The sequence below is a fragment of the Anomaloglossus baeobatrachus genome, chromosome 2, assembly GCF_048569485.1.
Source record: "Anomaloglossus baeobatrachus isolate aAnoBae1 chromosome 2, aAnoBae1.hap1, whole genome shotgun sequence".
NCBI lineage: Eukaryota > Metazoa > Chordata > Amphibia > Anura > Aromobatidae > Anomaloglossus > Anomaloglossus baeobatrachus.
Window position 1 is genome coordinate 713,968,542 of NC_134354.1, and position 72,089 is coordinate 714,040,630.

At 47.2% G+C, this 72,089-nt stretch overlaps 1 protein-coding gene across 1 annotated transcript; it reads left to right on the top strand.

The window, feature by feature from the left end:
• Positions 1–3,446: 3,446 nt before the first annotated feature.
• On the top strand, positions 3,447–58,411 carry SMAD9 (SMAD family member 9). The gene is made up of 7 exons (XM_075337320.1): positions 3,447–3,622; positions 43,742–44,301; positions 48,056–48,313; positions 48,398–48,502; positions 49,695–49,916; positions 52,360–52,616; positions 56,145–58,411. The coding sequence occupies exons 2-7, from the start codon at positions 43,890–43,892 to the stop codon at positions 56,286–56,288; spliced, it is 1,398 nt and encodes a 465-aa protein (XP_075193435.1). The 5' UTR covers positions 3,447–3,622; positions 43,742–43,889; the 3' UTR covers positions 56,289–58,411.
• The last annotated feature ends 13,678 nt before the right edge of the window (positions 58,412–72,089 follow it).

A 72,089-nucleotide genomic window follows, 5' to 3' on the forward strand; every position in this document is an offset into this window, starting at 1 on the left:
GTGCAGTTTTTAGAATGGTGTCACTTTTGGGTATTTTCTGTCATCTAGGCCTATTGAAGTCACTTCAAATGTGATGTGGTCCCTAAAAAACTGGTTTTGTAAATTTTGATGTAAAAATGAGAAATTGCTGATAAACTTTGAACCCCTCTAACTTCCTAACAAAAAAAAATTTTGTTTCCAAAATTGTGCTGATGTAAAGTAGACATGTGGGAAATGTTATTTATTAACTATTTTGTGTCACAGAAATCTCTGGTTTAACGGTATAAAAATTCAAAAGTTGAAAATTGCTAAATTTTCAAAATTTTTGCCAATATTCAATTTTTTTCATAAATAAACACAAAAAATATTGTCCTAAATTTGGTACTAACATGAAGTCCAATATGTGACGAAAAAACAATCTCAGAATCACCGGGATCTGTTGAAGCGTTCCAGAGTTATAACCTCATGAAGTGACACTGGTCAGAATTGCAAAATTTGGTCTGGTCATTAAGGTGAAAATTAGCTCCGTCACTAAGGGGTTAAGCACCTAAACGTTATTAGGTAGAATAAATCCTACTGCCAGTTCACCAGATAGACAAAAAACAACAACAACAACAACATGCTTATGCGTCCTGAAGTCAGAACCAAACAATGTGGTTTCTCAGGACTTATCTGATGAGAATCCTGGCTTAAGGGCACTTTACACGCAGTGATATCGCTATCGATATCGCTAGCGTGTGTACCCGCCCCCATCAGCAAATCGCTGCCCGTGGGGCACAACATCGCTTACACCCGCCACACATACTTACCTGCCTAGCGACGTCGCTGTGGCTGCCGAACCCCCTCCTTTCTAAGGGGGCGGTTCGTGCGGCGTCACAGCGGTGTCATTATACAACCGCCCAATAGAAGCGGAGGGGCGGAGATGAGCAGGACGAACATCCCGCCCACTTCCTTCCTTCCTCAATGCGGGCGGCCGCAGGTACGGTGATGTTCCTCGTTCCCGGGGTGTCACACGTAGCGATGTGTGCTGCCACAGGAACGACGAACAATCTGCGTCCTGCAACAGCAATGATATTTGGGAAATGGACTGCGTGTCAACGATCAACGATAAGGTAAGTAATTTTGATCGTTAACGGTCGTTCGTGCGTTTCACACGCAACGACGTTGCTAACGAGGCCGGATGTGCGTCACGAATTCCGTGACCCCAACGACTTCTCGTTAGCAATGTCGTTGCGTGTAAAGCGGCATTTAGGCTATGTGCGCACTAGAAAGTGCCTTTTTCTTAAGAAGAAAAAAGGACCCTCTGAAAGAATCCCGCGCCCGCGGTAAAGCCGCACCCGCAATTGTGCCGCAATTTGCTGCGGTTTACCGCGGATTTTCCGCAAGATGGTCCCCGCAGATTTTTACCATTATCTATGGCAAAAACGCAGGTACCTGCGGAAAATAAGTGACATGCACATTAATTCCGCAGCGGAAAATCCGCAGGTAAATCCGTGGGTATTAAAAAGCACAGTGTGCGCACAGCAGTTTTTAAAACCCAGAGATTTTGCTGGGGAATTGACTGCAGCAATGTTAGACACATTTTCTGCAGCAAATCCGCTGCAAAATCCACGGTAAAGCCGCAGCGTGCGCACAGGGCCTTAAAGGGAACCTGTCAGGTCCAATATGAACCCAGAAGCACCAGCAGTTCTGGGTGTACGGTATATTGCTAATCCCTGCCTAATCGTCCATGGATCTAGTAGCATAGATAAAGAGATTTTTAGAAAAAGTAATAGGTGTTTTGGGGGTTAATAAATTAGAGAAAGGGTTTTTTTTTGTAGTTTATTTCAAATAAAGGATTTTTCAGTGTTTGTGTTTATTTCTTTTCACTTACAGTGTCAGTAATTGGGGGGGAGGTCTCAGACACCTCCCAAATCTAATCTAGGACTTAGTGGCAGCTGTGAGGTGTCATTAACCCCTTATATACTCCGATTGCCACCGCACCAGGGCAATCAGGATAAGCTGGGTAAAGTGCTGGGATTGTTGCATCTGATGGAAGCAACAATTCTGAGAGGCTGCTATTTTTAGACTGGGAGGGGAGGGGGGGGGGCAATAATCATGGGCCTCCCCAGCCTGGGAATACCAGCCTCCAGCTGTCAAGCTTTATCATGTCTGGGTATCAAAATTGATAGAAACCTTTTTTTCAAATTATTTATTTAAATATTTTTTTAAAAAGTCGCATGCGGTTCCTCCTATTTTGATACATGGCCAAGATAAGCACACGGCTGGGGGCCGCAGCCTTTAGCTATATGCTTTATCTCTGCTGGGTATCACAATATGGGGGGACGCTACTACTATAGAGATGCATGTGTGATGCCAAGCAATCACAGACGCTGTCACATAGGGTGGGGGTGCGGTTCGACTACAACCAATCACAGACGCCGGGACTGCCGGTGGGTTGGGGAAGCAGTGAATATGTATGAGAGTTAATGAGCGGCCCTGGAAGTAGCATTACAGCCGTGCGGGAGACTGGTAAATATAACGCGCATGCTCTAATCCCCCTAGCCGTTTCTACTACCTTTTAAAGCACAATATTCGGGTCCCCATAAACTTAGATCGGGACCAGTGTCCGGGCAGATATTTGGGATTAATTCCAATCCCGAACTGTTTGTTTTTTTTTTTAAAAAAGAAAACAAATCTGGTTGGACCCACCAATCCCGAATATTTGCAGACTTTACCATCTCTAGTTGCAAATACCGAGGTAAAAAAGGCACCAAATACTCAGCGTATGCCCGCGGCAATGAAGGATGGTGCAGATCCTGGTGGTCCTCATACGGATTTTGACTGAAAATTCTGTGGTGGGAATATTTTTATTTCTAAAGGCATTTTGTGCGGACAGTGCCCTCCCCACATCAGGCTGCACAGGAGCAGTGTACACAGCCAGGGGCATGACCCATTCACATACATGAGCCTGCCCTGCAGACAGTGTGCCCTCCATCACCTCAGACAGTGCCCTCACATCAGGCTCTATAGGAGCAGTGTACACAGCCAGGGGCATGACCCATTCACATACATGAGCCTGCCCTGCAGACAGTGTGCCCTCCATCACCTCAGACAGTGCCCAGGAGCAGTGTAGACAGCCAGGGTCATGACCCGTTCACATACATGAGCCCTGTCCTGCAGACAGTGTGCCCTCCATCACCTCAGACAGTGCCCTCACATCAGGCTCTATAGGAGCAGTGTACACTGCCAGGGTCATGACCCATTCACATACATGAGCCCTGCCCTGCAGACAGTGTGCCCTCCATCACCTCAGACAGTGCCCTCACATCAGGCTGCACAGGAGCAGTGTACACTGCCAGGGCCATGACCTGTTCACATACATGAGCCTGCCCTGCAGACAGTGTGCCCTCCATCACCTCAGCAGTTGCCCAGTGGCCGGCTGGCAGGCTGTGGTGGCAGCAGTGTGTGGGACGTGTCCTGGGCCGGTGCCAGCTGTGCGCATACACTCCTGACAGCAGCCGGCTCCAGCCTGACTGCCGCCTCGCCCTGTGCTCTGTTCTTCCCGCTCCTCCTCCTCCTCCTCCTGCTGCTTCCTTCGTTGTTTCACAGGCACAGGCGACCAAGGGACCACGAGTGACCGGCCGGGGCCACAGCCGCACAGGTAGGACATGGCAGCTCCTGCCCCAGCCCCGGGCCGCACTGTGCGGGCTCACACCTGGAGGTGCCGGGCAGGATGGGGTTACAGCTGGATCGCTATCACCGCATTATTAGCTGCTTTAACCCTCTCCTCTCCGGACCCCTCAGTAGACACGGGCTCCCTGCCCCTCAGTATGGATGTGTGCAGATCGGGCAGATCACCCCACATCGCCCCCCCCCCCTCCCCCCAGCACAGGGGTACAGTGATACAATGTATACAGCCCGTAGTGGAAAGTTTACTACTCCGCAGCACATGCTGAACAACTACCCGGCTGCGGGATGCTGGGACTTGTAGTACCACAGTGATCAGTTTTTCAACCATATCTGCTGCAATGTCTCCTGACGATCGGTGATGCCGTTTCTCTGCGGCTGATCGCTTATCATGACCAATGTGTTATTATTATCCGGCCGCTATTTGGTATATTGCAGGGGTCAGATGTAAATTGCTGGGACTTGTAGTACCACCAGCAGTCAGAGCTAGAGGCTTAGAAAGTTGGTGAGAGAGAAGTGACAGCCCGGGCTGTGCAGGCTGCAGATGGATGTCCTGACATATCGGCGATGTGTGATAGATCGGGGGAGGGGGAGGGGGAGAGGAGAGAGGAGACAGCCTGACGCCAGCATTGTGATCAGGAGAGGAGGAGAAGCCGCACTGTAGTGTACACACAGGGCAGAGACTGAGGAGGGAGGAGAAGCCGCACTGCACTGTACACACAGGGCAGAGACTGAGGAAGAGAAGCCGCACTGCACTGTACACACAGGGCAGAGACTGAAGAGAAGCCGCACCACACTGTACACACGGCAGAGACTGAGGAGGGAGGAGAAGCCGCACTGTACTGTACACACAGCAGAGACTGAGGAGGAGAAGCCGCACCGGACTGTACACACAGGGCAGAGACTGAGGAGGAGAAGCCGCACTGCACTATACACACAGGGCAGAGACTGAAGAGGAAAAGCCGCACCACACTGTACACACACAGGGCAGAGACTGAGGAGGAGAAGCCGCACCACACTGTACACACAGGGCAGAGACTGAAGAGGAGAAGCCGCACTGCACTATACACACACAGGGCAGAGACTGAGGAGGAGAAGCCGCACCACACTGTACACACGGCAGAGACTGAGGAGGAGAAGCCGCACCACACTGTACACACAGGGCAGAGACTGAGGAGGAGAAGCCGCACCACACTGTACACACAGGGCAGAGACTGAGGAGGAGAAGCCGCACTGCACTGTACACACAGGGCAGAGACTGAGGAGGGAGGAGAAGCCGCACTGTACTGTACACACAGGGCAGAGACTGAGGAGGGAGGAGAAGCCGCACCACACTGTACACACAGGGCAGAGACTGAGGAGGAGAAGCCGCACCACACTGTACACACAGCAGAGACTGAGGAGGAGAAGCCGCACTGCACTATACACACACAGGGCAGAGACTGAGGAGGAGAAGCCGCACCACACTGTACACACAGGGCAGAGACTGAAGAGGAGAAGCCGCACTGCACTATACACACACAGGGCAGAGACTGAGGAGGAGAAGCCGCACTGTACTGTACACACGGCAGAGACTGAGGAGGAGAAGCCGCACCACACTGTACACACAGGGCAGAGACTGAGGAGGAGAAGCCGCACCACACTGTACACACACAGGGCAGAGACTGAGGAGGAGAAGCCGCACCACACTGTACACACAGGGCAGAGACTGAGGAGGAGAAGCCGCACCACACTGTACACACAGGGCAGAGACTGAGGAGGAGAAGCCGCACCACACTGTACACACAGGGCAGAGACTGAGGAGGAGAAGCCGCACTGCACTGTACACACAGGGCAGAGACTGAGGAGGGAGGAGAAGCCGCACTGTACTGTACACACAGGGCAGAGACTGAGGAGGGAGGAGAAGCCGCACCACACTGTACACACAGGGCAGAGACTGAGGAGGAGAAGCCGCACCACACTGTACACACAGCAGAGACTGAGGAGGAGAAGCCGCACTGCACTATACACACACAGGGCAGAGACTGAGGAGGAGAAGCCGCACCACACTGTACACACAGGGCAGAGACTGAAGAGGAGAAGCCGCACTGCACTATACACACACAGGGCAGAGACTGAGGAGGAGAAGCCGCACTGTACTGTACACACGGCAGAGACTGAGGAGGAGAAGCCGCACCACACTGTACACACAGGGCAGAGACTGAGGAGGAGAAGCCGCACCACACTGTACACACACAGGGCAGAGACTGAGGAGGAGAAGCCGCACCACACTGTACACACAGGGCAGAGACTGAGGAGGAGAAGCCGCACCACACTGTACACACAGGGCAGAGACTGAGGAGGAGAAGCCGCACCACACTGTACACACAGGGCAGAGACTGAGGAGGAGAAGCCGCACCACACTGTACACACACAGGGCAGAGACTGAGGAGGAGAAGCCGCACCACACTGTACACACGGCAGAGACTGAGGAGGAGAAGCCGCACTGCACTGTACACACAGGGCAGAGACTGAGGAGGAGAAGCCGCACCACACTGTACACACAGGGCAGAGACTGAGGAGGAGAAGCCGCACCACACTGTACACACGGCAGAGACTGAGGAGGAGAAGCCGCACTGCACTGTACACACACAGGGCAGAGACTGAAGAGGAGAAGCCGCACCACACTGTACACACACAGGGCAGAGACTGAGGAGGAGAAGCCGCACCACACTGTACACACGGCAGAGACTGAGGAGGGAGAAGCCGCACTGCACTGTACACACAGGGCAGAGACTGAGGAGGAGAAGCCGCACCACACTGTACACACAGCGCAGAGACTGAAGAGGAGAAGCCGCACCACACTGTACACACACACGGCAGAGACTGAGGAGGAGAAGCCGCACTGCACTGTACACACAGGGCAGAGACTGAGGAGGGAGGAGAAGCCGCACCACACTGTACACACACAGGGCAGAGACTGAGGAGGAGAAGCCGCACCACACTGTACACACGGCAGAGACTGAGGAGGGAGGAGAAGCCGCACTGCACTGTACACACAGGGCAGAGACTGAGGAGGAGAAGCCGCACCACACTGTACACACAGGGCAGAGACTGAGGAGGAGAAGCCGCACCACACTGTACACACAGGGCAGAGACTGAGGAGGAGAAGCCGCACTGCACTGTACACACGGCAGAGACTGAGGAGGAGAAGCCGCACTGCACTGTACACACGGCAGAGACTGAGGAGGGAGGAGAAGCCGCACTGCACTGTACACATAGGGCAGAGACTGAAGAGGAGAAGCCGCACCACACTGTACACACAGGGCAGAGACTGAGGAGGAGAAGCCGCACTGCATTGTACACACACAGGGCAGAGACTGAGGAGGAGAAGCCGCACTACACTGTACACACAGGGCAGAGACTGAGGAGGAGAAGCCGCACTACACTGTACACACAGGGCAGAGACTGAGGTGGGATGAGAAGCCGCACTGCACTGTACACACAGGGCAGAGACTGAGGAGAAGCCGCACTACACTGTACACACAGGGCAGAGACTGAGGAGGAGAAGCCGCACTACACTGTACACACAGGGCAGAGACTGAGGAGGAGAAGCCGCACCACACTGTACACACGGCAGAGACTGAGGAGGGAGGAGAAGCCGCACCACACTGTACACACAGCAGAGACTGAGGAGGGAGGAGAAGCCGCACTGCACTGTACACACAGGGCAGAGACTGAGGAGGAAGAAGCCGCACTACACTGTACACACAGGGCAGAGACTGAGGAGGAGAAGCCGCACTGCACTGTACACACACAGGGCAGAGACTGAGGAGGAGAAGCCGCACCGCACTGTACACACAGGGCAGAGACTGAGGAGGGAGGAGAAGCCGCACCACACTGTACACACAGCAGAGACTGAGGAGGGAGGAGAAGCCGCACTGCACTGTACACACAGGGCAGAGACTGAGGAGGAAGAAGCCGCACTACACTGTACACACACAGGGCAGAGACTGAGGAGGAGAAGCCGCACTGCACTGTACACACAGGGCAGAGACTGAGGAGGGAGAAGCCGCACTGCACTGTACACACAGGGCAGAGACTGAGGAGGAAGAAGCCGCACCACACTGTACACACAGGGCAGAGACTGAGGCGGGAGAAGCTGCACCACACTGTACACACAGGGCAGAGACTGAGGAGGGAGAAGCCGCACCACACTGTACACACAGGGCAGAGACTGAGGAGGAGAAGCCGCACTGTACTGTACACACAGGGCAGAGACTGAGGAGGAGAAGCCGCACTGCACTGTACACACAGGGCAGAGACTGAGGAGGGAGAAGCCGCACTGCACTGTACACACAGGGCAGAGATTGAGGAGGGAGAAGCTGCACCACACTGTACACACAGGGCAGAGACTTAGGAGGAGAAGCCGCACTACACTGTACACACAGGGCAGAGACTGAGGAGGAGAAGCCGCACCACACTGTACACACGGCAGAGACTGAGGAGGGAGGAGAAGCCGCACTGCACTGTACACACAGGGCAGAGACTGAGGAGGAGAAGCCGCACCACACTGTACACACAGGGCAGAGACTGAGGAGGAGAAGCCGCACTGCACTGTACACACGGCAGAGACTGAGGAGGAGAAGCCGCACTGCACTGTACACACGGCAGAGACTGAGGAGGGAGGAGAAGCCGCACTGCACTGTACACATAGGGCAGAGACTGAAGAGGAGAAGCCGCACCACACTGTACACACAGGGCAGAGACTGAGGAGGAGAAGCCGCACTGCATTGTACACACACAGGGCAGAGACTGAGGAGGAGAAGCCGCACTACACTGTACACACAGGGCAGAGACTGAGGAGGAGAAGCCGCACTACACTGTACACACAGGGCAGAGACTGAGGTGGGATGAGAAGCCGCACTGCACTGTACACACAGGGCAGAGACTGAGGAGAAGCCGCACTACACTGTACACACAGGGCAGAGACTGAGGAGGAGAAGCCGCACTACACTGTACACACAGGGCAGAGACTGAGGAGGAGAAGCCGCACCACACTGTACACACGGCAGAGACTGAGGAGGGAGGAGAAGCCGCACCGCACTGTACACACAGCAGAGACTGAGGAGGGAGGAGAAGCCGCACTGCACTGTACACACAGGGCAGAGACTGAGGAGGAAGAAGCCGCACTACACTGTACACACAGGGCAGAGACTGAGGAGGAGAAGCCGCACTGCACTGTACACACACAGGGCAGAGACTGAGGAGGAGAAGCCGCACCGCACTGTACACACAGGGCAGAGACTGAGGAGGGAGGAGAAGCCGCACCACACTGTACACACAGCAGAGACTGAGGAGGGAGGAGAAGCCGCACTGCACTGTACACACAGGGCAGAGACTGAGGAGGAAGAAGCCGCACTACACTGTACACACACAGGGCAGAGACTGAGGAGGAGAAGCCGCACTGCACTGTACACACAGGGCAGAGACTGAGGAGGGAGAAGCCGCACTGCACTGTACACACAGGGCAGAGACTGAGGAGGAAGAAGCCGCACCACACTGTACACACAGGGCAGAGACTGAGGCGGGAGAAGCTGCACCACACTGTACACACAGGGCAGAGACTGAGGAGGGAGAAGCCGCACCACACTGTACACACAGGGCAGAGACTGAGGAGGAGAAGCCGCACTGTACTGTACACACAGGGCAGAGACTGAGGAGGAGAAGCCGCACTGCACTGTACACACAGGGCAGAGACTGAGGAGGGAGAAGCCGCACTGCACTGTACACACAGGGCAGAGATTGAGGAGGGAGAAGCTACACCACACTGTACACACAGGGCAGAGACTTAGGAGGAGAAGCCGCACTACACTGTACACACAGGGCAGAGACTGAGGAGGAGAAGCCGCACCACACTGTACACACGGCAGAGACTGAGGAGGGAGGAGAAGCCGCACTGCACTGTACACACAGGGCAGAGACTGAGGAGGAGAAGCCGCACCACACTGTACACACAGGGCAGAGACTGAGGAGGAGAAGCCGCACTGCACTGTACACACGGCAGAGACTGAGGAGGAGAAGCCGCACTGCACTGTACACACGGCAGAGACTGAGGAGGGAGGAGAAGCCGCACTGCACTGTACACATAGGGCAGAGACTGAAGAGGAGAAGCCGCACCACACTGTACACACAGGGCAGAGACTGAGGAGGAGAAGCCGCACTGCATTGTACACACACAGGGCAGAGACTGAGGAGGAGAAGCCGCACTACACTGTACACACAGGGCAGAGACTGAGGAGGAGAAGCCGCACTACACTGTACACACAGGGCAGAGACTGAGGTGGGATGAGAAGCCGCACTGCACTGTACACACAGGGCAGAGACTGAGGAGAAGCCGCACTACACTGTACACACAGGGCAGAGACTGAGGAGGAGAAGCCGCACTACACTGTACACACAGGGCAGAGACTGAGGAGGAGAAGCCGCACCACACTGTACACACGGCAGAGACTGAGGAGGGAGGAGAAGCCGCACCACACTGTACACACAGCAGAGACTGAGGAGGGAGGAGAAGCCGCACTGCACTGTACACACAGGGCAGAGACTGAGGAGGAAGAAGCCGCACTACACTGTACACACAGGGCAGAGACTGAGGAGGAGAAGCCGCACTGCACTGTACACACACAGGGCAGAGACTGAGGAGGAGAAGCCGCACCGCACTGTACACACAGGGCAGAGACTGAGGAGGGAGGAGAAGCCGCACCACACTGTACACACAGCAGAGAATGAGGAGGGAGGAGAAGCCGCACTGCACTGTACACACAGGGCAGAGACTGAGGAGGAAGAAGCCGCACTACACTGTACACACAGGGCAGAGACTGAGGAGGAGAAGCCGCACTGCACTGTACACACACAGGGCAGAGACTGAGGAGGAGAAGCCGCACTGCACTGTACACACAGGGCAGAGACTGAGGAGGGAGAAGCCGCACTGCACTGTACACACAGGGCAGAGACTGAGGAGGAAGAAGCCGCACCACACTGTACACACAGGGCAGAGACTGAGGAGGGAGAAGCTGCACCACACTGTACACACAGGGCAGAGACTGAGGAGGGAGAAGCCGCACCACACTGTACACACAGGGCAGAGACTGAGGAGGAGAAGCCGCACTGTACTGTACACACAGGGCAGAGACTGAGGAGGGAGAAGCCGCACTGTACTGTACACACAGGGCAGAGACTGAGGAGGGAGAAGCCATACTGCACTGTACACACAGGGCAGAGACTGAGGAGGGAGAAGCCGCACCACACTGTACACACAGGGCAGAGACTGAGGAGGGAGAAGCCGCACTGTACTGTACACACAGGGCTGAGATTGAGGAGGGAGAAGCCGCACTGCACTGTACACACAGGGCAGAGACTGAGGAGGGAGAAGCTGCACCACACTGTACACACAGGGCAGAGACTGAGGAGGGATGAGAAGCCGCACTGCACTGTACACACAGGGCATAGACTGAGGAGGGATGAGAAGCCGCACTGCACTGTACACACAGGGCAGAGACTGAGGAGGGAGAAGCCGCACTACACTGTACACACAGGGCAGAGACTGGGGAGGGATGAGAAGCCGCACTGCACTGTACACACAGGGCAGAGACTGAGGAGGGAGGAGAAGCCGCACTGCACTGTACACACAGGGCTGAGACTGAAGAGGGAGAAGCCGCACTGCATTGTACACACAGGGCAGAGACTGAGGAGGGAGAAGCCGCACCACACTGTACACACAGGGCAGAGACTGAAGAGGGAGAAGCCGCACCACACTGTACACACAGGGCAGAGACTGAGGAGGGAGAAGCCGCACCACACTGTACACACAGGGCAGAGACTGAGGAGGGAGAAGCCGCACCACACTGTACACACAGGGCAGAGACTGAGGAGGAGAAGCCGCACCACACTGTACACACAGGGCAGAGACTGAGGAGGGAGAAGCCGCACCACACTGTACACACAGGGCAGAGACTGAGGAGCGAGAAGCCGCACTGCACTGTACACACAGGGCAGAGACTGAGGAGGGAGAAGCCGCACCACACTGTACACACAGGGCATAGACTGAGGAGGGATGAGAAGCCGCACCACACTGTACACACAGGGCAGAGACTGAGGAGGGATGAGAAGCCGCACCACACTGTACACACAGGGCATAGACTGAGGAGGGATGAGAAGCCGCACTGCACTGTACACACAGGGCAGAGACTGAGGAGGGAGAAGCCGCACTACACTGTACACACAGGGCAGAGATTGGGGAGGGATGAGAAGCCGCACTGCACTGTACACACAGGGCAGAGACTGAGGAGGGAGAAGCCGCACCACACTGTACACACAGGGCAGAGACTGAGGAGGGAGAAGCTGCACCACACTGTACACATAGGGCAGAGACTGAGGAGGGAGAAGCCGCACCACACTGTACACACAGGGCAGAGACCGAGGAGGGAGAAGCCGCACTGCACTGTACACACAGGGCAGAGACTGAGGAGGGAGAAGCCGCACCACACTGTACACACAGGGCAGAGACTGAGGAGGGAGGAGAAGCCGCACTGCACTGTACACACAGGGCAGAGACTGAAGAGGGAGAAGCCGCACTGCACTGTACACACAGGGCTGAGACTGAAGAGGGAGAAGCCGCACTGCATTGTACACACAGGGCAGAGACTGAGGAGGGAGAAGCCGCACCACACTGTACACACAGGGCAGAGACTGAAGAGGGAGAAGCCGCACCACACTGTACACACAGGGCAGAGACTGAGGAGGGAGAAGCCGCACCACACTGTACACACAGGTCAGAGACTGAGGAGGGAGAAGCCGCACCACACTGTACACACAGGGCAGAGACTGAGGAGGAGAAGCCGCACCACACTGTACACACAGGGCAGAGACTGAGGAGGGAGAAGCCGCACCACACTGTACACACAGGGCAGAGACTGAGGCAGGTTCGCTTAGGCTAGGTTTTCATTTTCGTTAAATTGTATCAGTCACAATCCGCGGCTCTGGTAAACAACGCAATCCGTTTAGCGGATTCCGTTGTGTCCCATAGACTTGTATTAGTAGCGGATTGCGTCTGATGACCTTGCGTTGCATCCGCTGCGTCGCGGTCAGTCTTTTTTTGACTGACCGCCGGGCAGGAGCAATCGCAGAATGTAATGTTTTTCTGTCTGTCAAAATTAACGCGCCGCACAGGAATACGTCGCCATCCGTCAAGCTTGTAATGGATGTCTATGGTGCTGGATTCCGTCGTAACCCGTCTTACAGCGGAATCCAGTGCTGCATTCCATCATGCTCTACTGAGCATGCCCAGCATGTTTGGCACACCCACTGGGCTGTCCCAAACACAAATGGATCATGACTGATCCGTCAAAAAACGGACGCACAGCGGATGTAATGGACGCAACGGATCAGTTTTTTCACAGGATTCCTGTGAAAGGAATACTGTGAAAAACACATCCGTTGCGTCAGTTGACATCTAAAAAACAACTGATCCGTTGCTGACGGACCTGACGGATTTAAAACAACGGAAATGTGAACCTAGCCTTACACTGAGTGACCTGTGGCACGATAAAACCACAATCAGTGAGCTTTGGCATTTAAATGCCTCCTTATACAGAAAGACCAAAGTAACCGTGTGCCCCGAGCGATCGGTATAGATCTGTAATAGATCGCTTATTGCCCACAGGCTGCCATTGTTCTCGGCAGAGTGAGTCTTGTATACACAGGACGATTAGATTTTGGGATGCTGCGGAAAAGATAATTTCATCCGTCGAACAAGTGTTTTGTTCATTCATCAGGTGATTGTTCACCGATCCATCTATCTATCCGAAAAATAACAGGCAGCACTCCAGAAAAAAGGGGACTTTAATAGTCCATGTGGGGTGGCCACGTTTGACTCTTTGACTCTTTATAAAGCCTAGGTGCAATGTGATGGGGCCCTATTAGGTCACGCGCACACATTGAGTATTTGGTCCCTTTTTACCTTAAGCGGGCTTTACACGCTGTGATATCGGTCCCGATATCGCTAGCGTGGGTACCCGCCCCCATCTGTTGTGTGACACGGGCAAATCGCTGCCCGTGCCGCACAACATCGCCCAGACCCGTCACACATACTTACCTGCCCGGCGACGTCGCTGTGACCGGCGAACCGCCTCCTTTCTAAGGGGGCGGTCCGTGCGGCGTCACAGCGACGTCACTGAGCGGCCGCCCAATAGCAGCGGAGGGGCGGAGCTGAGCGGGACGTAACATCCCGCCCACCTCCTTCCTTCCGCATAGCGGCTGGGACGCAGGTAAGGAGAGCTTCCTCGTTCCTGCGGTGTCACACGGAGCGATGTGTGCTGCCGCAGGAACGAGGAACAACCTCGTTACTGCTGCAGTAACGATTTTTGAGACTGGACCCCCATGTCACCGATGAGCGATTTTGCACGTTTTTGCAATGATGCAAAATCGCTCATCGTTGTCACACGCAACGGCATCGCTAATGCGGCCGAAAGTGCGTCACAAATTCCGTGACCCCAACGACTTCGCATTAGCGATTTCGTAGCGTGTAAAGCCCCCTTTAGAGAGTGAAGTGGCCACTGATTGGCTGCAGGATTCATGTGATGTCAGACTGTTACGGGATCACCCGGATACACAGTGCCAGGACCACATGAAGGCCATGAGCGCACTTTGCGTTTTTACTTGCGTTTCCGCAGCGTTTTCAACTGCAGCGTTTTAATGCAAAAATGCATGCGTTTTGATTTTCAAGCAAAGTCTATGGGAAATAGAGATTTCTTGTGCGCACAATGCTGTTAAAAACGCAGCGTTTCAGTTGCAGAAAATTTGTCAAAATCTCTGCGTTTAAAGAAGCAACATGTCAATTGTTTTTGCCATTTTGGCAGCGTTTTGCTAACATTAGGGTCAATGAGAACTTTCAAAACGCATCCTTACTCAAAATCCTAGCGTTTTACATGCTTTTTGGACAAAATAAACGCATGCGTTTTTAACATTATATTAAGGGCCTGATATGTCCGTTTACACACACACACACACACACACACACACACAGTCCGACAATTAAATTAATGAAAAACAATAATTTAATGTTATTTTATACATAAATATTACATCACAGTTATCATTTTAATAAAATAAGCTATTTTGTGTATGATTTTAATCGTGACATTTTTTTCCATTTTTTTCATAGTGTTTGAATGTTTAAACTTTATTTAGTCGTATATTTGTATTGAAAATGCATCTGACTTTCAGCAATGTAAAAGCATGTAAATCCCGATAAAAACGCGGTCAAAACGCGGAAAAAACACAAGCGTATTTATAGTGTTTTTGTGGTGAAAACCAAATTTGACAAAGACAATTTCTGCCAGAGGATGCGTTTAGAACTGCAACTAACTCAACACAAAGTGCGCACACAGCCGAACAGTGACGCGAGTATAAGGCTATGTGCCCATGTTGCGTTTTTATTTGCATCTTTTCTGCATGTAAAAAAGCATGTTTTGGCAGGAAAAATGCACTTTTTTTTATTTTTCATATGCATTTTTACCTGCTTCTTTTTTTGTTATGGCGATCATGGAGGTTCAGGCGCTGTACCCCAGCGATCGCCACCGGGTCTCCGGCTGATGTTACACCTGGGACCCTGCTCTCACTGCCCGGAGTGGTGCGCGCCGCTCCCGGCAATTTAACCCTCTGAATGCTGCGATAAATGCGAACGCAGCATTCAGGAGGCAGGGAGAGGGATCGCTTACCTCTCCCTGGTAATGCAATCATAGGGACCCGATCGCTGCCATGGTAACACTGGGTTGTCACCATGATGACCCCGGGTTACTGAGCTACAAATTGCCTCACACACCATGCTTTATGCACAGCGAAGTGCTGCAATATAAGTGATAAAGCATTGCAAAGGATTAGAGAAACGCAGGAAATAACACAGAAACATTTGTAATGCTTCTTTTTTTTTCAGCAACAAAATCTGCAAGGAAAAAAGAAGCAGCGTGTGCACAGCAAGTCAGGATTCTCATAGGCTACATGCGCACGCTGCATCTTTTTGTGTTCACAAACTGCAGCCAAAACTGCACCTTGTCAGAGAGAGCCTGGAAATGTCACAAAAAATGCTTGTAATTATAGGTGCGTTTTCGGCGCGTTTTTCACTACATGCGTTTTTGCTGCGTTTTTGTGACAAATGTTGACAAAAACGCAGAAAGAATGAACATGCTGCATTTTTTTTGTCACAGACTTTTGACAAATAAAACGCTGACAAATAAACTGCAGTGTGCGCATAGAAAATCTGACTTCTCATAGACTTTGCTGGGAAGTCAAATGTCAGAAAGTTCTGACAACAAAACTGCAGCCAAAAACGCAGCGTGCGCATGTAGCCATAGACTTTGCTGGGATGTTTTTCCCTTGCTTTTATTGATTAAAATAAGCCAGGAAAAAAAAGCATGAAGAAACACAAAAAAAACAACACGAGGGCATAAGGACAAAGTGTTATTATTTTAAAAGGGAGAAACATGGATTTAGAAGAGGTTCTCTAAGTAGTGGATTATCCCTTTAAATAGCAGTTTCCATACAATTTCCCTACTTAGTAGTCTATAGTCCGCTAAGAGAATACAGGCTGCTATAGTATGCATGCAGTGTCTATGGGCTGGCAATGTGAATGTATCAATCAATCAGCTGTGCGGGATATGTTTGGTTATTTATTCAGCCAAAAATGAAAGTTTGACCCAAATCGTGGTTAGTTGTTTGTTTTTTCCCTGACACCTGCAACTTTACCACTGCCAGCAACAGCATCTGCCATAGGACTGGTCAGTGTCTTCTATATGCTTCAGCTATATTGACTCTAAATGTGTAATTTTAGTAAGGAAAGTAATGTCGCAGTACAGAGATAATACACAGTGATGTCACAGTACAGAGATAATACACACAGTGATGTCACAGTACAGAGATAATACACAGTGATGTCACAGTACAGAGATAATACACACAGTGATGTCACAGTACAGAGATAATACACAGTGATGTCACAGTACAGAGATAATACACAGTGATGTCACAGTACAGAGATAATACACACAGTGATGTCACAGGACAGAGATAATACACAGTGATGTCACAGTACAGAGATAATACACAGTGATGTCACAGTACAGAGATAATACACACAGTGATGTCACAGTACAGAGATAATACACAGTGATGTCACAGTACAGAGATAATACACAGTGATGTCACAGTACAGAGATAATACACACAGTGATGTCACAGGACAGAGATAATACACAGTGATGTCACAGTACAGAGATAATACACAGTGATGTCACAGTACAGAGATAATACACACAGTGATGTCACAGTACAGGGATAATACACACAGTGATGTCACAGTACAGAGATAATACACAGTGATGTCACAGTACAGGGATAATACACACAGTGATGTCACAGTACAGAGATAATACACACAGTGATGTCACAGTACAGGGATAATACACACAGTGATGTCACAGTACAGGGATAATACACACAGTGATGTCACAGTACAGAGATAATACACACAGTGATGTCACAGTACAGGGATAATACACACAGTGATGTCACAGGACAGGGATAATACACAAGTGATGTCACAGGACAGGGATAATACACACAGTGATGTCACAGTACAGGGATAATACACACAGTGATGTCACAGTACAGGGGTTATACACAGGGATGTCACAGTACAGGGGTAATACACACAGGGATGTCACAGTCTAGGGGTAATACACACAGTGATGTCACAGTACAGGGGTTATACACAGGGATGTCACAGTACAGGGGTAATACACACAGGGATGTCACAGTCTAGGGGTAATACACACAGTGATGTCACAGTACAGGGATAATACACAGTGATGTCACAGTACAGGGATAATACATAGTGATGTCACAGTACAGAGATAATACACACAGTGATGTCACAGTATAGGGATAATACACACAGTGATGTCACAGTACAGGGATAATACACACAGTGATGTCACAGTACAGGGATAATACACACAGTGATGTCACAGTACAGGGGTAATACACACAGTGATGTCACAGTACAGGGGTAATACACACAGTGATGTCACAGTACAGGGATAATACACACAGTGATGTCACAGTACAGGGATAATACACACAGTGATGTCACAGTACAGGGATAATACACACAGTGATGTCACAGTACAGGGATAATAGACACAGTGATGTCACAGTACAGGGATAATACACACAGTGATGTCACAGTACAGGGATAATACACACAGTGATGTCACACTACAGGGATAATACACACAGACATGTCACAGTACAGGGATAATACACAGTGATGTCACAGTACAGGGATAATACACACAGTGATGTCACAGTACAGGGATAATACACACAGTGATGTCACAGTATAGGGATAATACACACAGTGATGTCACAGTACAGGGATAATACACACAGTGATGTCACAGTATAGGGATAATACACACAGTGATGTCACAGTACAAGGATAATACACAGTGATGTCACAGTACAGGGGTAATACACACAGTGATGTCACAGTACAGGGATAATACACACAGTGATGTCACAGTACAGGGATAATACACACAGTGATGTCACAGTACAGGGGTAATACACACAGTGATGTCACAGTACAGGGATAATACACACAGTGATGTCCCAGTACAGGGATAATAATCACAGTGATGTCACAGTACAATGATAATACACACAGTGATGTCACAGTACAAGGATAATACACACAGTGATGTCACAGTACAGGGATAATACACACAGTGATGTCACAGTACAGGGATAATACACACAGTGATGTCACAGTACAGGGGTAATACACACAGTGATGTCACAGTACAGGGATAATACACACAGTGATGTCACAGTACAGGGATAATACACACGGTGATGTCACAGTACAGGGATAATACACAGTGATGTCACAGTACAGGGATAATACACATAGTGATGTCACAGTACAGGGGTAATACACAGTGATGTCACAGGACAGGGATAATACACATAGTGATGTCACAGGACAGGGGTAATACACAGTGATGTCACAGGACAGGGATAATACACACAGTGATGTCACAGGACAGGGGTAATACACAGTGATGTCACAGGACAGGGATAATACACACAGTGATGTCACAGGACAGGGGTAATACACAGTGATGTCACAGGACAGGGATAATAATCACAGTGATGTCACAGGACAGGGATAATACACAGTGATGTCACAGTACAGGGGTAATACACACAGTGATGTCACAGGACAGGGATAATACACACAGGGATGTCACACTACAGGGATAATACACACAGTGATGTCACAGTACAGGGATAATACACACAGTGATGTCACAGTACAGGGATAATACACATAGTGATGTCACAGTACAGGGGTAATACACACAGTGATGTCACAGGACAGGGGTAATACACACAGTGATGTCACAGGACAGGGGTAATACACAGTGATGTCACAGGACAGGGATAATACACATAGTGATGTCACAGGACAGGGGTAATACACACAGCGATGTCACAGTACAGTGTTTACTATCCATATACTGATATCACTGTTTTTATTATTCCTGTATATTAGGTAAACCACAACAATGCTAAGCTTCTCTAATCTTGCTGCTGCCGGCGGTCCTGGTGGTCTAGGGCAGTATTGCGAGTACTGTAGTGTTACTCTCCTGGCAGCGTGGTTTTTGTGTCCTGATCTCCTATAGTCTGTGCTTGCAGCTGTTGTGATGACAGAGGTCGGCCGTGGCGCCAACAGCCCAAAAACTGTTTCTCTTATCATTCTCTCTGATGTGCCTATCATTCTCCATTAATTATTTTGGCAGAACATCTTTAAGCCTCCCACATTAAACTGTGTTTTGACATTAACACCTACTTTGGCACTAATATGCCTGATTTTAGTCCAAAAGAGTGAGGAGAGGTGTAAATATTGATGCGCTATATCTGCCATCACATGATAGGCGCAGAGTGGGGGGTCTGAGATTAGGACAGGGTGTGTGAATGGAATGAGATTTTATTATCTGGAACCAAATATATAACATATGTTTTTTTTAAAAAAAAAAAAATAATAATATATATACAGTACAGACCAAAAGTTTGGACACACCTTCTCACTCAAAGAGTTTTCTTTATTTTCAGGACTCTGAAAATTGTAGATTCACATTCAAGGCGTCAAAACTATGAATTAAAACATGTGGAATGAAATACTTAACAAAAAAGTGTGAAACAACTGAAAATATGTCTTATATTGTAGGTTCTTCAAAGTAGCCACCTTTTGCTTTCATTACTGCTTTGCACACTCTTGGCATTCTCGTGATGAGCTTCAAGAGGTAGTCACCGGAAATGGTCTTCCAACAGTCTTGAAGGAGTTCCCAGAGATGCTTAGCCCTTGTTGGCCCTTTTGCCTTCACTCTGCGGTCCAGCTCACCCCAAACCATCTCGATTGGGTTCAGGTCTGGTGACTGTGGAGGCCAGGTCATCTGGCGTAGCACTCCATCACTCTCCTTCTTAGTCAAATAGCCCTTACACAGCCTGGAGGTGTGTTTTTCGTCATTGTCCTGTTTTAAAATAAATGATGGTCCAACTAAACGCAAACCGGATGAAATAGCACACCGCTGCAAGATGCTGTGGTAGGCATGCTGGTTCTGTATGCCTTCAATTTTGAATAAATCCCCAACAGTGTCACCAGCAAAGCACCCCCACACCATCACACCTCCTCCTCATACGTTCACCTTTTCTACAAAGACACGGTGGTTGGATCCAAAGATCTCAAATTTGGACTCATCAGATCAAAGCACAGATTTCCACTGGTCTAATGCCCATTCCTTGTGTTCTTTAGCCCAAACAAGTCTCTTCTGCTTGTTGCCGGTCCTTAGCAGTGGTTTCCTAGCAGCTATTTTACCATGAAGGCCTGCTGAACAAAGTCTCCTCTTAACAGTTGTTCTAGAGATGAGAAGGTGTGTACAAACTTTTGGTCTGTACTGTATATATATATATATATATATATATATATATATACAGTATATAGGGTTATATATTGTGTAATAAAATGTTATATCATATTCTGATTGCTGATATTCAATCGCAACATTGATTGTTTACTTCGAGGGGAGAAAAATCTGTTGACATGGGTGTATGGCCGCTTAGCAAGACACAACTGTGATCAGCGGCCTCTTTCATTTTATGTATGAAGGGTCCTTCAAAGTATACAGAAGATTTCCGAATATACTTTAGACCAATGCTGGGCAAAGTGCAGCCTACGGGCCACATCTGACACTCTTAAGTGTACGAGTCCGGCCCACAGACCGAGACGCCCGTCCTTCGTCGCTTACCGTCACCGCAATCTGCATCATCAGGATGCAGACAGCTGTAAATACATTGCTGGAAGATGCTGGTCCCTTCTTCCACCAATCAGTGCGTGAGGACGCGATGACATCACATCATCATGTCTATTTATAGAAAGAGTCAGTGCACTGGAGGAACGGGAGCAAGGCGAGTATGTGGTTTTATTTTTCATATGTGTATGGGATGTTTGCATGTATTTAGGAGGCTATGTGATGGTTCATACTGTAAACAGATGGCTATGTGGGGGCTCATGCTGTATATAGGATGCTACGTGGGGGCTCATACTGTATATAGGAGACAATGTGGCTACTCATGCTGTATTTATGGGCTACGTGGGGCTTATACTGTATATAAGGGGCTATGTGGGGGCTCATAGTGTAAATAGGGGCTATGTGGAGCTTATAATGTATTTAGGGGCTGTCTGAGAACTCATGCTGTATTTAGGACCTGGACCATTCGGCAACGACTAGAGATCTCACAGCAGGGGCCTGATCGCTGGTAGGTGTCACTCATAACGAGATCGCTAACGGGATCGCTACTGCGTCACCAAACGGTGACTCAGCTGCGATCTCGCTAGCGATCTCGTTATGTGTGACAGTACCTTGAGACCCAGCGCCGTTCTGCTCCTCTTCTCAGTGATGTCACCTCAGACACTCCCGCTCGCTCTGTGCTTTCTTATGTGTGAGCTGCAAGTCTCTTTCACAAGTAAAGCCTATGGAGACTCGTTCTGACACTCCATAGACTTACATTGTAAGGAGACAAATCGCATTATGTCCTGGAGAATCTGCAGAGCGGTGACGTCACTGAGAAGAGAATGTCACGGCTACACTGCATGCCTATATACACAGCATTAATGAAAAAAATATTCATGGGAGGACTTGTTTAACCACGCTATCCAGGACGGAGAGTGAAAGAAAAGACACACTGACGTGTATTTCCAGTGTAAGCCAGAGGGACACTTTTTTGACCTTCTTTAGGGGAATTCTTTAGGCCTACCAATTTGTTCATTGTGTAGGACCTTTCACAATGTTTGACTTCATAAACTATACATTAGAAAAATGAAAACAAAACAATGGCCCATGCTCCTTGAGCATTAAATGAATGAATCTACAGGTGCACAAACACGCTGTGGCCACATATAAACATATACATACACTATACATGCAATATACAAACATAAACATACACTGTACATGTAATATACAAATATATACATATACCATACATAACATATACAAACCTAATCATACACTATATATGCAATATACAAACCTAAACATACACTACCTGCAATATACAAACATATACATACACTGTACAAGTAATATACATACACTATACATGCTACATACACTGTACATGCAAATTACAAAGTTATGTATACACTATACATACAATATATAAACATTCACTACATGCAATATAAAAACATAAACATACACTGTACATATAATATACAAACATAAACACACTATATGCAATATAGAAACATAAGTGTACACTATACATGTAATATACAAACTTAATAATACACTGTACATGTAATATACAAATATATGCAGTACATACACTATACATGCAATATACAAACATATCCATACACTATAAATGCAGTATACAAACAAACATACACAATACATGCAGTATACAAATATATATATACACTATACATAAAATACACAAATATGTACATATACTGTATACAAAATATACATACACTATGTGTCTGCAGAGTGCGATTATTGAATACATAAGCGCCAGTATTCATGTAAACATTTTGGATCAAAAAGTGCACAATCATCCAACCACGTCAAGGTGTACCTAAATATTAATAATCCCTCCCTATCACTAATATCCTACCTCCTCTGAACTGAGGAAGTGAAAACCAGGCATAGATCATAGAACATGTCTGGGAAAGATGGACAGACAGCAGCATTGGAGCAGCAGGGGTAGTGAGGAGGGTGGTGGGAGCAGCGGAGGACGGAGGACGGGTGTCACGCTGGCACAGTTCTGTCCTGCTTCATGGCCATTAATATTTTGCCCAAATACCTGGTCAAAATGAAACGTCCAGTTGAGTGGTAAGAAAACTAACTTATCGGCTGCCAGTAATTTCAGTGCCCTGTATTTCACAATGGACTGGCTTGCAAAGTCTCCTTAAGGAGAATAGTGTTCCCCCGTGGTCCCCACATAGCTTTCTCATGAGCCAGATCAGACACCCCCATACTTTGCACTGACGAGGGGCAAGCACCCCGAAACACCGTGTCTGCAAATTGGGATTCTGATCTGGCTTATATATCCTGAGTCATATTGCAAAGGATTGTCAAAAATCCACTTGTGACTTTTAGGATCGCTACTTCCAATAGGTGGCGCTGTGCTAGAGTTTGTCTCCTTTACTGGAGAGACAATTTGAATATTTCCCAGAGGGGCATTGCAGCTATAAGTCCCCTTACCTGGCAGCCAGACTGGCTTGCAAAGTCTCCTTAAGGAGAATAGTGTTCCCCCGTGGAATTTTAGGGGCATTGCAGCTATAAGTCCCCTTACCTGGCAGCCAGACTGGCTTGCAAAGTCTCCTTAAGGAGAATAGTGTTCCCCCGTGGTCCCCACATAGCTTTCTCATGAGCCAGATCAGACACCCCCATACTTTGCACTGACGAGGGGCAAGCACCCCGAAACACCGTGTCTGCAAATTGGGATTCTGATCTGGCTTATATATCCTGAGTCATATTGCAAAGGATTGTCAAAAATCCACTTGTGACTTTTAGGATCGCTACTTCCAATAGGTGGCGCTGTGCTAGAGTTTGTCTCCTTTACTGGAGAGACAATTTGAATATTTCCCAGAGGGGCATTGCAGCTATAAGTCCCCTTACCTGGCAGCCAGACTGGCTTGCAAAGTCTCCTTAAGGAGAATAGTGTTCCCCCGTGGAATTTTAGGGGCATTGCAGCTATAAGTCCCCTTACCTGGCAGCCAGACTGGCTTGCAAAGTCTCCTTAAGGAGAATAGTGTTCCCCCGTGGTCCCCACATAGCTTTCTCATGAGCCAGATCAGACACCCCCATACTTTGCACTGACGAGGGGCAAGCACCCCGAAACACCGTGTCTGCAAATTGGGATTCTGATCTGGCTTATATATCCTGAGTCATATTGCAAAGGATTGTCAAAAATCCACTTGTGACTTTTAGGATCGCTACTTCCAATAGGTGGCGCTGTGCTAGAGTTTGTCTCCTTTACTGGAGAGACAATTTGAACAATGGAGTGGAGAAAGAAAAAAAAGAAACTTTTTTTGTCCCAGTCCTGCTTTGTGCAGGAATGTGCAGTGTATGAAGTCAAAATGTGACAGGTCCTTTTTCAGTGCATATTGCAAATGGATACTGTAATGTGAATCATCAGCCTGTGTCCATCACAGGAGCAGCACAGATTCTCCTTCCCTGAAAGCAGATAATAAAGGTTTCCATTAAATGCAAGTAGTGATCTTGGAAAACTGAGAGGAACTGATACAAAAACTGCATTGGACATTGCTACATTAGATACATTTTCCCTAGATAGAATGATAGATCGATTCAGTTACATTCAAAATTTGTTCACCCCATTGCAAATTAGGTTATTAATATAATTTACATATTTTTTTGCAATAAGCCAGTTACACAAGAACAATGTATATACCTCAATACAGCTAATATAGGAAGTCCCAGCAGGGATGTCGACTCCCTCACCGCTGCGGTTGTATTGCGTCCTCCCCGCACTTCCAAGGCCACCCTTGTGCTCCTCTGCTGTTTCCTCCTCCTGGGACCTGTGCACGCCGCACAGTTCTCCTGGGAATGTGCTTAGTGCACACGCATGCGCGCCTGCTCTGCTCTTGAAGGACCGACACACCATTTCCCAAAAGTGCCTGTCAGCCTATGGCTGATAGCCACTAGGTATTTAAGGCATTCTCCCACTAGGGAAGGTGCCTGTGTAACGCCTTTAGTTAGTCAGTATACACGTCTGCTAGCTAGTCGTCAGGTCTAGTGCTCCTGTCTCGTTATCTATTCCTGTGCGCGCCTTCCCATACCTGTCTGCCGCTGTCGTGCCCACCGAACTTGTCTGCTCTGGCCTTCATACTTGCCTCAGCTATCCAGGCTGCACCCCTTAGTATTAGAGACTGTACCCGCCTGTACCTGTGTCCATCTCTGCGTTCCCTGACCTAGGGGTCAGCTGCCACAGTCCTGGACTGTCCTTAGTGGTCACTTATTTAAGCCCCTCCCATGTCAGGTTAAGCCCAGGTTCCCCTGGTGGTCCAGTGGGTCCACTCCTACTACTGCTCACCCCAACACTGGCAAGCGTTACAAGGTGACAATAGGGTCATTGCAGGCAGGAAGCTTGCTTGAAAAGATGGGATTTCAAGTTCTGTCTGAAGGTGCCGAATGTGGTGGATAATTATCAGACAGGACATGTAGGGGCATAAACCTCCACAGGATGGCCGATAATTGGGAGAAGTCATAGAAACGATTGCATGAAGACCAAATAAGGGTGGAAGAGAAAAGGAGGTCTCTGGAGGATCGGAGAGTTCGTGTTGGAAGATATCGGGAGATTAGTTCGTAGATATATTGAGGAGACATATTATGGACGGTTTTGTAGGTCAATGCTAGTTGTTTGAACTGGATACATTGGGAAATTGGGATTTCCAGAGGGAAGAAGCAGAGGAGTATTGAGAAAAGAGGTGTATTAGTCGGGCAGCAGGGATAAGGATGGACTTGAGAGGTGCGAGACTGTTGGCAGAAAGGCAACAGAGGAGGACATTGCAGTAGTTAAGGCAGGAGATGATGAGGACATGCATAATCATTTTAGTAGATTTAAGGGGGCTTTACACGGTAGCGATATCGCTAGCAATTTGTAGCGATAGCGACCGTGTAAGTACCCGCCCCCGTCGCGCATGTGATTGTTTGTGATTGCTGCCGTAGCGAACATTATCGCTACGGCAGCGTCACACATACTTACCTGGTCGGCGGCGTCGCTGTGACTGCCGAACTATCCCTCCTTCAAGGGGGAGGGACGTTCGGCATCACAGCGACGTCACCGCAACGTCACTAAGCGGCCGGCCAATCAAAGCAGAGGGGCGGAGATGAGCAGAACGTAACATCCCGCCCACCTCCTTCCTTCCTCATTGGGGCCGGCGGCAGGTAAGGAGACGTTCCTCGCTCCTTCGGTGTCACACATAGCGATGTGTGCTGCCGCATGAGCGATGAACCACGACGCTAAACAACCCTTACCGATTTTTGACTTTGGGACGACCTCTCCATGGTGAACGATTTTCACCATTTTTGAGGTCGCCTAAGGTCGCTGGTAAGTATTACACGCTGCGATATCGTTAATGACGCCGGATGTGCGTCACTAACAACTTGACCCCGGCGACCAAACATTAACGATATCGTAGCGTGTAAAGCCCCCTTAAGGGTTAAAAAAGGGACAGATTCTGGAAATATTTTTGTGTTGGAGGCAAAAGGTGGTGAGATCTTGGATGTGCAATTTAAATGACAAAGGAGAGTCAAGGATTACTCCGAGAAACCGGACGACTTCCGGTACAGGGGAGATAATTATGTCATTTATTGTGATAGATCGGGTAGGGCAGTTAGGTGAGATGGAGGAAAGATGATGAGTTCAGATTTGTCCACATTGAGCAAAGCGAGAGAAGGAGCATATGGCCGACAGGCACTTTGGGATTCTGTACAGGAGAGAAGTGCTGTCTGGGCCATAGAGGGAGACCTCAGCATCATCAGCGTATGGGTGGTACTGAAAGCCATGGGACTTTATGAGCTTTCCCAGCTCAAAGGTTCAGATATAGAAGAGTAGGGTTGACAAGATAGATCCCTGACGGACACAACAAAGAGAGGGCGGGATGAGAAGGTAATGTGGGAATGGGAAACACTAAGGGGTACTTTGCACACTACGACATCGCAGGTGCGATGTTGGTGGGGTCAAATTGAAAGTGACGCACATCCGGCGTCGCAGTGGACAAAGCAGTATGTGAATCCTTTTACATACGATTAACGAGCACAAAAGCGTCGTTATTGTATGATCACTGTAGGGTCTGACATTTCCATAATTTCGCAGCAGCGACGGTACAATGTTGTTCCTCGTTCCAGCAGGCAGCACACATCGCTGTGTGTGAAGCCGCAGGAGCGAGGAACATCACCTTACCTGCGTCCCGGCTGCAATGCGGAAGGAAAGGAGTTGGGCGGGATGTTTACGTCCCGTTCATCTCCGCCCCTCCGCTCCTATTGGCCGCCTGCCGTGTGACGTCGCTGTGACGCTGCACGACCCGCCCCCTTAGGAAGGAGGCGGTTCGCCGGCCAGAGCGACGTCGCAGGGCAGGTGAGTGCATGTGAAGCTGCCGTAGCGATAATGTTCGCTACGCCAGCTATCACAAGATATCGCAGCTGCGACGGGGGTGGGGACTATCGCGCTCGGCATCACAGCATCGGCTTGCGATGTTGTAGTGTGCAAAGTACCCCTAAGTGTGCGGTGGGGAAGGAGGAGATCCAGAAGGGTAAGGTTTTCTATGCCAAGGAAAGAGGATCCGCAGTAGGGTAGAAGATAGATAGCTAGATAGGTGGCTCAGTGGTTAGCACTGCAGTCTTCCAGCGCTTGTTCAAATCCCACAAAGGACAACATCTGCGAGGAGTCTGTATGTTCTCCCCTTGTTTGCGTGGGTTTCCTCCGGGTTCTCCAGTTTCCTCCCACACTCCAAAGACATACAGATAGGGACCTTAGATTGTGAGCCCCAATGGGGACATTATTGACAATGTATGTAAAGCGCTGTGGAATTAATAGCGCTATATAAATGAATAAAATTATTATTATAGATAGATAAAAAGTGGATAAGCTTTGTACTTCATATAAATACATGTGCAATAAGTAGCCTTTGTAGACAGCATAGAAGGAAGTGGAGCAGCCGCTGTGTCTCCAGAAGGCATGGAGATTATAGTCCTCCCTAAGTGGAGGTTCTTTTCATCTGTGTGGTTAATAACAGATCCACTTCCCTGTAAGCTTGTATGAAGGCAGAAGCTGACAGACGGGTGACGCACGTGGTACATGCTGATAGCGGCCTGCCGCAGTATTGGATGGCTCACCTGCCAGTCACATCCTGCAGAATACCTCAGCAATGACTAAGTGTCTGGCAGCCGCTGCCCTTTTCTCCTCTATACCTGTGTATTTTGAGTGCGAAGTTATATTTTGTCTTCATTGAACCGCTCCTTAACAATTTACCAGAACATGACGTCTTCAGAGCGAGGCTTCTCCACAGCCGACAGACCATAGCAGACATTCTCCTCTGGGTCCACCATTATTTACTATCGTGTCTTGCAGCTTTTTGTAACCTGCAGGTGGAGTAGGATTTGTTGTAGAATTTCATTTTGGATTGTTTCCCACAGTAAGGGGCCCTTTGCACACTACGACATCGCAAGCCGATGCTTGCGATGCTGAGCGCGATAGTCCCCGCCCCCGTCGCAGCTGCGATATCATGGTGATAGCTGCCGTAGCAAACATTATCGCTACGCCAGCTTCACATGCACTCACCTGCCCTGCGACGTCGCTCTGGCCGGCGACCTGACTCCTTCCTAAGGGGGTGGGTCGTGCGGCGTCACAGCGACGTGACACGGCAGGCGGCCAATAAAAGCGGAGGGGCGGAGATGAGCGGGACATAAACATCCCGCCCACCTCTTTCCTTCCGCATTGTAGACGGGACGCAGGTAAGGTGATGGTCCTCGCTCCTGCGGCTTTATACACAGAGATGTGTGCTGCTGCAGGAACGAGGAACAACATCGTACCGTTGCTGCAGCCAAAATAATGAAAATGACCGACACTACACCGATCATACGATAACGACGCTTTTGCGCTCGGTAATCGTAGTTAAAACGATTTACACACTACGATGCCGAGAGCGATGCTGGAAGTGCGTCACTTTCGATTTGACTCCACCGACATCGCACCTGCGATGTCGTAGTGTGCAAAGGGCCCCTAAGGAGCCCTTTGCACGTTGCGACATCGCTACTGCGATATCATCGGGGTCAAATCGAAAGTGACGCACATCCGGCGCCGGTAATGACGTAACAACGTATAAAGCCTAGAAGCACCGATAAACGATCGCAAAAGTGTCGTAAATCGGTGATCTGTGTAGCGTCGGTCATTTCCATAATGTCGCACCGATAGGAGATACGATGTTGTTCCTCGTTCCTGCGGCAGCACACATCGCTGTGTGTGAAGCCGCAGGAGCGAGTAACATCTCCTTACCTGCCTCCACCGGCTATGTGGAAGGAAGGAGGTGGGCGGGATGTTTACGTCCTGCTCATCTCCGCCACTGCGCTTCTATTGGCCGCCTGCCGTGTGACGTCGCTGTGACGTTGCACGACCCGCACCCTTAGGAAGGAGGCGGGTCGCCGGCCAGAGCGACGTCGCAGGGCAGGTAAGTGCTTGTGAAGCTGCCGTAGCGATAATGTTTGCTACGGCAGCTATAACAAGATATCGCATCTGCGACGGGGGCCTATCGCGCTCGGCATCGCTAGCAATAGAAAAAATAGAAAAATGCAAAGTGGTCAGCAGGATAATACAGGGATATTGTGCAGACCCCACAGAACTACGCGTTTCGACGTTCAGTCTTAATCATGGTCAGCAGGATAATACAGGGATATTGTGCAGACCCCACAGAACTACGCGTTTCGACGTTCAGTCTTAGTCATGGTCAGCAGGATAATACAGGGATATTGTGCAGACCCCACAGAACTACGCGTTTCGACGTTCAGTCTTAGTCATGGTCAGCAGGATAATACAGGGATATTTTGCAGACCCCACAGAACTACGCGTTTTGACGTTCAGTCTTAGTCATGGTCAGCAGGATAATACAGGGATATTGTGCAGACCCCACAGAACTACGCGTTTCGACGTTCAGTCTACGTCGAATCGCGTAGTTCTGTGGGGTCTGCACAATATCCCTGTATTATCCTGCTGACTGCTTTGCATTTTTCTATTTTTAATGGATTTACCAAATAAACGTGATTTTTAACTGGTCATACTGGACTGCGCTGGACTTTTCTCTTTTTTGATCGTTCCCCTGGCAAGCCTGGCCCTCCGTGCGCGGTTCCTGACAGGCAGCGGATTGCAGCAACTTGGTGAGCTGAATTGTTTTCTCTTTTTTCTTAGAGATAAAGAGCGTGCAGTGCCCTGTGACGACCTGACTAGTCCAGGGTTGTCACACTTGCCATGAGGATAGGCCATCAATGTAAAAGTAGTGGACAACCCCTTTAAAGTACCCACAAAGTCAATGAAATTTTACCAAATCTCATCTACTGGCTGTATATACAATATATCGTTATTTAATTTCTGTAGCACTTGATTGCTATGTGGTTGACAAATTATTGGCATGTCAATGTATTCGTGGATTTTTTTGTTTGTTCTCCCTGTGTTTGTGTGGATTTTCTCCGGCTTCCGCCCACACTCCAAAGACATATTACCGTAATAGGGAATTTAGATTTTGAACCTCAATGGGGACAGTGATGATGTCTGTAAAGCGCTGTAGAATATGATGGCGCGATATAAGAAAAGTATAATAAATAATAATTATTTCCTTGCCTTCTGAAATCAGTGGTTCTTGACGTGTACGCCAATGTGATCTTCTATCATATTTCCTCTTTATATGTAGGTAGCCCTCCCTCCACCACCAAAATCACACAGGATATACAGAAAAATCCCTTGAATTTGCTTAGTTGATTCATCTGTCCCGATATCACAGGGCACGCGCGTTCCCCTCCATATCTATCCACACTCTTGGCTCCGCTCCAGCTGACAAGTGTGCTGCTCGGCTCCGCGCTGATGTCACCGGCTAGAAATTTGACTTGAATGAAAAGGGATCAATGTTCTTCTCTAGTCCTCCCCAAAGCTAAACATTTGTGTAATGTTGTCAGTGATGTCTCCTCATCGTGATGCTAAACTAATAAAGCTTACAGCATGTCTATTAATGTCCGTCCGGCAGCGGGTGTGATGTGTATGTGGCACGGGGGGCATACTGCGGAGTCTCGGAGGATTTGGGAGAAGTCAAGTTGGTTGTTATAATACCTTATAATATGGAGAGATAGAAGAAGGGCAAGGATGAGGTTAGGACTGGTTACCCGTTCAGTACCCAACCACTTATTAGACACCTTTCGTGTTTTTTTGGCACGTGAGGTTTCATGAGGTGTCAAATTTTTCTCATTTAGGGTACTTTCACACTTGCGTTTTTTTCCTTCCGTCACAATCCGCCCTTTTGGAAAACAGCGGAATCCGTTAACGGATTCCTCTGTGTCCCATAGACTTGTATGGATGACGGATTGTGCCAAAAGGACCTGCGTTGCTTCCGTAACAATTATGTTTATATATCGAAGCCATTTTTTTATGGGGTTTGGCTAGTAATTGGATTGGCAGTGGCTTTTTTAGGCTTGTTTATTTCTTACCAATTTTTTATTTACTTTATTTTTTTACATTTATATCACATATTATGCCCCCTATCAGGTTATAAAAGACCGTTTTGGGGACATCACACCATTCAAATACATATTTTTAAAATCTGATTTCCCCTGTAACTGGGGCTGCTATATTAGCCCCAGTTACACTGAGTGCAGAATTATTAGGAAAGTGAGTATTTTGATCACATGATAATTTTTATACATGTTGTCCTACTCCAAGCTGTATAGGCTTGAGAGCCAACTACCAATTAAGTAAATCAGGTGATGTGCATCTCTGTAATGAGGAGGGGTGTGGTGTAATGACATCAACACCCTATATAAGGTGTGCCTAATTATTAGGCAACTTCCCTTCCTTTGGCAAAATGGGTCAGAAGAGAGATTTGACGGGCTCTGAAAAGTCCAAAATTGTGAGATGTCTTGCAGAGGGATGCAGTAGTCTTGAAATTGCCAAACTTTTGAAGCATGATCACCGAACAATCAAGTGTTTCATGGCAAATAGCCAACAGGGTCGCAAGAAGCGTGTTGGGCAAAAAAGGCGCAAAATAACTGCCCATGAATTGAGGAAAATCAAGCGTGAAGCTGCCAAGATGCCATTTGCCACCAGTTTGGCCATATTTCAGAGCTGCAACGTTACTGGAGTGTCAAAAAGCACAAGGTGTGCCATACTCATGGACATGGCCAAGGTAAGGAAGGCTGAAAAACGACCACATTTGAACAAGAAACATAAGATAAAACGTCAAGACTGGGCCAAGAAATATCTTAAGACTGATTTCTCAAAGGTTTTATGGACTAATGAAATGAGAGTGACTCTTGATGGGCCAGATGGATGGGCCAGAGGCTGATCAGTAAAGGGCAGAGAGCTCCACTCCGACTCAGACGCCAGCAAGGTGGAGGTGGGCTACTGGGCTGGTATCATCAAAGATGAACTTGTGGGACCTTTTCGGGTTGAGGATGGAGTGAAGCTCAACTCCCAGACCTACTGCCAGTTTCTGGAAGACAACTTCTTCAAGCAGTGGTACAGGAAGAAGTCAGTATTGTTAAAAAAACCCCATGATTTTCATGCAGGACAATGCTCCATCACATGCATCCAACTACTCCACAGCGTGGCTGGCTAGTAAAGGTCTAAAAGATGAAAAAATAATGACATGGCCCCCTTGTTCACCTGATCTGAACCCCATAGAGATCCTGTGGGTCCTCATAAAATGTGAGATCTACAGGGAGGGAAAACAGTACACCTCTCGGAACAGTGTCTGGGAGGCTGTGGTGGCTGCTGCACGCAATGTTGATAATAAACAGATCAAGCAACTGTGAGTGTCATCATAAAGAAAGGTGGCTATATTGATCACTATTTTTTTGGGGGGGGGTTGTTTTTGCATGTCAGAAATGTCTATTTCTAAATTTTGTGCAGTTATATTGGTTTACCTGGTGAAAATAAACAAGTGAGATGGGAATATATTTGGTTTTTATTAAGTTGCCTAATAATTCTGCACAGTAATAGTTACCTGCACAAACAGATATCCTCCTAAGATAGCCAAAGCTAAAAAAAAAAAACCACTCCAACTTCCAAAAATATTAAGCTTTGATATTTATCTTTTGGGTTGATTGAGAACATAGTTGTTGATCAATATACAAAAAATCCTCTAACTTGCCTAATAATTCTGCACAAGGTGTATGAATTATTAGGGATGGAGCACCTGGCTGCTCCCTCCCTACCCTCAGTGATCACATGACCGCTGGGTCAGGTGGGGGAAGCACTGTCAGCTATATACACTGTGCTTGTGTGTATACAGCTATCAAGAAGCCAGAGACAGTAAGAAGCCATCTGTGTCTTTTCTAGGGGAGCTCCGCTGTATCTGACAGCCAGTTCCCTGTTCACATTTCTGCATGATCTAATGCAGCTGCTCTACTATATAGTTATATTTTAGGACATCACTGAAGAGTAATATAATAATATTTTTTCACTTATATAGTGCCATTAATTCCACAGCGCTTTACATACATCAGAAACAATGTCCCCATTGGGGCTCACAATCGAAATTCCCTGTCTGTATGTCTTTGTAGTGTGGGAGGAAACCGGAGGAAACCCACGCAAACACGGGGAGAACATACAAACTCCTTGCAGATGTTGTCCTTGGTGGGATTTGAATCCAGGACCCCAGCGCTGGAAGACTACAGTGCTAACCACTGAGCCAATTTAAAGTCTATGGGTGGTACACAAGTAATTAAAGGGAACCTGTTGGCACGTTTTTACATATGGAAGTAGAGGTATGGTTGTTTAGGTGTTTGTCATGAAATAAAAGTTCTACTTTTATTGATTGCACGGTGGCTCAGTGGTTAGCACTGCAGTCTTTCAGCGCTGGGGTCCTTGGTTCAAATCCCACCAAGGACAACATCTGCAAGAAGTTTGCGTGGGTTTCCTCCGGGTACTCCGGTTTCTTCCCACACTCCAAAGACATACAGATAGGGACTTTAGATTGTGAGCCCCAATGGGGACAATGTTCCTGATGTATGTAAAGCTCTGCGGAATATGTTAGCGCTATATAAAGATTTTAATTTGATTTACTTTTTTTTAGAGATCCATGGTGCCATTCATGAGCAATCTAGCATAGAAGCCATACACAAATCAATCTGGACGTGCACTAGGGGCGTGTCAATGCACTTGGAGGAAGCAGTGTGAGTGCACAGACACGCCCCAGTGCACTTCCACCCTCATTTTTGTATGGCTTCTACGCTGCATTATCACAACTGATACATCGGATTTTGACAGTAAAGGTATCGTTTTTTGGGGGGAAACAAGTGCCCATACAGCCATACCAATACTTATAGGATATATGTAAAAACATGCTGATAGCTCCCCATTAAGACATATTGTTTTGGGTGATATTTTAACTTCACTGGTAATACTGTAAAGAGGTCTGGAGACTTTAAAAAAGTTGTCCCCTTTAAAAAAAAACATTTTTGTAAAAAAAAATGATTTCCTTGATTAACGGCTAATCACAAGTTTTGTTTAAAAAAAATGACAAAGTGAGTGTCCCAAGTGACACACAGTCATGTTATTTCTGGCAATAGAAGGTCACAGTGTTTGGATGCGCAAAATACTCCCTGACTTTCTATTGTTTCTGCTGTTAGTATTCATTGGTATAGGTAGCTTTCCTGCTGGATTCATTTCTCCCTTTGGACCCAGCAGGAGCACTTTTCCATCCAGCTGCTGATTATCAGTATTCCCTTGGTGCTTAAATACTCCCCTCTTCCCTAGTGCTGGTGATATTTTTCACTTCATTCTAGCTGTGGTTGAAAGCGGGTGGCTTGCTCTCATCTGTAGTATTGTTGCTGATACTTTGCTGAACTCCTGCCTGAGTCATCTGTGGACAAGTATGTCATGTACTTTACCCTGTGTGTCGTCTATTGTGTTTAGTGGGGTTGACGAAGAGCTCATCTCACCCAATACCTATTTAGGGACCAGCACTAGGGATATCTAGGGCCAGGTATCTGACTCTGCCCATAGGTGCAGAACCTATCTAGGGTGGTGAGGGACCCCAGGGACCAGCTGTAGGTTTGGTCACAGGTCACTATCTCCCCTCCCCGCAGGGGTCCCCTTCCCCTTCACCGCTCGCTTTGTACTTCCCCGTACCTAGTGGGACAGTGGGAAGGGAGGGTGTAGTGGTAATGGCATAAAACAATGAAGGCTAGTGATATGGGTTGATGGGGGGGATGACATTGCTGCCCCATAATAAACAATGAAGCACCAAGACTGCAGTGATGACATCTCCAAGTACCCACATAACCGCTGCAGACAAAGGGTGGTTGCATTTTGAGGGATGTATCAGGTGGGTAAGTGTCTTTTATTACTTTATGACATTTTTCTCTTGTTTATTATTTAGTCATTTTTTTCTTGATCATTTTTTTTTACCCTTGCAATGTCCTTTATTATTACTTGTGCAACTTTATGATTTACTTTGGGACTGTGATAGAGGAGTCAAGTATTTTTGCTCTCATGCAGCTGAAAACAAAATGGCTCTGACCAACAAAGTTGTCTGGAAGAGTCGGGTTTGTACTGCGCGGTACAGAAGCAGAACCGCTGAGAACATTTGTCATCCCTTCCGCGAGCCTTGGAGCTCTCCTTCTTCTGAAAGAGTTGATGAGTATGGTTTAAATCAATGCTGTACTATACACAAATGTATAACTATGGTTGCAGTAACTCCTTGGAGCAAAAATTACTTTACCCCAACTTTTTGGTTGATCCCATCACCACATGGTAAGAGGGGAGCAATTTTTTATTAAAATTTGCCCCCTCATTTTCTGGACAATGCAGCCCTTTATAACATAAATGTCTTCCTTCCCATTATATTTTTTGCCAATACTGGTGTGCTGCCCCCGTGGAAGCAGCCAAGCTGCTCGGATCCAGGTTCGCGGTGGCTTGAGGGTCTCCGGACCCGTGGTCGTGCGGCAACTCAAATGAAAGGGGGTATTTACAGGGGAATGGATATATAGTTCGTGACGCCACCCGTGGTGAACGGTAATTTGGGGAGTACCGCCGCTGCCGTTGGGAGTACCCGGGGTGATGAAGTGGGGCAGCGAAGTGTCGTAGCCCTCCCCGGGTATGGGGAATGCCCCGGGACTCGGTGTGGGATGCCGTGGGATGCAGGGGTCACTCTCGTACTCACTCAGTCAATAAGCAGACGCTGACAACCGGGTAAACCAACTCTCTGGGTGCCGCTGAGGGTAGCTCGTCCGGGTCCCGTCCCCTATAGTGTTCCCTGGTGATCCGTGACCTGCCTCCTGGCACTAAGTTTAACTTCAACATGGTGGCCCAGTAGTATGGAACTTTGCCAGAATAGAATAATTTTAAAACGTTCCTTTTGTATTAAGGTAATTAAGCAACAAACGTCCTTAGAAGACATACAGTAAAGTTATGAGCAGTTGCGTACCACTAATAGCAACAGACCGTGCAGCCGCTTTAGGGTCTGTGAGTCGGACCCCATGCTCTTAGACTTTCAATAGTTGAAAACAGTGATAGAACAGGGAGCCGTGAGCTCCCTCCTCCATCATTCTCCCTGTGTCTGAGCGCTGACGTCTCAGTGCAGCGGGTGCAATGCCATCACTATATTGAGCTCTCTGGACGGCGTGTTAGAGCACACTTCAGACACCAGAGCAACCACGGAGAGGTGAGAGGGTTTCTTTTTTGATTTCATCAATGAGTGTGTAGAGGAAAGTTGAGCAACCATAAAGTTTGGGGAACTTTGGGACCATCAACTGTATGTGGAATAATCATATTATGTGGAGGGCTGTTTTGAGGCCATTATACTGTGAAGAGGGATGTGTAAGGCCATTATATTGTGTGTGGGTCATTATACTGTGTGGAGGGCAGAGGGGCGCATTCTACTGTGTGAGAGGCTATTATAGTATGTGGAGGGCTGTAGGGGAGTATTATACTGTGTGGTGGGCCATTATACTGTGGAGGGCAGAGGGGCACATTCTACTGTGTGAGGGGCTATTATACTATGTGGAGGGCTGTAGGGGAGTATTATATTGTGTAGGAGGCCATTATACTGTGTGGAGGGCAGAGGGGCACATTCTATTGTGTGAGGGGCTAATATAGTATGTGGAGGGCTGTATGGGGAGTATTATACTGTGTGGTGGGCTGTGTAAGACCATTATATTGTGTGGAGGGATGTGCAAGGCCATTACATTGTGTATTGAATAGGGGGTCATTATACTGTGTGGAGGGTTAATGGATGCATTCTACTGTGTGAGGGGCTATTATACTATGTGGAGGGCTGTAGGGGAGTATTATTTTGTGTAGGAGGCCATTTTACTGTGTGGTGGGTTGTGTAAGATCATTATATTGTGTGGGAGTCATTATACTGTGTGGGGGGCTGAGGGGCACATGCTACTGTGTAAGGGGCTATTATACTAAGTGGAGGGCTGTAGGGGAATAGTATATTGTGTAAGGCCAGTATATTGTGTGGGTGTCATTATACTGTGTGCAGGGCTGAGGAGCACATTCTACTGTATGAGGGCTATAATATGTGGAGGGCTGTAGGGTAGTATTATATTGTGTAGGAGGCCATTATACTGTGAGGAGGGCTGTATGGGGGATATACTTTGGGGGTGGGGGTACTGTGGGGTCATATTGTGCATTTGGAGGGTACTGTGGAGGAATTCACTGTGGGGGTATAATACTGTGTTTGCAGTACATTTTGGCATACTTTAAGGGGGCCACAAATGGGGTATCTTGAAGTGGAGAACACTAAAGCGGGCTTTAAGGCCCCTTTACACACTGAGACTTTCTAGCGATCCCACCAGCGATCCCAACCTGGCCGGGATCGCTACAAAGTCTCTGGTGAGCTGTCAAACAGGCAGACCTGGCCAACGACGCAACAGCGATCTGCAGAACGACCTAGCTGGTCATTGGGGACGTTGTAAAGCAGCTTTTTGAAAGGGAGTCGCTAACGAAGTCGCTGTAAAGTCCCCTTTACACACTGAGACTTTCTAGCGATCATGCTGCACAGCGGGAAACAAAGGACCAAAGAATGGTCCTGAACGATTTGTAGCGATCAGCAACTTCACAGCAGGGGCCAGGTCGCTGATGTGTTTCACACACTGCAATGTCGCTGGGGAGGTCGCTATAACGTCACAAAACCGGTGACGTTACAGCGATGTCGTTTGCGATGTTGCAGTGTGTAAAGCCACCTTTACATGCTACGATATCGTTAATGAATTATCGTCGGGGTCACGTCGTTAGTGATGCATATCCTGCGTCATTAACGATATCGCAGCGTGTGACACTTATGTGCGACCTAAAACGATTGCAAAAGCAGCCAAAATCGTTTGCCGCGGAGAGGTCGTCCTAAAACAAAAAAACGTTCTCTTCTCATTAGCGATGTTGTTCCTCGTTCCTGCGGCAGCACACATCGCTGTGTGTGACACCGCAGGAGCGAGGAACATCTCCTTACCTGCCTCCACCGCCAATGCGGAAGGAAGGAGGTGGGTGGGATGTTTACGTCCCGCTCATCTCCGCCCCTCCGCTTCTATTGGACGGCTGCCGTGTGACGTCGCTGTGACGCCGCACGACCCGCCCCCTTAGAAAGGAGGAGGATCGCCGGCCAGAGCGACGTCGCAAGGCAGGTAAGTCTGTGTTATGGGGGTAAGCAAGGTTGTGCGCGACGGGCAGCGATATGCCCGTGTCGCACAACCGAGCGCTAGCAAGATCGCAGCGTGTAAAGCCCGCTTTACTCTATAAGGCTAGGTTCACACACTGCGTTTTTTTGACGCTGCGTTTTTGTGCGTTTTTTGCGGCAAAAAACGCACAAAAACGCGCGTGTTTTTGCCGCGATTTGGTGCGTTTTTTGCTGCGTTTTGGTGCATTTTTTGCTGCGTTTTGCTGCGTTTTTGCTCACTGCGTTTTTTATCAGTGAACAAAAAAAAAGGTCGGATGTCATTTCCTTCTTCAATATGTTCTTCATTCTCCACTAGTGTATGCAGGAGAGCAGACAGCTGCAGAACTACAAGGCTCAGCATCCTCCATCCAATAGTGTATGCAGGAGAGCAGACAGCAGCTGCAGAACTACAAGGCTCAGCATGCTCCATCCAGGACTGTATGCTGGAGGGAGAGTCAGGGGGAGCAGACCTACAAGGCTCAGCATCCTCCATCCAATAGTGTATGCAGGAGAGCAGACAGCAGCTGTCGAACTACAAGGCTCAGCATCCTCCATCCAATAGTGTATGCAGGAGGGCAGACAGCAGCTGTCGAACTACAAGGCTCAGCTTGCTCCATCCAGGACTGTATGCTGGAGGGAGAGTCAGGGGGAGCAGACCTACAAGGCTCAGCATCCTCCATCCAATAGTGTATGCCGGAGAGCAGACAGCAGCTGTCGAACTACAAGGCTCAGTATCCTCCATCCAATAGTGTATGCAGGAGAGCAGACAGCAGCTGACGAACTACAAGGCTCAGCTTGCTCCATCCAGGACTGTATGCTAGAGGGAGAGTCAGGGGGAGCAGACCTACAAGGCTCAGCATCCTCCATCCAATAGTGTATGCCGGAGAGCAGACAGCAGCTGTCGAACTACAAGGCTCAGCATCCTCCATCCAATAGCGTATGCAGGAGAGCAGACAGCAGCTGTCGAACTACAAGGCTCAGCATCCTCCATCCAATACTGTATGCAGGAGGGCAGACAGCAGCTGTCGAACTACAAGGCTGAGCATCCTCCTTCCAGGACTGTATGCAGGATTTCTTTGCCCCCCCAAACAAAAAAAAATGACGTAGGCTTCGCCATATTTTTGTATGCTAGCCGGGTACAGCAGGCAGGTACGGGCTGCCCCCAACCCCCAGCTGCCTATTTGTACCCGGCTGGGAACCAAAAATATAGAGAAGCCCCTTTTTTTAATTATTTCATGAAATAATTAAAAAAAAAAATGACGTGAGCTTCGCTTAATTTTTGTGTCCAGCCGGGTACAATTAGGCAGCTGGGGATTGGAATCCACAGTGCAGGGTGCCCATGCTTTCTGGGCACCCCCGCTGCGAATTGCAGTCCACAGCCACCCCAGAAAATGGCGCTTTCATAGAAGCGCCATCTTCTGGCGCTGTATCCAACTCTTCCAGCTGCCCTGATGCCAGGTGGCTCGCTGGGTAATAAGGGGTTAGGGCTAACTGTATATTATCAGCTGGCCCTAAGCCTGAAATTCATGGTGTCACGCCAATATTAGACATGGCCACCATGAATTTCTAGTAAAGATTAAAAAACCACAACACACAGAAAAATATTTTTATTAGAAATAAAACGCAACACAATTAGTGACTCCATCTTTATTGAAATAAAGAACCCCCTCCGCAGTAATCCTGGGTTAGGGTCCCACGCCATCCAATCCGGATCCAATATCATCTGATCGGTTTGCTGGAAGGCAAAGCGATCAGATGATGTGTCAGGATCAAGTGCCTGAATCACATCACACATCAGCTGATTGTATAAAAGCCGTTTATACAATCAGCAGATGTATCGGTGCAAAAAAAATAAATAAATAAATAATGCTCACTTATGTGCTGATTACCGGCAGCTCCTGGAGCAAGTCTGATCCCGTCCAATCGCTGCAGGAGCTGCCGGTAATCAGGGATGAAGTCTCCTGACGCATCCGCTGATAGATGAAGCCGGCCGGGCGCCAGCGTCAGCCCGAGACTTACGATCAGCTGATGCGTCAGGTGACTGCATCAGGTGATCCATCGCCAGGTCCTGCATCCTGCAGGCATACGTACCCGGGGAGACTGCACACACCCGGAGCGGTGGTACCGGGAGGAGATGGGAGCGGGCATGGCACCGGGAGTCTGCAGACAGGTGAGTATGACTTTTTTTTTTTCTACTGTTCACTTTGTTTTCGCAGCCGCTTCCACCTCCTGCCCGAACATGGCGCCGCACGGCAGCATACATGCACAGGACTGGAGGTGGAAGCGGCGATGACGGTACCGGGAGGATTCACGCTTCTGTGTTTACTGACAGAAGGAATCCTCTTCCTGTACATGTCACTTTACTACCCACCTCCTGCGTTTATAGCTGCGTTTTTGGTCTTAGAAACGCACCAAAACGCACCTATTTGCGTTTCTCATTGCGTCTTTCAACATCCCATTGCACTCAATGGATGAAAAGCGCAGTGAAAAACGCGGGAATAATTGACATGCTGCGTTTTTGTGGCACCACAAAAACGCAGCTGAAAAAAAACGCTGTGTGCAGACAGCAAAAATGAAAACTCATAGACTTTGCTGGGGAAGCAAAGTCATGCAGTTTTCTGAGCAAAAACGCACCCGAAAACTGCGCAAAAACGGCGCGAAAAACGCACTGTGTGAACTTACCCTAAACATGAATAGGGAAGAGGGGAGAAAGCCAGTGCCAAACACCTCTGGCGGCTTATCATCCGAAAGAACAAAAAGATAAGGCGTTACCAGTTAGTAACCCTAGCTTTCTCTATCCCAACGTCATCTGTGACAGGTACAGCCAACGTTTCAGTATTGTGTATGGGGCCTTAGCTTTCACTTCTAGGCATTTGTGACATTCTCGTCCAACCAGTCTTGAACCTTGTATTGATTCCTTGGATTTCAGAACCAGGACTTTGATTCTGAGCCATCACCAGTGACCCCTGTGTCGTATGTCTAATGAGTGTTCTTTCTCAATAAGTCATTTATATTCTCTCGGGCCGGTGATGTGACTTGAATATTGTAAAAGTGACCCGCGAAGCTTAATTGCTGGATTATATTATCAGGATGTGACACAATCCTTTGAATAAATGAGATCTGTGGATAACGCCATTATGGTGTACAGCAAAGGTCAGAGGCAGTCATCAAACATACACATTTTCTAAAGATTGATAAAATACCAGATTTACCTCGCGTGAGAGCCGTAATGTTAACTGTGCATGTGCCACACAGATTTGTAAATAGTGTTGTATGTCCATGATCATGGGTTTAAAGGGACCTGTCACATTTTGAACCCATTGCTCATTGTTCTGATCACATTCAACAACAGTAATAAAAGCGGTGCAAATTGTAATATACCGTATTTTTCAGATTATAAGATGCACTATTCCTCCCAAGAAATTGGGAGGAAAATGAGGGGTGCGTCTTATAATCCGAATACACCTTACCGGGAGGTGCTGGAGAGGGGTTGCAGGAGTTAGGTATTGTGCTGGGGCCTGTGCTGGGGCCTGTGATGCGGGCTGTGCGGGGGCCTGTGCTGTGGGCTGTGCTGGGGCCTGTGGTGGGGCCTTCGCTGCGGGCTGTGCGGCAGGCTGTGCTGTTGCCTATGCAGCGGGCTGTGCTGGGGCCTGTGCAGTGGGCTGTGCTGGGGCCTGTGCTGGGGCCTGTGCTGCGGGCTGTGCTGGGGCCTGTGCTGCGGGCTGTGCTGGGTCCTGTGCTGCGGGCTGTGCTGGGGCCTGTGCTGCGGGCTGTGCTGGGGCCTGTGCTGCGGGCTGTGCTGGGGCCTGTGCTGCAGGCTGTGCTGGGGCCTGTGCTGCGGGCTGTGCTGGGGCCTGTGTTGCGGGCTGTGCTGGGGCCTTACTGCGGGCTGTGCTGGGGCCTTACTGCGGGCTGTGCTGGGGCCTGTGCTGCGGGCTGTGCTGGGGCCTGTGCTGCGGGCTGTGCTGGGGCCTGTGCTGCGGGCTGTGCTGGGGCCTGTGCTGCGGGCTGTGCTGGGGCCTGTGCTGCGGGCTGTGCTGGGGCTTGTGCTGCGGGGTTGTGCTGGGGCCTGTGCTGCGGGGTTGTGCTGGGGCCTGTGCTGCGGGCTGTGATGGGGCCTCTGCCGCGGGCTGTGCTGGGGCCAATGTGGCGGGTAGTAAGGCAGGGGCATCCTGAATATGTCGGGTTCAAATAATGGAGTAGGCGCGTGCATAGATGGAGCTCTCAGCTCAAGATTTCATCTGCGCATGCGCCGCCTCCGGCCCATCGATCTTCCAGCAGCGGATTTAAAGAAAATAGCCACCAAGAGAACCGGAGTATTAAAGTGCAATTATTAGTATCAAATTGTATTAAGTTATACAACAGGGTATTTCTTGACAGTGAAGGATCACAAAAAGTGGCTATGATAAAACAAAGAATAAAAACAGCATGGAAAAGGGGACACCCTCTGTATGCAGATCAAGACAACAAAGAGATCCACAGTGGTCAGCCAATAAGATATATTCACATCAATGATCAAAATGGAGGTTCTTAGTTTATGTAGGAAAATTAGATACATATGCCGTTTGTATCATAGTACTTATGAGTTAGTACCCTGGGCAGAACAAAATTAATTTTCTCCCAAATTAATGTAAAGTTTAGATATACAATACCCAGATATCAGCGTATATAATACCTGTCCAGGTAACAGCAAATATATCTGTCAATCATAGTACCAAAGCCCCCTAGATATGATAAATGGGTGATACTACAATAAAGTGCCTCGTGCAGATGTGAAAACTATGCAGAAATAGGTTCCTCAAACAGAGTGTCCCCAAACAAAGCAGCCCCTGAGCCGAGTCATCATGGGAGATAGTGTACATCTACTAGATCGGAAAATTGGAGAAAGGGGCTGCAGTGGAGAAATCTGGTGAAAAAATGCAGGATATCATGGGTAGAAATAGTGTTATTCCTCATGTACACACATGACAGCATGTTCTAACACATTCCCTGGAATTATAGTTTTGCTTTATGGCTAATTCTTTTATTTTTTTTTATTAACAGATTCTATCTGGGAGATTAGTTACCAGTCTTCTGTAGAAATTGTTCCAAGCGTTTTTGGATTGAAGAACAGACTTATCTGATCAAAAAGCTTCGGAAAAGATCTTAATTTCTAAATTCAGGACGGTGTTGATCGAAATTGTCAACTCATATGCACACCAGCACCCCTATCAGCTCCTTGTTCTCCTTCACTAGCCCTGCTGTTAAGCGGCTGCTCGGATGGAAGCAAGGAGACGAGGAGGAAAAATGGGCAGAAAAAGCAGTGGACTCACTGGTGAAGAAGCTAAAGAAGAAGAAGGGCTCGATGGAGGAGCTTGAGAAGGCACTAAGCACACCAGGACAGCCCAGTAAATGTGTCACTATTCCACGTTCCCTAGACGGGAGGCTGCAGGTGTCACATCGAAAGGGTCTTCCACATGTCATCTACTGTAGGGTCTGGAGGTGGCCTGATCTCCAGTCACATCATGAGCTAAAACCACTTGAATGCTGCGAGTTTCCTTTTGGATCAAAACAGAAGGATGTGTGCATAAATCCTTACCATTACCGCAGAGTGGAAACTCCAGGTAGAGACCTTTTTTTTCTCAATAATTTGTGTATTGGTAAGAATTAAAGGGAATCTGTCAGCAAGTTTTTGCTATGTAAGCTGAAGACAGTATGCTGCAAGGGTTAAAGGGAACCTGACACCACTTTTTTGGCGTATAAGCTGCAGCCACCACCAACGGGCTCTTATATACAGTATTCTAACATGCTGTATATAATAGCCCAGGCCGCTGTGAAAACATAAAAATCACTTTATAATACTTACCTAACAGTCGCTCGGTTGGCCAGATGGGAGTCCCCGTTCTCCGGTGCCGGCACCGCCTCTTTCGGCCATCTTCATCCTCCTTCTTCTCTAGCCGCGGTGCATGACGCGTCCACCGTCATCCACACTCGCCGGCATTCAGGTCCTGAGCAGGTGCACTTGGATCTGCCCTGAGAAGGGCAGATCAAAGTATTGTAGTGCGCCTGCGCAGGACCGGCGAGTGTGTATGACGTAGGATGCGTCATGCACACAGTGAGAAGGAGGACGAAGATGGCCGAAAGAGGAGGCGCTGGCACTGGAGAACGGAGACGCCATCTGGCCAACCGAGCGACCGTTAGGTAAGTATTACAAAGTGATTTTTATGTTCTCACAGCGGCCCGGGCTCCTATATACAGCATGTTAGAATACTGTATATAAGAGCCCAGTGGCGGTGGCCGCAGCTTATACGCCAAAAATGTGGTGACAGGTTCCCTTTAAGACAGAAAATTCAGGGATGCCTGACCTGTCAAGGTCCAATCTGTTGTTTATTTGCTATGTTTGTTTAAGCAGCAGGACTTATCATTGCTCATGTTTCGGCAGTCCGGCATGTCCCCTCCTCTGATTGACATCTCACAGTCAATGTACAATCTCCATTGAAAGTTTTCTCAGCTCGGCTACATGGCTAAATCTAAAAATTCTGATTGTGTCTGAATGGCTGCAGCCAGTAATCTAAGTGAAACATCGCTGGATTCAGGGTCTCTTTGCCTATATTATGCTGCTCTAAGGTCAGGTAAAAAAAACCTGCTGACAGACTCGATTTAAAGGGCATTAGACAAAATTGATGCCAAGACTGGTAATGCTGCAAAATAACCATTACTTACTTGTTGAAGCTCTGGCTGGTCTATCTTCATCTCATCTCTTGGTTGCCCCCTGATGGTCCTTGGACATCATATATAGGGACTTAAGCCGGCGTTATACGCTACGATTTATATGACGATATGTCGGCGGGGTCACGGTTTCCGTGACGCACATCCGGCATCGTTAGCAACGTCATTGCGTGTGACACCTACGTGCGACTCCGAACGATCGCAAATAGGGTGAAAATCGCTGATTGCTAACACGTCGTTCATTTTCAAAATATTGTTCGTCGTTTGGAACGCAGCAGACATATTGCTATGTTTGACACCCTGCCAACGACGAACAACATCCACACGATCGCCTTGGTCAAACAATATATCGCTGAATGATTTTGCGTCGCTTGTGCGATCGTTACGTGTGACCGCTAATAAACGACCTATGTGCGATCTCGGCAAATCGTAACTACGATCTGGGCGTGTCACATTGCTAATGAGATCGTTAGATAAATCGTAGCGTGTAAAGCGGCCTTTATTCAGCAGTGCCGTTCCTGGTGCCAAAACCATGGCAGGTGGAGTAATTGATGCGCTCTCTTAGGGGTACTTTGCACGCTGCGACATCGCAAGCCGATGCTGCGATGCCGAGCGCGATAGTCCCCGCCCCAGTCGCAGCTGCGATATCCTTGTGATAGCTGCCGTAGCGAACATTATCGCTACGGCAGCTTCACATGGACTCGCCTGTCCTGGGATGTTGCTCTGGCCGGCGACCCGCCTCCTTATTAAGGGGGCGGGTCGTGCGGCGTCACAGCGACGTCACACGGCAGGCGGCCAATAGGAGCGGAGGGGCGGAGATGAGCGGGACGTAAACATCCCGCCCACCTCCTTCCTTCCGCATATCCTACGGAAGCTGCGGTGACGCCGGTAGGAGATGTTCCTCGCTCCTGCGACTTCACACACAGCGATGTGTGTTGCCGCAGTAGCGAGGAACAACATCGGACTGTCGCGTCAGCATAATTATGGATTACGCCGACGCTGCACCGATGATACGATTACGACGCTTTTGCGCTCGTTAATCGTATCATCGAACCTTTACACACTACGATGTCGCATGTGATGCCGGAAGTACGTCATTTTCAATTTGACCCCACCGACATCGCACCTGCGATGTCGTAGTGTGCAAAGCCCACCTTACTCCTGTTGCTCCATATGTTGCGTTCCTGACACCCCAGGAACTGCACTGCTTATATTTTCAGCCTATTAGGTCTATTTATATGAAGTTCACTTCTCCTCTTATGAATCTTGGAAAAGATTTAATGAGTCGGAAGCGTTGTAGGGACAATCTACAGTGAACCATTTGGAACTGAAGGATCTACAGACTTTTGCAACAATTTTTTTATTGTTTGAAAGTATTGTAAATAAAAACTAAAGAAACTTGTGAATATTGGTTTAAACCCCCCCCATTCCCCCCATCAAATTCCTACGTAGGCCCATGTGTCTCCATGGTTACAGACTACATACGAGCCCTGTGTAGTCTGATCCAGCATTCATCCCATCAAACCAAGACTTATCCCAACTCAGCAAGTACAAGCAAGAAATTACAGTGTGACTGTAGAATCATATTAATGTGTTGAGACACATCAGTCTGCATGTAATCCAGACAATAAAACGGAAGGAAATTTTTAACAAATGGGAATCCAGACAAAAGCCGGCGCTCTCGTCTCCAGGCCTGGAGTTTGTGCGTGCTCCTTCTGTTGCCATATGTGTTGTCCTGCTGTCCGTCCATTGCTGCCTATAACTAATTTGAATATAATGTACGTCTTTATGGAAGAAGAAAGGGCCGGCTTTTGTCTGGATTGCAACTTCTGAAGGAGCATTGTGGTTGCTCAGTATTTCTCATTTTCTGCGAAAAATGTCTTAGGCCCCCTTCACACGTCAGCGATTCTGGAACGTATGTTGCAGTTTTAATATGCACCAGAATCACGGACATACCCAGACCCATTAAAATCAGTAGGTCTGAGCACACATCAGTGATTTTTCACTGACGTGTTTCTATGCAGCGCACACGCATGTCTGTCTGTGTGTTCCGCATCGAGACATGTCCGTTTTTTTTCTGGCATCACTGATATCACACGGACCACACTGTGGTGTGATCCCTGAAACATGTACCAGAAAAACACGCATATTTAAAATAAAAAGGTTTTTAAACTCACACGTCTCCAGTGACGCTGTCTTCAGCCGCTGCTGTCTCCTGCTTCCAGGCCGGCTAATTATGCTCATTCATATTCACTGCATAGCCAACCCGGAAGTAGCAGTAGAGAAGAGACAGCAGCAGCCGGACACAGCATCGCGGGAGACTTCAGCACCACGGACAGCAGGAGTGTGGACAGGTGAGCATAAGTACTTGATCTCCGTGTTTTATCATGGATAGTACACAGAGATCAAACGTGTGCCAAAATCATGGCACATGGAGGGACATATACGCACCTTTATACGTGTGTTTTTCATTGACATGTGAGAGAGGCCTTAGACGTGTATATATGAAACAAGAAGCTGCTCAATAATACTACCAACTTCATCGTCTTTACCATTTGTTCATTTCCAACTTAATAAGATTTTGATGTCCTTCTGCTGCTCAGACCTCTTCTGTCTTCTTTTATATAATGAGTATTCTCTTTCTTTTAGTTCTTCCTCCTGTTCTGGTTCCAAGACATAGTGAGTTTAATACAGATCTCAGTCTCCTCGCCAAGTTCCGAAACACATCCCTGAACAATGAACCACTGATGCCACACAACGCCACCTTCCCGGAGTCATTTCAGCAGCCACTGTGCCCTCCGTTCTCTTCCTCGCCCAACAACATGTTCCACCACTCCCCAAACACTATTGGCTACCCCGACTCCCCCAGAAGTTCCTCTGAACCAGGAAGCCCCTACCAGATCACAGGTGACCCCCTAATGTTATCTACTGAACTGATTACTTGTTACTTGCCCTATATTGCATTTACAATGCCTATTTTCATGCCTATAGACACCCCTCCACCACCATACAACCCACCAGAGATTCACGGAAACCAAAACAGAAACTCCGGAGACTCAACGGATTGTCAACTAGTTTTAGCAGCAGGAAACAGAGGTAAGTACTAAATGAACAGGACCAGTATTCTGTAAGGCTGGTATATGATGTGTGAAAGATATTCCTCAATACATTTCTGAAATAATAGTGGAATACTTCTATGTATATGAGCCTGGTACCAACTCCACCTTTTGTCTGTAGGAACCCCCACTAATCCGGAGAATGGGACTTTGAAGTGCCCCGTTTACATGGAGCAATGGCAGCAGATTCATCTGGCTGGTCCAGTCATTGTCTATGGCACTGGCAGAGATGGCTGAGTACAATCTTCGACTATCTCCGGCAGTCCCATGTACTTATGAGTGGAATGTTGGCTGTCACTCCATTAAAAATTAGCTCTTCAGAGCCATGTTCTCAGTGATCATTAAGTTATCACGTATCCTCTGGTATTATGAGAATAACCCTTTAAAGGGAACCTGTCACTAGAGTGCCCCCCTATAACCTATAACCACCAGTAAGCTCTTATACAGTATTCCACAATGCTGTATATAAGAGCCCAGGTTGCTCTGTAGAACATGAAAATCACTTTTATTATACTCACCTAGGGGGGTCCAGTCCAATGCGTGTCGCTGCTCTCTGGTCCGGTGCCTCCTATCTGTAGCGATCGCCGTCCTCCTTTTACCCAGCCCAGTATGGATGACGTGTCCACACAGGACGGCATTGCGGTCCTGCGCAGGAGCACTTTGATCTGTAAGTACTGTAATGCGCAGGTGCGATGAAAGGGTAAAGACCTTCCATGCATGCGCACCACAATACTTTGATCTGCCCTCAGCAGGGCAGATCAAGGTCGCCTGCGCAGGACCACAATGCCAGCCTGTGTGGATGTTGTAGGACACGCCATCCATAGTGGGCTGGGGAAAAGGAGGATGGCAATCGCAGCAGAGAGGAGGCACCGGACCGGAGAGCAGCGATACCTATCGGATCTGATTGGACCGCCCCCCAGGTGAGTATAATAAAAGTGATTTTTTTTTTACATTTTACACAGCGGCCTGGTATCCTATATACAGTATTCTGGAATGCTGTATATAAGAGCCTACTGCTGGTGGCCGCAGCTTATAGTAGCCAAATCTGGTGACAGGTTCCCTTTAAAGGCACGCCCGGGGTTAGGTATACCCAGCGGCTAATCCATTCAATTACACATCTGTTGTGTTCGAGCAGCTGACAGTTTTCATTTTCTATTCCTTATTCTGTACAGATTTCCGTCCTGTTTGCTATGAAGAACCACTACACTGGTGTTCTGTCGCTTACTATGAGCTGAACAATCGGGTGGGGGAGACATTCCAGGCATCGTCCCGCAGTGTACTGATCGATGGGTTCACAGATCCCTCTAACAACAAGAACAGGTTCTGTTTAGGACTTCTATCCAATGTGAATCGAAACTCAACTATTGAAAACACCCGCCGGCACATCGGCAAAGGTAAAAGTCAGCGCTTAGTGGTGATTATTTAATATTCAGTTTCCCCTGTACTAAGTGAGGTGAACACTTAGAGACCCTAAAGTCCCCCCAGACTTCTCCTCTTCCCTCACTCCTCCTTTTCTCTTAGGGGCACTTTGCACACTACGACATCGCAGGTGCGATGTCGGAGGGGTCATGTCGAAAGTGACGCACTTCCGGCGTCACACTCGACATCGTAGTGTGTAAATCCTAGATTATACGATTAACGAGCGCAAAATCATCGTAATCGTATCATCGGTGTAGTGTCTGGGAATTCCATAATTACGCGATTGCAACAGGTACGATATTGTTCCTCGTTCCTGTGGCAGCACACATCGCTGTGTGTGAAGCCGCAGGAGCGAGGAACATCTCCTACCTGTGTCCTGCAGCTCACGCCGGCTATGCGGAAGGACAGAGGTGGGCGGGATGTTTACGTCCCACTCATCTCCACCCCTCCGCTTCTATTGGCCGCCTGCCGTGTGACGTCGCTATGACGCCGCACGACCGCTCCCTTAATAAGGAGGCGGGTCGCCGGCCAGATCGACGTCGCAAGGCAGGTGAGTCCATGTGAAGCTGGCGTAGCGATAATGTTCGCTACGGCAGCAATCACAAGATATCGCTGCTGCGACGGGGGCGGGGACTATCGTGCTCTGCATCGCAAGCATCGGCTTGTGATGTCGTTGTGTGCAAAGTGCCCCTTACTCTGGCTGTTGGCTACAATGTCAGACTATATGGTAACATGTCTTATTGTCCAAAAACTCTGGCGTAAATATACTAGACAGATGAGCTCTGATAATACAAGTTTTTACTGTACAGCGCCTGATGTGAAGATTGCAATAAACTATCAGAATGAAAATGACTAATGCAAGCGCTGTGCACACATAAAAACAGCATGGCATGCTGGGAGATTTGTGCTCTAAAGCAAGCGGAATTAAGAATGCAGCTTTGGCTTATAAAACAGGCTATAACTGCTGATCAGTACAAGATACTGTACCTTATCTATTGTAGCTAACCTTCGGGTATCATCTGTGTATTTTTGGGAAAAGTTATGTCTGACCAAATATTATTTTGTAACGATTCAAATAGCCGGGCTACATCTGTCGTAATAGAACCCTTGTCTCCTTCCTCATGAAATATGCAATACTGAACCAAGGGATGTTTGTAGCTTATTATTTCAGAATTTAAAGGGGTTGTCCACTACTCGGACAGCAACTCCTCAATACCTATGTTTGTACCGAGTAAATATCAACACTTATATTCACCTCTGGTCCCGGCGCAGTTCCAGCAGTTTTGACACCGCCTCTCCTGGGGATCATGTAACATTGTTATGGGAAGCGATCTGTACTGCTAATCAGCGCCGACTTCATGCTCACCTCCTTTGGACAAATCGGACATACACAGGAAGGAGAGTGGCAGCTGCTCTCACTTCCTCCGGATGTCAATTACAGAGGAAAGGGAAGCAGACGCTGTTTGACCACAATGATTTTGTCACATAGCAATGTCACACAATCTTCAGGAGAGGCAGTGTTTATGGCTGCAGGGATTGGATCATATAACAATGTCACACGATTCCCAGAAGTGGCAATGGCTTACAGGGATTGCGTCACATACCAATGTCACACGATCCCCAGGAGAGGCAGTGTCGATAGCTGCAGAGATTGCGTCACATAACAATATCACGCGATCCCCAGGAGATGCATTGTCGATAGCTGCAGGGATTGCGCCACATAATGTCACACGAACCCCAGGAGAGACATTGTCGATAGCTGCAGAGATTGCGTCACATAACAATGTTACACGATCCTCAGGAGAGGCATTGTCGATGGCCGCAGGGATTGCGTCACATAACAATGTCACACGATCTTCAGGAGAGGCATTGTCGATGGCCGCAGGGATTGCGTCACATAACAATGTGACATGATCCCCAGGAGAGGCATTGTCGATAGCTGCAGACATTGCGTCACATAACAATGTCACATGATCCCCAGGAGAGGCAGTGTCGACACTGCTAGAATAGCGCTGGCACCAGAGGTGCATATAACTGTTGTTATTTTACTGGGGGCAAAGATACTGATGGAGAAGGGGTTGTCCAAGTAGTGGACAACCCTTTTAAAGAGATATCATGTACTACACCTGGTGAGTGAGAGCTAGTACCCACATGCAATACGTAACGAACATTCCTACATTAAAGGGATATTTCCATCTCAGACATTTATGGCAGAGGCACATATGTCAGGAACAGGGACCCTGTCTCACATAGCATACTCAGCTATCTTCTTTCACCAACATAGATCATTGGAATATCCCTTTAATTGCATGTAAAAGTCATTAAACTGGGGAATTTTTGTGTAGGACGATCTTCCGATGCTTTTCCTGATGTGATCACAGTACCTTCCAGCTAACGATGTTCTCTGCTAACCTGTAGGGGTCCATCTGTATTATGTCGGGGGAGAGGTTTATGCGGAGTGTCTCAGTGACAGCAGCATATTTGTACAAAGCCGCAACTGTAATTACCAGCATGGCTTCCATCCGGCAACGGTCTGCAAGATCCCCAGCGGCTGCAGCTTGAAGATATTCAATAACCAGCTATTTGCTCAGCTCCTCTCCCAGTCTGTCAACCAAGGGTTCGAAGTGGTGTACGAACTTACCAAAATGTGCACTATACGGATGAGCTTTGTAAAGGTACGTACAAGATAAGACTGGCCCTGCCTAAGACATGTACAGATTCATAATGTCCTTGCTTTGGATAGAAATAACGTACAACCCAATACTGGCAAATAACAGACTGACAACGTTTGTGCAGCACTGACCCCGCATCTGTTCTTGTTTATTTCTCTATTCTCATGCACTACCAATTGTTCTCAGAGCTTAGAGCAGGAATTGCTAAATCCACTTTTTGTCTCCGTGTTTTCCATATAGACTTTTCACCCAACTGTGTTATCATCAATGTTATGCATCTTATTGTAATAGTCAAATATGAATAGGTAGGTATTACAGTGTTTTTTTTCTTCAATATTTATCAAGTCCATCCGGTGTATGCTGCACAGAGTCCACTTTAATTTTGTCTATACAGAATATCCTGGAGTGCAAGTAACAGCAGTGAAATATGAAGCATACAGTATACAGTGTGTCCACCCATATCCTGTCCACCGCCATTAACTTGAGAACGGCGGCAGCTATAGGCATAGAAGTGGTGTCTAGGTATAGTAAAGTAGCCATGTGCTACGCAATGAAACCACCTATAGCACCACCTGGTGGAAAACAACGGAGTTAGCATTTTTATCTCGAAAATGGAATGAGATAGAGAAAAAAGTGAATTACAAAGTTGTAGGGCATCATCAATTCAATACGAATCGACACCTTGCATACAGAAATGCTATGATTAGAACGTGTAAAACTCACAAGGCTGCGGATGTGAAGCGATACCTCATGGACACCTTCCTACAAGTCATTGGGTATGGTGGCTGCGTGGAGTGGCCTCCACGCTCACCTGACCTGACCCCATTGGACTTCTTTCTGTGAGGTCACATCAAATCGCTTTGCCTACATCATGCTGCTCTCAGATGAGGTACCAAAAATCTGCTGACAGATTCCCTTTAGTGCCTTTCATTTAGAATAAGCTCTTTCCGGTCTTAAAACTAATTGCATTTTCTCAATAAATTCACAAAAACTTGGTCAGCCAATGTACCGCTATAATTTTCCTAACTTTCAGCGTCATCTTTTCGTGTTCATCTTCCTTTATTCCATCAATAAAACCCGGAACACAAATTAAAGGTTGCAAGCGAAGTAAAAGTGTCACGGTTGTGTCTCTTTGACAGGCTCAGGACCACAGTCTCTTATTACCATCTGAGACTCTACACATTAAATGTGTTTTTTTTCCTTTGGCATGCCTGGGGTTAATGTCCGTTTTCCTTGCTAGCAGCAAGCTCTTCACCTCTGCTCAGGTGTTTCTGCTCATAACCACTCCTAATTTAGATAAATACCTTCTGCTCCCAACAGAGGGCGCAGGTTATACAGAATTCATTCTGGAGCTAGGCCAGGAGCGTGAAGGTTGTGTTTGAGCTGCTTTCTGTTGTATTTTGTGTGAAAGTTACCCAGTCGTTTGTAATTTTCTCCCTTTCTTTATTAACTTCCTGTGTACTGTTTGTGTCTCCCCTTGTGTGGTTGGTAGTGGTGGACTTTAGTTGGATTGTACACCCTTTGTGTTTGTGTCCATTGTGGGGTTGTGACTACTGTTCCAGTCCATACCTTGGGTGGTGAGTGTGGTCGGAGATACACCACAAACTGGACACGAGACAGGGAAACGCTGATGGCTCAAACCTCACTACCATAAAGTGTACCTCTGGGTTGACGGTCAGCTTAGGAGTCCTCATCCAGTCACTTCCTAGTCCCCAGTGTGACAATACGGTTAAATACATGATATTTATACTGTATATAACCCTATTCCACAATCACCCCAGTGGGACACATACCTAAAACATCTATGTAATATCAGTGGGGGTCTCACTGCATCTAGGGCACGAGTCGCTGGTTCTCACTCCTATTTTGCAGAGGAACTGAGGGTTCTATATACCCATTCTAATAAAGATAATTGTTTCAGTCTTCCTAGTAGACAATTGCGGTACAGAGATTATTGTTTCCCAATGTTCGGGGTCAATTTCTCTAATATCTCACTCCCGTTTTTTCTTTGATTTGCAATGGGTGATTAGAAGGAAACTGTGAGAGAAGATTATAAAACCTAGAAATAATTCCAGTTACGCCACCCTGGTTAAGAATCATTGAAAATTGTAGGGAGTTTTGAACTCTGAATTGCACGACCGCATTTTGTTTGGACCAGGCATGCCGCAGTTGGGGATACTAGTAGAAGTATTTGTGTGGGAGCCATAATTTGTCAGTTTTTGAAAGTTTTTAAAGACCCCTTCTATTTGGAGATGGGCAATAAAGTACTCTTCTGCCTTGTTCCAAGGACTAAAGCCCAAACATATCTGTAAGTTTTGGATTTTTCCATATGGAGGTAAACAGAGTGTATCTATCGATGCCACTCAACCGAAAATGATTACTGTACTGAGACCGAATTCAGGCATCCATTACTTAATTTTGCATATGAGAAAAACTATCTGTTTTCCATCCGTCTGCTGTATGCAATTTTTATCTATTTTTAGTCTATTTTTACCATCAGTCACATTTTTCTCCTGTGAAATAAAAAAAAACTATCGTTGAACAGTAAAAAAGAACAGACAGCACTCAGATGGTATCTATTTGCTTTCATTTTTTCACAGACACATTGATATGAATGGGTGTCTTTGATCCACGACTTGGTTAAAAATGTTTTTTATAGACACTTGGTCCACAAACACGGACATGTGAACAGTCCCTAAGACAATAATGAGTACATGTTGTAACTGTGAGAAAAAGCAAACTTCTCAATGTTGCCTACTTGACAGAGAACAGCTTATCACTCTCCGCAACATTCCCACTTAGGCTGGAGTCACACTTGTGAGAGACTCGCGCTAGTCTCGCATCGCATCACCCGGCACAGCCTGATGCTCTCTGGACAGGAGCTTCTCAGCTGCATAGAAATACATACTGCCATCCTGCTCCTGTCTGGAGAGTGTGCGGCCATGCCGGGTGATGCGATGCGAGGCTAGCACGAGTCTCTCACAAGTGTGATTCTGGCCTTAGACCCACGGTCAGAAACGTCTCATCTAGCCAAATCAGATGTTCTGCTTTGTACTGAGGAGGGGCAACACCCCGAAACATGTGTCTGCAAATGGAGATTCTGATTTGGCTACATCACAGAGAACGACCTAGCACTCTCAACAAGGACAATGTTCCTACTTAGACCCACAGTCAGTGTCCTCTCGTGTAGCCAAATCAGATCTTCTGCTTTGCACTGAGGAGGGGCAACACCCCAAAACATGTATCTGCAAATGGAGATTTTGATTTGGCTACATGACAGAGAATGACTTAGCACTCTCCTCAAGGACAGCATTCCCCCTGAGACCCACAGTCAGAGGCCTCTCATCTAGCCAAATCAGATCTTCTGCTTTGCACTGAGGAGGGACAACACCCCAACACATGTATCTGCAAATGGAGATTCTGATTTGGTCTTCTTATCCGAAGTCATGTGGCAAAGCTCAGTAAAGGTTTGAATTGTGACTACAGGTATCATATATGTCATGGACTAACTTTTGCTGCCTTACTTCTTAGGGTTGGGGAGCAGAATATCACCGCCAAGATGTCACAAGCACGCCTTGCTGGATTGAAATCCATCTCCATGGCCCCTTACAATGGCTGGACAAGGTTCTGACCCAGATGGGCTCCCCCCATAATCCCATCTCGTCTGTCTCATAATACAAGTATCCGAGTGCTATTGCAGGCAGTGGCTTAAAGAGTATCTTTCAGTTTTTTTAAGAATTATTTGTAATGTACATAGTTATATTTCGGTCTCTGTACTGTGGCTTTATCTGTGTAACATAAAAAACACGCGCAGATGTATATTGTATGATTTTATCATGATCTACAGATTTCTTTCTAGGAAGCACATCACTGATAGTTCACTTTATAAGTTGTCTCTTGTAGATACTATTCAGACTTGATGCACTTAAACACGGTACAACATTCAATGACTTTATGAATTTTATTTCTTCTTTTTTTTATATACATATATGTCCTTCGTTGATCACTCAGATTTGTTTCCAAGAATTATTTTTTTATATTCGTGTCTTGTGAATTTAATTAGGAGAAAAAAAGGAAAAAAAAATAGTTAGCAAATTTGCATTTCTGGTAGCAATATGTACACTTGTCTTTAAGGATGTTTTATGCCGTTAGATGATTTGGTTATGTCCGGTTTGCGTTACCTGCGCCATGTGACATCATAAGACAAAGAAATTTAGCAAGCAAGAAAGGAATTATGCAATGCGTTCTGAAAGGTGGAAATCGTCTTTAAAGGGGTTTTCCCACAAAGCTAGTACATTGTACTCAATAGATCTTGTAACAAAAATAAGTTCCACAATTGGATGTGATTGAAAAAAAATGTTCCTGTGCTGAGATAATCTTATACCTGTGCCCCTGCTGTGTACTGTGTAACGGGCGTGTCTGACTGTACAGGGACATGGTCTGATCATACCACATCTCCTGGGCAGGGGACTACACAAAAGTGTATGCAGACAGGACAGCATGGGATTACAGATGATACTTTCTGTGAGGTAAAACATTGTTTTTAAACACAGTGAAATGTTTTACCTCACAAAAAGAATCCACTATGATTCCATTCTGTCCTGTCTGTATACTCTTTTGCCAAGGAGATGTGATATATGCAGACCATATTCCTGCACGGTCAGACAGTCATTACAGGGGCACATTTATAATATTATCTCAGGACAGGAACATATATGTTTTTAAATCACATCCAATTGTGGAAGTTATTTTATTCCATAATCTATTGATTAAAATGACCTTTATTCATGGGACAACCCCTTTAAGGTGAAAACAAACGGCTGATCATTTTCTATTGAAAATGAAACTAAGGTCAAGATGAGGCTGGAAACTTGACCACGGTCAATCTCAATGACTGGATGATTTGGTTTCAAAATCACGTGGTTATTGGGTATAAGCCTGGGCATTGTCGGATACATGCAGCAAAATATAAAGTGTGTGATGATCACCTTTGTGGCCCATTAAGACAATCCAAGAATCGGTGGCAAAGACCCAATGAATGAGTAAAACACTCATTTATCAACTTAAAATCATTGTTCTCGGCAGCACATATCCTTGTGTGAACAGAGCGTGCTGCCGATATCATGATGTTCTATGTGTACAGAATAATCATAGTAATGGTTCTTACACACAGATAAATACCGGGACATGACATTGAGGACAGATTATTATCCGGGAATGGGTTTGAGGCAAGGAAATACTCCAGACATGGGTCTGAGACCGGAAAACCTACACTTAAAGCCCCATCTGTTTTTCTCCATAGACATCACAGGTGCCTGCTTATCTATCGGCAGCTTATTTTCCTTTCCCGTATAGAACCTATGCGTTGTGCATGGTGACCTGCAACCACAACCTAAAGGGGTTGACTTATGGTGTTTTTTGTGGAAAATCAGTGAGCCTGTGACTGACAAAAATCAATATAAGAAATGCTCCAGTCATGACAGTGCCCACCCAAGAACTAACTCATTGTAGTGCCCACAGCTCCAGAAACCCATTTTCTACTCCTCGCTCCCAGGCTGCACCCACTGCTATTACGTAGGATCGGCCTAGCCGTGCCCTTTAAACCAGCCGTACATATGACTTCTCGTGAACAGTGATCAATCTTTTCTTGTCAGATATAAGTAGGTAATGTTGTATAGTGTCAGGATAGGCTTAGTTATCTAAAGAAATCCTGTTGTTGAATGACGACTTCATCTGATTTTTTTTAAGTAGCTCAATGACTGGAGAGCAAAAGATTAAATAAAACGGTTCCCCCAGAACTTGTGAGTGTGACTGATTGTGTCCGGAATGTGCAGTTTTGTTTCATGTGATGCCATTCACATAAAATTTTGGGTGTAATGAAGCAAAAGAATTCCCCTTCTGATATCAAACAAGAGATATTACTACAATGAGTACTAATAAATCAATGTAATTGAGATGATTGTTATTTGTAGTATCAGCTATAGAAAATTTAGTCACATCAAGAGGAGGAGGGGAGGAGAAAAGATCGAGCACCGACGTAATAAAAAAAAATTCTTTATTCAAAATTCATAAAAAGGTAATTCCAACCAAGTGCAGAATATATTTATGCTTGACGGTTTCGGAGAAAGTAGACTCCTTATTCATAAGAATGTTGCTTATAAATAAGGAGTCTACTTTTTTTAGGGGTGTGGCCTGCATGCTGAAGGCAATGGCTGCTTAAGAGAGAAGCTCTGTGCTGTGGCTATACAAACTGGCTCAAAGCTGCTTCAAATCGCTGAGAACTCTCCTCTGAAACAGTGAGTAATCCCCCCTGCACAGTATGCCAAAGGGTAGACCCCGGAAATCTGGCCCCCCAGCCAAGCTTACTGACTTTTATCCCAGGGGATAAAATAGGGGATCCCCCTCTCCTCAGAAGATGTCTGCTGCTGCAGTGTCTCCCTTACACCAGGAAGAGACAGGGTTGGGAAGCAGTGTCACAGGCACTCCTCTCACAGAGGAAAGGCTGCAAGCCATGCTCAGTTCTCTGAAGTCATCACTGCAGGAGGATTTCAGGGATCTTAAGAACATGATTAAAGAAGTTAAAGAGGAAATCAAATCACTGGGGGACCGTACAGACCATGTGGAGTCTAAAATGGCCGAACTTGCTCAGTCACACAATGATCTGATTGATGCTAACACAGCGTTAGAGGAGGAGGTGGGAATACTGAAAAACAAGCTTGGGGATCTGGAAGACAGATCCAGAAGGAACAATCTTAAAATTAAGGGCATTCCTGTGTCAGTAGCTGATAAAGAGCTGCCAGATTTCTTTCACAAGTTTCTCCATTTACTGCTCCCAGAACACACAGAAAGAGATCTCATAGTGGATAGAATTCATAGAATCCCTAAACCTAAAGGTATCGACCCCACTCTGCCCAGGGACACGCTGGCATGACTGCATTTTTATAAAACAAAGGAAGCAGTGCTCCAGATACTGAGGGATAACCCTATCCTCCCAGATGAATTTAATGATTTAAAGGTGTTCCCGGACCTGTCTGCTGCAACTCTGGCAAAAAGAAGAGAATTTTCCCAGTTCTCCAGAATCCTGAGGGAGCATGACATACACTATAAATGGGGATTCCCGGTGAAATTGATAATCTTCAGGGATTCTAAAACACATCTATGCCAGTCCCCTCCTCAACTGAGCAAACTACTTGAGTCCTGGGGATTACCCCTTACAATGCACTCAGACTCACGCCGGGAGCAGGGGGATGCTCAGAAGAAAAAGATCAATCCTGAGTGGGAACCAGCTTGAGGGAGTCTCGCCAGCCGCAGGCGTGTGTATCTCTCATGTGACCTGTGATGTCACTTAAGCCCTCTGTTGTTCTCGCCTATGGCGAACAAGTACTTCCCAGCTGTCCGGTAAGGATGAAGCTGAAGTATTCAAGTTTTTTTGTTTTTGTTGTTTTTTCCCTCCACCCGTGCACCGTCCCTAACTGGTCCTCCTTGCCTGCCTCTGCCTGCCCTATGCCTCTCAGTCGGCCTGCCTGGAAACATCGTCCTTTCTGGGATCCGCCATGAGTATTAAGTTTCTGTCTCTCAATGTGAAGGGTCTCAATTCTCCTGCAAAAAGATCCATGCTGTGGAGAGAAGTTATAGCATCCAAATGTGATATAGCATGTATTCAAGAAACTCACCTTCTTACTGATGACAATAAAAGGCTACTACATCCAAGATTTCCACATATGTTCTTTGCAAATGACTCAAAAAAAAAAAGGAGGAGTGGCTATCCTGATTAAAAACTGTGGCTTTCAAAACGATTCATGTAACCTATGGTGCAGACGGGAGATATATTATTCTAAAGTGCCTCCTGAATGGGCTTTTGTATACCTTGGCATCGATTTACGCTCCAAACTCATCTCAACTACCTTTTGCCTGGAAATTTTTTCAGATGTTTAGGAGCACCGCACAGGGGTCAGAGATAATCTGCGGGCACTTTAACACTCCAGTTCTTCGATCTATGGACTGCTCGGCGGGGTCCGCTAAGTCAGGAAAGGAACTGAAACAGTTGGTCGCGGAGTTTCATCTACATGACATATGGAGATACCTTCATGCATCGGAAAGGGACTATACTTTCTTTTCCCCAAGGCATCGGTCGTACAGCAGGATCGACTTCTTCCTGACGGATAGTAAGACTGTTCACAAGTGTACGGGTGCTGAAGTGGGTATTATAACCTGGTCGGATCATGCTCCGATAACTTTGGTTGTACAGGACTCTACTAGTGGATTTATGGTGCCTCAGTGGAGACTTAATACTAGTTTACTGAACCAAAATAAAGTTCAGGAGGAGGTTGTGGCAGGCCTGTTGGAATACTTTGGACATAATGACAATGGGGAGGTCTCTGATGAGACCTTATGGGCTGCACACAAATCAGTTATTAGAGGGCAGTTTTTAAAAACTGCATCATTCTTGAAAAAGCAAAGAGAAGCAGAAATTAAAGAAATTATAGCCCATATTCAACACTTAGACACTATTAACAAGGCCTCCCCATCGTCTACACTGTCCAGGGAAATTCTTACTTGCAGGTTTCAACTGCGATCCCTCCTGTTGTATAGATATGAACATAATCTTAAAAAGAGTAAATCAACTTTTTATGCGATGGGGGATAGAGCCAGCACCTTACTAGCTAGAAGAACAAAAAAACGGGAAATTAAATCTAAAATTGAATTTTTGAAGGGCCCAGATGGATCACTTATAAGGCACCCTAATGGGATAGCAGACGCCTTTACCAAGTATTATGCTGCCCTGTACAATTTAAGGGATGACCCGCAAACCCCTCAGCCAACACCGGAAAAAATTCAGGAGTTTTTGGACGGTCTGGAATTGCCTCGGGTCTCAGACCGGCAATTAGAATCTTTAAATCTTCCCTTTACTATACAGGAAATTTTGGACACCATTAGAGCTTCTAAACGAAACTCAGCCCCAGGCCCGGATGGGCTTCCCTATGAATATTATCAGCAATTTGCCTCTATTCTAGCCCCTTTTTTACTAAAGACCTTTAATTTGTGGCAAACGGCCGGGACTATTTCCTCAGAGAACCTAGAAGCAGTTATCACTACACTACCCAAACCGGGGAAAACGGCAGATACCCCTGGGAATTTCAGACCAATTTCATTGCTCAACTGTGATTTAAAAATTTACTCAAAAATGGTAGCCACCAGACTCCATAAAATAATCCCCTCCTTGGTAGCCCCGGATCAGGTGGGTTTTGTGGCGGGCAGGCAATCCAAAGATGGCACCAGGCGGATGCTGGATTTAATTGGGGTGATGGAGCAGTCGGGTGTCCCTGGTGTATTCTTGTCACTCGACGCCGAAAAGGCCTTTGATAGGGTGCACTGGGGATATCTGGAAAGAGTGTTTATGAAATTTGGTTTTGAAGGAAGAATTAAGTCATCTGTTTTGGCCTTGTACTCTCACCCAAATGCTTCAGTTCTAGCCTCGGGTTTTCGCTCATTAAAATTTTCTATAACCAATGGCACCCGCCAGGGGTGCCCGCTGTCCCCTATTGTTTTTGCTCTGGTGGTGGAACCTCTGGCGGAGGCAATTAGGGTGAACCCGAACATAACTGGTATAAGGGTGAACATAAATTGGGTCTATATGCGGATGATGTAATAATATCATGTACTAACCTTGAATATTCCTTTCCAGCAGTGATGTCCACCCTGTCGACCTTTTCTGAGGTGTCTTATTACAAATTGAATGCCACTAAGTCCTTAGTACTACCATTTAATGTACCCGCAAGGTCCAGAAGGATTTTGGAGGCAGCCTTTCCTTTCCAGTGGTGCGAAGACAGTATCCCTTATCTAGGTATCCGTTTGACACCAACCCATTCCCTCATCAGATCCAATCTCGATCACCTACTCAAAAACTTGGGTCAGGCTCTAGGCAGGTATGAGAAGTTGTCGCTATCTTGGATGGCGAGAATTCAATCCTTTAAGATGACGTTCCTTCCTAAGCTGCTGTATATGTTTAGGTGTCTCCCTCTTAAAATTCCATATAGATATTTGATAAAACTGCAGTCGATGACCAATAAGTTTATTTGGGGTAATAAAAGAGCTAGAGTTGCTAGTAAGATTATGCATCTGCCATATGGAATGGGAGGTCTGGGTACGCCTAATGTGATGGCCTATTATAAAGCTTCTCTTATAGAATCACTCAAAGAATGGTGGAACACGGAGAGCTCCCATAGGTGGGTTCAACTTGAGAACTCTCTGACAGACCAGGGTTCGACGAGGAAACTGATGGAGGTGGAATATCTAAAACGTACTAGGTCCACCCTGTGTCTCCCTACTATGACAGCATCGATAGCCATATGGCGCAGTGAGATGATCCCTAAGATCCAGGTCCCGCTGTCAGAAATTTCGCTCAGAGCAATAGAATCCCACATTCCATATACAAATTTGAGTAGATGGGAAGCAGCGGGTTTTGGAGTTTTGGCGGACTTTTACAATGGTGCAGAGATTAGGCCCTTCAACGATATACTTCGGGAGCACCCCTCCCTAAAGGGGTGTTTTTATCAACACCTGCATATTCGCCATTTTCTAAGCACAAAATTCCCCCCGGGATCAAACCCGACCTTGCCCACTGTTAAGGCGCTATTGTTTAAAAAACTAATGAGGCAACCGGGAATCTCTTTAACCTACAAATGGTTGAACAACCCCTCTGACGAGCAAAAGCTCCCATACATGACTAAATGGGAATCAGATTTAGGCATTAACACCTCCCCCTCGGCGTGGCATACTGCGACACAGTGGGTGCAAAGATCCTCAAAATGCATTAACCATTTGGAACAGCTGAAAAAGGTGCATCTACGTTGGTACCATACGCCGGCAAAATTGGTGCATTACATTCCCAACTACTCACCGCTCTGTTGAAAGGGCTGCCTCCAGAGGGGATCACTGGGACACTGTTGGTGGCACTGTCCGAGGGTCCAACCTTTTTGGATAGCAGTTTTCAGACTCATTAGTGAAATAACAGGTGTGCACACCAACCCCAACCCAGGGCTGGCAGTTCTGAATTTGGACATAGACTTGTACCCGCAGAATTTTAGGGGACTGATTGTGCAAATTCTAATAGCTGCCAGACAGTGTCTGAGCCATTCGTGGAAGGCCACTGAAGCTCCCTCTGGAGCCGAGTTATATAGTAGGATCGACCAACAATGCCAATATGAATACTGCCTTGCCCACTCCCTAAAACAAAAAACTAGAATTCTTGCAATATGGGAACCCTGGCTGTCATCCAGCCATGCAACACCTATTACACAACTATTCCCCGGGCAAAGAGCACCTAGTTGAGATAGAGCCGATGGAATTATAGCCCTGGCTCGGCTAGCCAGGGGGCTAAAGCATTGAGACCCTGACTGAGGCAGCAGTTTATGAGAGAAATCTAGGAGGAGTTGATGGCCCCGGCTGGTGGACTGGGGTTGGTAATGCAGGCAGGCATCTAACCCTGTACCCCTACTAACCCCCCCCCACTTCCACCCCAACCCTACCTTCTTCCCCTCCCCCTTTGTTCTTGTTCCCCCTTACTTGAATGAAGTCCCCATCTTTCCTCCCCTCTCCTCCCTCCCCATGTTGTTGTGTGGTTAAAGTGTAAGGCAGAGGAATTGTAACTGGATTGTCTCGGAGTATATTAATGTATGGAGCCCTCATGTGCGGGCAGTTGACAATTGTTCTCTTAAATCACCATGTATGATTTTGTATCTGCCGTGTTTTCAATAAAAAACTAATTTGATTAAAAAAAAAAAAATAAGGAGTCTACTTTCTCTGAAACCATCAAGCGTAAATATATTCTGCACTTGGTTGGAATTACCTTTTTTATGAATTTTGAATAAAGAATTTTATTACGTCGGTGCTGGATCTTCTCTCCTCTCCTCCTCCTCTTGATGTGACTCACTATTCAGCTGTGGAAGCCAAGCTACTTGTTAAGTGCATCGGACCAGAAGTTGGAGATACCTGCTTTGGAGTGGTGAGCTGAACTAAATTCCTTATTTGTGTTTTTATAGAAGATTTAGACCTGTCATTTGCATATTGTTCTGGCCTATTCTTAACATCCACCTATAACCAAAATTTATGGAAATCAATAATAAGGACCTGCTCTTGCCTAAAAAAAATCAGGTAAATATCTTGCAGAAGTCCCAGAGTCCCCCTGATTCTACCACTTTTTTTCTTTTTGTGCTACATGGCTTTATTGCAGAGATATTCACATTTGTTCGCTTGGAGCGCAGTATGTGAAATCTCTGCTTGCAGACCAACTGGCTGTTTTTTGGTTTTTTTTTTCAGTTTTCTACAGGAACGTGAGCTTTCACCCCTCCCTCCCAACTATTGCCAATCACTGCTCTCTAGCATTTGAGACTGCTAGAAGAACTGCCAAGATGTGATTGGCAGTGTTTGGGGTGAAATGAGAAGATTCTGAAGAAACGCCCAGTTGTATTGCAAGCAGAGATTTCACACACTGCTCTACAAAAGCAACAACTGCGAATATATCTGTAATGGAGCAATACAGCACAAAATAAAAAAAATCAGATCAAAAGTGGAAATTTCTTTGTTTTATTTTGCGAATGATCAGTTTGCATAAAAAAACGGACATGTGAATGTGTCCTATCTGTGAAAAGATGAATAGAGCAAGTAAATGAAAAACGGACGTCTGAATGAGGATTACTCTGAAGAAGTGACTTTTACTGTTAAGCTATGTGCCCACGGGACAATGTACCCGCAGATATATCCGCAGGTACGTCCGCAGGTTTACCGCAGCAGCTCCCTGAAATCCGCGGCTATCCATTGCTGCGGTATTCCAGTGAAATATCTGCGGTAAACCTGCGGACATTCGTGCTACTTACCTACCGAAGTCCCGGCCTCTATCTCCATAGTGGAGAAGCGGAACTTCCGCAGCTATTCCCGCAGGAATAATTGACATGCAGTTACGTGCGGCTGCGGTACATCCGCAGCATATTCCGCAGCCGCACATACCGCAGCATTGATACAGCACTCCCCAAATCCCATAGGATAGCATGGGGAGTGTCTGTACTTACTTAAACCTGTACTTACTTAAATCCGCAGATACATTGTCACATAGCCTTAAGGCAGTATATCTGCTCACAGCCATTATAGTCCTTACCAGTGCTTATCTTCAAATGTCCTTCAAAGTAAAAGCCCAGTCACACACAACGACTTACCAGAGATCCCGACAACGATACGACCTGATAAGGATCGCTGGTAAGTCGCTGGGAGGTCGCTGGTGAGATGTCACACAGCTGAAAGGGGGGAGAAAAGGCGCAAATAGGGTTTTACCCGGTATTAACCGTGTAAGGATGTAGAAAGATACACTCACCTGGAGCGGTTGTGCCAGTCACAACCCCTTGTAAAGCATATGAGTGTCCGCGTGGTTCCAGCAGCAGCCCCGTGAAGACTTAGTGAAAAAAAAGGACATATATATATATATATATATATGTGAGAATCGGGTTTTAGCCGCGCTAAGAAACCACTGTTGCCAGGATGTAGTTTATATTGAAAAACTCTTTCTTTATTACAGCATCCAACGCGTTTCAGAGACATAAGCCGTCTCCTTCTTTTTCTCCTCTTTTTCCCTGAAGAAGGAGACGGCTTATGTCTCTGAAACGCGTTGGATGCTGTAATAAAGAAAGAGTTTTTCAATATAAACTACATCCTGGCAACAGTGGTTTCTTAGCGCGGCTAAAACCCGATTCTCACATATATATATATATATATATATATATATATGTCCTTTTTTTCGAGATGTCACACAGTCAGACCTTACCAACGACGCAGTTTAGGCTATGTGCGCAAGTTGCGTATTTGCATGCAGTTATGCTGCAATCTGCACCGCAGCGTAACTGCATGCATCCTGCGTCCCCAGCATAATCTATGAAGATTATGCAGGAGACAAGCGCACGTGGCGTATTAGAGCGCAGCGCTTCGGCTGCTGCCCGAAGCGCGTGTTCTAAGAAGTGACATGTCACTACTTTCCTGCGCTCTGCATGCAGCTCCTGCTCTGTCTATGGGAGGGGCTGCAGTCAGAGCGCATGTAATCGGCTTTTTTTTTTTTTCATTACGGACTCTTTCTGCAACGATTTGAAGCGCACGTGTGCTGTTCAAATCGCTGCAGAGATTTCTGCAGGGCAGAACGCTACGTGCGCACATAGCCTAACGATGAGCGACCTGTATAACGATCTCAGCGGCGTTGGGACTGTGTTAGGAGGTCGTTGGTAGGCGTCAAACACAGCGATGCGTCCTGCCCAGCAGGACATCACCTTTAAAGAAAATGGTCCGGACCATTCAGCAACAACCGGCGACCTCACAACAGGGGCCTGATCGCTGGTAGGTGTCACACATAACGAGATCGCTGGCGAGATCGCTGCTATGTCACAGAAACTGTGACTCAGCAACGATTTTGTTAGCGATGTCGTTGTGTGTGACGGGGCCTTAAGTCGCTGTATTCTATAACCTGCGGGAAGGGGCTGAGAGTGGCTGCTGAGCTCTCCAGAACGGAGACTGAAACATTTGTTACTAAGAGCTACTAGGTTTAGGCCTCACACTACCCACACAATTCCACTTATAACAAAAGGGGTTTTTTACCTATGATACAAAGAGAATTCCTGTATAACATGGTTAACTATTCAGTTAAATATTAGCAACATGAAATTACATATCAGTTAAAGCAGAAAGTTATTTGTTGATCTGAAAAGCTGATCGTCCAGTTAAAAGAAACTCTTAAATGTTCATTTTTATATGTAGTCATACTTTATCCCCACTTCAATGTTCATGAGGCACAGCACCATACTTTTAGTAGTGGCTTTGTCCAGAACTGCCCTTCAGTCCCAGTCCCAAAATGAACATGTGCACATGGATTTTTGTTTTTTTAATTTTTTTTAAACATCGTGATTCCCCAAATATAAGACTGTCTTTTTGCCCCGAAAAATGTGCTAGGGCTTATTTTTGGGGTAGGGCTTATTTGGAGGGGTGGGGGGGGGGGGGGAAACAAGGTAGACCCACCTCCCCAGGAGAAGCATACTTGCCAGACCCTGGACATTTGCATAGCTCCCAGGTCTTCAGCGCACGCTCCCCGTAGGTTCTTGTCTATTCCATAGCGGTCATCCTCTGCTTCCAGCCTGCCGGCACTAACACACACATAAGACACACACACACATACGCATCCGGTGATACCACACTGCCTCCAACAGACAGGGTGACCTGAGACGCTGTGAATGTTAAGACCTGTGGTGGAACGCACCGAGGACCTGCGGACGAACGCATCCGCAGTTCCTCTCGTTCAACAGCGTCCCAGGTCACTGGAGCATTGCGGTATCACCGGATGTATGTATGTATGTGTGTTCTACCGCAGGTCCTCGCGTTCCACAGCGTTCCGGTCTGGTGAGTATGATTGCGGGGTCTCTCTTATTTTTTTGGGGGTGTCTGCTGTCTATAATGAAGCGTCTTGCAGTATTCTTTAACTTTTTTATCTGCATGGACACTTCATTATTTAACCGCAACTAGGGCTTATTTTCAAGGTAGGGCTTATATTTAAGTCTTACTACGAAAAAGCAGAAAATTCCTGCTAGGGCTTATTTTGGGGGAAACACGGGTATATATAATCTTTGTGTTGAATATTTCAAAAGCACACAGGTGAAAAGACTCGCACACAGAAAGTAATGCTCAAAGGAAATAGATTCCAATAGTATAGAGAACCTTTGGCACACAATATGATTCTTGACAGGATTGGATGCAGACAAGTTTTATTGAGTGACATGTATCAACAGCCTATGCCTTTATCAATCTCATTGAAAATCTTTGGGGTGACCTGAAATCTGCCATTGGGAAAAAGAACCCTGCAAACATTCAAGAGCCTGAACAAACTGCAAAGGAAGAATGGGAGAAAATACCAGCTGAGAAGTGCGAGAAGCTTATAGATGGCTACAAGAAACGTTTGGAGGCTGTCATCAATGCCAAAGGGTGTGCAACCAAGTATTAATTAGGGGGGGGGGGGGGGTCTTTATTGCTGCACTTGCTGTTTATGTGGTTCCTTCTTTGAAACTGCCACATGTAAGCTGACAAAGTTTTATTAATGTATTACTTTGGACCACAAATTAAAAAATCCTGAGGATAGAAGTGTGGTACATTTCAATTTATTTCTGAAGATATTGTACAATGAAAAAAATGAGGGGTGCCAATAATGATGCGCAGCACTGTATGTTAGGAGGCTTATAGTAAGCGCCAATTAGCAGATTTCCATTATTACGCTCCTCTCTTCTTGAGATCTTGGCTCATTTCTTTTGACTTTCCCATGATGCTACACAAAGAAGCAGTGTGTTTCAGGTGTGCATTAAAATACATACACAGATGTGTCTCTAATTAACTCAGATGTTGCCAATAAACCTATCAGAAGCTTCCAAATACATGACATCATCATATGGGCTGTCCCATATTGTTTAAAGGCATAGTACTCTTACTGTATGTAAACGTTTGACTTTGCAGAAAGTAATAAAAATGCCCTAAAACATTCTCTCTCATTATTCTGGCATTTGGCAAATATAAAGAATTTTGGTTCCTAATTGACCTAAAACGGGAAAGATTTATTCTGATTTCATGTCAGATAGTGAGAAAAACATGCAGATGTGTCTTTTTAGATAGTGTGTGTAAACTTCTGATTTCAATTGTTTGTTGGATTTGCAATGTGCAAATGTAATAAAATGGTAGATATAACACAACATAACATGAGTAATGCCATATAACACAGAATAAAAGCCGCCAGATATACATTGCTACCCAGCATCCATATGTATGTAAACTTCTGGTTTCAACTGTAAGTTTTTGAATTGTAAAAATGGTCAAAAATTCATGTTAAATCGTAGACTATGTAAATTGCCTCTTCTGAAATTGGGACTTAAACTCCAGTGCCATTTATTGGAAGTAGCAAACCTAAAAGGCAATATCCACCCTTGCAATATGGTGCAAAATATCAGAGGCTCATACTGGTTTCTAAGGGGTAATGTTTCTCATTGTGGAGAGTGACATGTATAGCATGCCTGGGTGAGGAGGCTTGTGAGCCATGCATTGCTCCTCTGGGAAATTCTATAATTACCGTATTTAAAGGGAACCTGTCAGGTCCCATAAGCGTTCTGACCTACAAGCAGGGTGATGTGTGGCCTACAAACCCCTTCCTACCAATCCCTGTGTTGTAATATGATTTTATAAAAAAAATGTTTTATTACTTACATGTTCCCTATGTAAATGATCAGAGGCTCTAGTCCCCTGGGCGTTGCATCGCCCCGTGGGAGTTTGCATGCATTCCATGGTATCACACCCGTGTGCGTGATACCATGGATTTACATGAGCGATGTCACCGCAGCTCCTTGAGATCCCGCGCGTGCACACTTGCCATTCTCACAGGCTTGTTATCCCAGTGCTTGCTTGTCGACTTCAGACGTGCTCTGCGTGTGCTCGGAAGACTTCTGCAGTTCCGGTCATGCGCTCTCTCGGCTGTTTACTTGCTGTCTTCAGACGTGTTCTGCACATGACCGGAACCACAAGAGTCATCTGAACATGTGCAGAGCACTGACAACACCTGGATAAGGCTAGTTTCACACTTGCGTTGGACGGCTTCCGTAGAATTGCGTTGTGTGACGGATGCAACGGATGCATTGCATATAGTGGCACAACGCAATGCTACGGATCGTACAAAATAACAGAAAGCGTTATATTTTTTTTTTTTCTTCTTTACAGTACTGGCAGCCGACTATTGTGAACGATCAGCTGATCGCTCTTAATAGCCGGCGGCCGAGCGCTCTCACATGCCGGCGGCCGAGCGCTTAGCTGAGCGCTATAACATGCCGGCGGCCGGGCGATCAGCTGAGTGCCCTGACATGCTGGCGGCCAAGCGCTCAGCTGAGTGCCCTGACATGCCGGCAGCCGAGCGGTCAGCTGAGTGCCCTGACATGCCGGCGGCCGAGCGCTCAGCTGAGTGCCCTGACATGCCGGCGGCCGAGCGCTCAGCTGAGTGTCCCGACATGCCGGCGGCCGAGCGCTCAGCTGAGTGCCCTGACATGCCGGCGGCCGGGCGATCAGCTGAGTGCCCTGACATGCCGGCGGCCGGGCGATCAGCTGAGTGCCCTGACATGCCGGCGGCCGAGCGCTCAGCTGAGTGCCCTCACATGCCGGCGGCCGAGCGCTCAGCTGAACGTTCGGCCACCGAGAAATAAAATAAAGTTTGTGATTAAAAAAAAAAAAAAAAGAGAGCATGCGCAGTGAAAAATAAAAGGTTTCCGCTGCTCAAAAAAACGTTACATGCAGCGTTCCATCCGCCCGGCGCAGCGTCAAAATAACAATGCTGCGTTGTCCAGCGGATGCAACGCTGACACTTGCGTTACAGTGCGTCTTCCATACAAGTCTATGGAGAATAGCGCAGTGCGTTAACGGACTGCGCTATTCTCCATAGTGACGGACTGCGCTGAACGCAAGTATGAAAGTAGCCTAACAAAAGCTGTGGGAATGGTAAGAGCGCACGCGCGGGATCTCAAGGAGCTGACGGTGACGTCGCTCATGTAAATCCATGGTATCACGCCCACAGGGGTGTGATACCATGGAACGCATGCAAACTCCCACGGGGCGATGAAACGTACAGAGGACTAGTGCCTCGATCATTTATATAGGAAACATGTAAGTAATAAAACTTTTTTTTTTTCATAAAATCATATTACACAATATTACAACACAGGGATGGGTAGGAAGGGGTGTATTAGGCCACACATCACCCTGCTTGTAGGTCAGAATGCATATGGGACCTGACAGGTTCCCTTTAATTTCCCAGAGGAGCAATGCATGGCTCATAACCTTCCTCACCCAGGCATGTCACTCTCCTCAAGGAGAAAAATTACACATAGACTGAACCATTAAACTTTAATGTAAATGCTCAAATGCACAGTAGGAAGATGTTAATGGAATTACAATAAAGACATCAATTTCATTACCTAAAGCGGGCTTTACACGCTACAATTTATCTATCGATGTGTCGGCGGGGTCACGTCGTGACGCACATCTGGCATAGTTAGTGGTGTTGTAGCGTGTGACAGCTACGTGCGATTGCGATTGAACGTTAAAACGTTGATCGCATGCACGTTGTTCAATTACTAAAAATTGAACGTCGGGTTGTTCAATGTTCCCGGGGTAGCACACATTGCAGTGTGTGACACCCCGGGAACGATGAACAGATCTTACCTGCATCCCGCGGATCCCACCGGCAATGCGGAAGGAAAGAGGTGGGCAGGATGTTTACGTCCCGCTCATCTCCGCCCCTCCGCTTCTATTGGCCGGCTGCCACGTGACGTCCCTGTGACGCCGAACGTCCCTCCCACTCCAGGAAGTGGACGTTCGCCGCCCACATCGACGTCATATGGAAGGGTAAGTACATGTGACGGCAATTAATCG

Coding starts and splice junctions, on each gene's coding strand:
- SMAD9 (XM_075337320.1), top strand. CDS start 43,890: ATGCACACCAGCACCCCTATCAGCTCCTTGTTCTCCTTCACTAGCCCT. Junction 44,302..48,055: donor CCGCAGAGTGGAAACTCCAG/GTAGAGACCTTT, acceptor TCTTTCTTTTAG/TTCTTCCTCCTGTTCTGGTT. Junction 48,314..48,397: donor AAGCCCCTACCAGATCACAG/GTGACCCCCTAA, acceptor TCATGCCTATAG/ACACCCCTCCACCACCATAC.